This window comes from Prinia subflava, chromosome 5 (assembly GCF_021018805.1).
Source record: "Prinia subflava isolate CZ2003 ecotype Zambia chromosome 5, Cam_Psub_1.2, whole genome shotgun sequence".
In the NCBI taxonomy this organism is placed as follows: domain Eukaryota; kingdom Metazoa; phylum Chordata; class Aves; order Passeriformes; family Cisticolidae; genus Prinia; species Prinia subflava.
In genome coordinates, this window is record NC_086251.1 from 10,068,441 (window position 1) to 10,140,529 (window position 72,089).

General features: G+C 36.5%; 1 long non-coding RNA gene across 1 annotated transcript; it reads right to left on the reverse strand.

Annotated features, from left to right (window-relative positions):
- Positions 1-39,903: 39,903 nt before the first annotated feature.
- Positions 39,904-53,815, reverse strand: LOC134551774 (uncharacterized). The gene is made up of 3 exons (XR_010080676.1): positions 53,680-53,815; positions 41,199-41,322; positions 39,904-40,042 (listed from the first exon to the last, which is right to left on the reverse strand). It is a non-coding gene; the product is annotated as an uncharacterized LOC134551774 (long non-coding RNA).
- Positions 53,816-72,089: the final 18,274 nt, after the last annotated feature.

Here is a 72,089-nt window from a genome sequence, read left to right on the forward strand (position 1 = left end):
GATCTGTTTCAGTCACCAGTAGTTGAAAGTATCTGTGTTTATATATGAGCTAATTGGATACTTAATAAGCAAAAAATCCCACTCATAAACTACAGAATAGATCAAAAAGATGCAAAAATCTCACATAGTTGTGGAAAGAAGTCACACATTGTTTTTTATTTTCAGCCTAAACAGTGTAGTCTGTTTATGCTATTTTTCACACATTTTTTCCACTGTCATGATAGTGTTCAGCTTCACTGAAAGCAGAGAGGGGTTATTTGGGAGCTGAAAAAAAGAGTTCACATCATAAACTTCTGGTGCTAGGAATCTGCCTGCCATTAACTGTAATAAGGAGAAAAATCCAACAAGATTTCTGAAAGGAGATAATGAGAAAAAAAAACCCTTATTTTCACTGACTGTTTAAAATATTAAGTCACTAATTAAGTGACTAAGGATATACTTTTGTCTTCTTAGGTATTTAGCAAAGCCTTCTTAGTAAGAAGGGTGTTAATTGACCACATTTTAGGAATAGAAAACGTGATCAGAAATTATAAGGTTGGGCCTTAAATATAGAAATAAGGGCAAAATTAGCATTCTCATTTGATGAACAGAAGATGACAGAATTAGAATATTTTATCTTAATCTATATACTCCTGTTTACCATCTGGTGCTTTTTGAAGTCGTATACTCTGATTCATCTGAACTGATAGATTATGTGATATTTTAAGCATTTAATATTCAGACTATATAAAATAGATTGACCTTCTTGCGTTGAATTTCTCAGGATAAAAAGTACAGCCTTTATAAGCTATGTCTCCTTCTCTTTCCACCCCCAGGATAATGTTCAGAGTTTCAACTTACTCCAACCCACTGCTTGAAACACAGAACACTTGCTATTATATAAGACACTTCAATTTGATATGATTTTTCTGTTCATGTTATTTTTTATATTAATTTTCACTGCTCTTAGATGATCTTTTGTTGCAAGTAACAGAAGAAGAAATCAGAGGGATGGGGTCTCTCTGTGTGCTCTCACAGTAGCATTTGCAACAGATGATACAGAGCTGTGCAGCACAACATTTCCAAGAAGAATTTGGGGTAGCGTTCAGTTAATGTAAATAAAATTATCTAGATGTGTGTTTTGGTGGCTACACTGATGATTACTTTTAAGGGGGACTGTGAAAAGATGGACATGATGGTCATACTAAGAACAAAATAAGTATCTCTTTTAAAGGCTTTGTTTGAGAAGCAAATGAATAATGTCTGTTGATGTAAATGTAAGTAACTATGATTTATGGATGTGTGTATCCTTTTAAGTCTCAAAAGACTTTTCATAACCAAGGATATAAGAATCAGCTAACCTGTAAGAAGACTACAGATTTTCCATTAGATATAAAAATTTTAATTGAATAAATGTAGATGACATTTCTTATCTCTGCAGCTAATACAGACTAAAATGCTGTGTTAAAATGTGATTCCTATTCCCTGCTGGGTTGATGTCCACAACATTTGTACTTGCACCTGCAGTTGCACATGCTACTGACAGACATCCTGGAAATGATCCTTTTTGCAGCTTCCAGCACAGAAGCATTATGGTAAAACAAATTGACCCTATATTTTAGATATCCTCATTCTCCAGCAAGTGCACAATATAAAACTAGAGCATAAAAATTATACAGAATCCTGAGGTTTTGCCACAGGGTGAGACCTAAACCCAGTGGCTTTTAAGCCATCCTTGAAAAGTTCTCCTTTATGATTCTCCCACCAGTGGTAACATCACAGCTGAGGCAGCAGCTACACTGTAATTACCTGCATAGTTTGCAGTTGTAGAGAAAATTCACAGAGTATGCTAAGAATTCTTCACATAAGATTAACCTTACTTGTTTTGGAAAAGTAAAGATCTTTGAATGATATTAATTAAAAAAAACCCCAAAACCAGAGAAAATGGCAGTCTCAGAAAACAGTATTTTCTCCTTTTTTTTTCCTTGATATGGAATATGCTCCTCTCTTTTATTAGAATTATCTTAGAGATGAGATTGCTTGAAAAATACAGATTATGGCAGTAGCACTTTTATTACTCCTTTTCTTTTCCTATCCATCTACCTCTTTACACCTTATTTTTCATTTCAGTGGTGAGCTAGTAAGCTTAATGGGAGATGGTCTACAGCTCTTCAGGCAGCAGTGGCTTCCATGACATCTCAGGATCCCTGATGTCAGTAGCTTTGTTGGATAAGGTGAAAGCACTATTGTGTGAGGAAAACAGGAGGCAAAAGCTGCAGTTAGATTGCCGAGGAGGCTTCTCCATGCCTATTTTCCCCTGATTCAAAAATTCAAGGATGACATTCTGTAGGAGCAATTTTTGTGCCCTGAATCTCTAGAGACATAAGCTGCATTAACAATAGCATTAAAACAAGCATCCAAGAGAGGCTTAAATTTTGTTATAAACATTATAGAATAAAATCTAAGCAGAATCTATTCCAATAAATGACAGCAAAGCATGTGGTTAGTCAATAGCCAAAGAAAGGTGATGAACTTTCTCTAAATGCAGATTAGGATAACCTGGTTATTTAATAAACAAAGTTTCCCTCTTGTAAGGCTTTAGCTTTCATGAGTAAAGTAGTTCATACCAGGCTTATGTGGATTCATAGCTGGTCATTTCATGTATGTTTGCATTATTTTTTCACACAATCATATTTTCTGGAACTCCTGTTTTCTGGTTTTTATCATCCTTGGGATGATGCAGGGTTGGTTTTAATAAATAAATGCCCTTGAAACAAATGCCATTGGATTACTTTCATTGTAAAGGCCCTTACTGACACAGATGTATGACTGTCTCTGGCTAATACTAGATATTTACAAGGAAGCATAAAAACCTTAAGTTGATGTGTAGTAGTTAGAACAGCTGAGGAAAGAAAACATTTGGACACACTCTTATATGTGAAGGAGCTGGGAATATGCGTTACTCTTTCTCATGTCATTCTGATGCCATGAAAATAAATAACTTGATAAATTTCATTGCTTTATTTTCTTTGGCATAGTGATTTTTAGGACTTATTTCTCTGTGAAATGAAAAACTGTGATGATGTGAAAGTGCCAGGCTTTGATTTAAGGCATGTGGAAAAATATTCTGCAGCTTTTGCATTTTATGCCTTTTCTGCACTTAGATGTCCCATTAAGTGACCTCAAGAAAAAACTGTTCCTTTCTCACAGGTGATTGTTTTGGCATTTCCTTCTATGTCTTGAATACCTCTTTAGGAGTGTGATGGGCTCACAGACAGAAGAAAACTAGATGATCCCATCTTTTTCAGTTGAGCTTTGACATAGTTGCCTCTGAGCCTGAGAACACCTGAACATGTGTATTGTTGTTCTCTCACAACCCTTCCTGACCTCTTTAGCATCACTCCAGTTTATTTTGGCCTAAAACAATTCTGCATATTTCTCTCTAAAGGCACTAATACAGATGATGGAAGCTACCAGATTTCTCATCTGATTTTTCTTTATTGTAACTCCCATTTTTCATCCTTGCCTCTCTTGCATCATATGTTGTTTAACTTCAGGTCCATGCTTGCAGTATCACTTCACATTTCTACTGGCACACCCGAAACCAAAAGTATATGTTTCAAATCAATTGAATTTAATCTAGTTGCCTCAAGGGAAAAAATCAAATATTTCACTTATGGTTTTGGCAGGAAAAATAGATGAGCTTTAATGATTCTGTGCATACATACCTCTGAATACTGAGTCTTGAGAATTCAAGTACTGGTCTTAACTAAGCCATCAGGGCTTGGATCTATCCCTTTCTCTTTTTAGAGCTGATTCTGTAGTACAGATCACCTCTAGCTGTAATAATGAGTTGCTTACTTTCCTGCATGACTTCTCATTTACCTCTCATATTTAAACTCCAGTTTTCCTGCTGCACTGGAACAAGCAATTCTACTTCATCTTTCCCAGCTGCATTATTTTCTGTTTCTAACCTTCATTGCTTTGATTTTATTGTGCAATACTGAGACCCTGCCCATAAATTATTTTCTATGTTTTTGGCTGGCTTCTGGGGAGAAGAAAAATGCCATCCACTAAGGGCAAACTAGCTAAAAACTCTACCTTTCTGGCATGCACTGAAAAGCTCCTCACCATCTGTCACACAGATCCAGGACCAGACATGGGGAAGGAAGCAAAGTAGCAAGCAAGAGTACAATCACAGCTTGGAGGTTGCTGCTGATACTTTAAATCTGGAAATTTAACTCAAGATTCCAGATTTGTTTTGTTCTTTATTTAGAAGTCTACAGTGACAAAAAGTGCCAGTTTCTTTCTATATATCTTTCTCAATTATTTAAGCATATAAAGAAGCAAAGAACATTGTCAAGAGAAGAAACATGCCATGTTTTTCTATGTCATTAGAGTATCAACATATCCCTTGGTCTTTAGAGACCAACAACTGCTGACTGACTTAACATTCATGTAACTTCTAATATACTTTTGCATTACCTCTCCTTCTCTTCCAAGTTCTTGGCTACATTCTGCCTTTTGTCTGCTAACTTTTTCATATCCATGTACACTGATATTATACCTTTGGCTATTTTTTAGCTTATTGCATATCAGACTCAAATTTGTTGGGGTTGTTTTGCTTCTTTTTTCTTTTTTGCTCTCAAGTATCAGCCCATCACACAAAATGTGTAACTCTCTGTTCAGTAATCTCTATAACCTTTTTACTGACTTAATCTTGATTTGGTATCTTCATGTACTGCCATTTTGTTGGTGTGAGTGACAGGTTTAGCTTTTCCAAACTTCTGTCACCTGTATCCCCGACATATTTTTTACTGAGATATTTATTTCTAACTGTATTTCTTATAATTCTAACTCTTGCAAGCAGCTGCCAGATAAACTAACTCACCATGGAATAGTCAATACTAACATAAGTTCTTCTGTTCCTACAGTTTTATACAAAAAGTTTCCAAGGACCTTAAAATAACAAATTCTGTAAAATAGGGGGGGGGTTGTAGTTCTTTTAATTTCTCCTTCACAGAGATCATGTGCTTTTCTCTTGTTTTGTTTTAAGTCTTGTCTGGAAGCATAGTTATATCTTTTAGATCTAAATCAACTCAAGACCTAGAGCTGCTGAGATGAGTGATTACTTGAATACAGGACTTCACTTTACATGATCAAGGGCATCTGAAATCACTTCTGACTTGTGTTTATCAATAGTGCTCTCTGTTGTGTTAATAAAATGAGGTGACTTTAGAGAAGCCAAAGGCTGTGTGTACTGAGCAAGCATAGAGCAGTCTGTCTTGTACCATGGATAGTGTAAGTCAGCAGGACCATAAACACCTGAAAGATACAGACTTGTTCAGGATTGCATACTGATAGCAGAAATGAGAACAGAGCATCCTGATTTCAGATCCTAACCTACTGTGACTGTTTTCTCAGTATATGCCTTCTAAAGATCATCATTTTCAACCACAGGTTCTTTTGAATTCAAGTAGATCCATGCCCAATATCCAATACACTTTAGCTTTTACTGTTAAATTGCTTACCCAGATTTGCGGAGTTGTGTTGTCTGAGTGGAATATTCATCAATGTTCTGAGGTGGAATATGAAATCCTTACTAGCACTTAGGTAAAATTCTTACTTGATACTTTGCTATGCTGTTTTTATAATTCCTGTTGAAACTCTGTAGTTTCTGGTTCATCTGGTTCATCATACCTAAGTGTTAAAGCAATTAATTTATCTTTTTTGGGTCATGCTGTGCCTGGAATACACAGCTGAGCTTTTTCTGCAATACCACAAGACAGTGTTAGTTCCCTTGTGACTGCTTTAAAAGCACATAGCTTGCCTGCTTACCAATAAGAAAAACTTTGAGATTGTTTTTCTTGTATATTCAGATTTAGCTCTAAGCTTGTATGAATTCCTTGAGATATACAGAGGTCTCTCTTAATGATGTGGCCTACATAGATAAAGGATACACATTGAGCATCTGTAGAATGGTGAGCTAGTGACACCTGAAAAAGCTGGCATTTGAACTGTTTGACATGCTGAACATGCTTAAAGAGAGACATGAACATGTGTTTTCTCAGACATCTCTTGTTCACTTTATTTTTCATTAAATCCCCATGGTAATATGAAGGACTATCTGTCCTTTATGAATCTCCAGGAAATTAGTGACAGTTATGATATTCTATGTTATGCTACCACCCAAAGACATTATTTGGGATTCCAGTTTCTTTGTATTGGTGCTTTACAAGCAGAGATGGCTGAACTCTAGTTTATAACTCCTTTTTTATATTAAAAGGAATGGTGGCTGCATTTAAGCATTCAGGAATGTGAGCATGGGTGGGTTTAATAAAGGTTTAAATGTTCTGTTGCTTTGTTACAGCTTTTAACTGACTCTGCTAGCAGTAGAGGAGGAAGGCAGGAGGCAAACAGGCAAGAAGCAGTGTTGCAATTCTTCATTTACCAATCATTCTAGTCAATACTCTAAAATGCTATGTATTCAGAATTAATATGGTATATGCCTGTTGATTTACTTAAGCCATATTTTTTGTGTGGTGAAAGCATATTTTGTCTATTTGAAGATATTTTGTATTATCTTTTTTTTTTTTTACCTCTGAAATTTGTACATGAAGTCATGCCCTATAGCTCAATTGTAGGTAATTCATATTTAGGCTTGGCTTATTTGCTTATGATTTAGCTGGTAATGACTGTTAGAAAGTGCTTGCACTATTGACTTTTCATGACAAGCTTTGTTTTCATGTTCAAAGGGCCTGGTGATTGTGCAATGGTATGAAAATGGAGCAAATTTGGAGTCAAATTTAAATAAGTGAATCTAGTTTTAAGCCTCAAGTAAATTCATTCTCTATTCCTTTATTTTATGATAAATCAACTCTTCAAAGTGTTAGTCATGAAACTCTGATTGCTATTGTCATAAACTGAAGTAGTGTTTGCTTTTTTTCCAGATCAGTAAAGCTGATTAAAAAAGAGCTGATACAGTCATTTCAGATCTGTTGCCAGTTTTGGTTCATTGGTGGCAAAGGTGAGCAAATGTGACGGGCTGGCAGGAGAGAATGAGCTCTTACAAAGGCACATTTTTACTGCACATAAAATAGAACAGTCTGCCACCTTACAAAGCAAGATGAAACCCAACTGAATGCCAGAACAAAACAATGAAGGGTTCCACGTGCCAGTAACAGTCATTTCAGTGGGCAGACATGCAGTTTCTAAGAATAACAGCTTTTGTGTTAACACTTTCAAACTTGAATGTAGTCAAAATCTTGATCTAAATCAAAGCACAGTGGCTTGCAAAAGCCTCTTGCCTTTTTCCCATATATATTTTCTTTGATGTGAGAATTTTATTGTATTATATATGGGTTAGTTAGTTAAGTAGTAAATTATTCTATTTCAGGAATAATCTAATTTTCTAATCACATGACCAGTTCTACATTTTGAGCCCTAAATTTTCTCAGTGGATACCTGGGATATTTAGTGATAGCCCTCCTAAAAGACCTATGAAACACTTTATAGACACAAATTTATAAGTATAACTAACTGTATAAGTATCCAGAATATTTGTCTCATTTGAAAATTGTTACTTGCATATAAACTATGGCTTATATCATGATAGTGTTAAAATATAGCTTGCCACAAGCCAATTTGATATTTTTATTGGTAATTAGTTAATACTTCCTCAGAAAAATACCTTCCCTTGGAATTTATATTAAAAAGTGAGAGGGGTTTTAATACTGATTTGTGAGTCTTAAGGTGTCTCTTTCTCAATCAAGCCCTACTGTTGGCTTTTACAGACTGAGCTGTTCCTAAACACTTCCTACCTGCTCCTGTCTCAGGGTTCTTTGTGACTGCACAGGGCAGTACAGTCCATGATACCCAACCATAAGATAATATCACAACTAACAGTCCTGAACACAGCATGGATTTTCTTTTTCCTCTGGTCAAGCTATGGTCTTTGACAATGTTTTTTTGGTGTCTGTCTCTGTAATATGGTATGAGAGTTGAAAAATCGATGGAAAAAAGCATTAATTATTGATAAGTGCTTTGCAGAACTTTCTGTAATTCATTTGCTGCCTTAATGTATTCATGCTCCAATGTGCACAGGTCCCTCAATACCCTTAGTAAAACCATGGCCCATGCAAACCAAGAGATAGTTTCCATGGCTTGAATAGGATCATGGATTCATTTTGCTTAGAGGAGTTTTCATAATCACATCCTAAAGCAGGAGATGTAATGCTGTGCAAGCCTCTCTGGTGGCTTTCCCCCCTCTTTCTTTACTTTTTATATCTTTACTTCTAAAAACAGAAATCTGGCATGTGACTTTACACAATCTGTCGTGTAGGGCTTATAGCTTCCCTCAAGCATTCTTTTTTTAGCATGCTATAGGTATATGCACTCACATACAATATGATACACCAGTATTTTCTTTCTTCTGTTTTTCTGTATTGCAGAAATAGAATGTGTCAGGCATGTGTGCTTTTGCTAACCAGCACAGTCTGTCTTCTTAATGATCAACATATAAACCCCCTTTTTTAAGTCCCCGAGAAAGTCCTTTCTGAATTTCTTCTGCTGGTAGTTTTTTTTAATCTTTTATCTTGTATGTGTATGTTCCTTGGGCAAGGGCCCAATTTTATCTTGTTCTGATTTTTTTTACAATTAGAGTGTATCAAGCACTCTGATTAACACTTCTGATTGCTATGGACACACACAAAACCAGCAATAACCCCATTTCATGACTTGTAAAGCAGATATGTTGTCAGAATATGAACACTGACTTGAAATGGAAGGAAAACCCATAATTTATTTCCTTTTTCACGTGCCTACAAATTTGTCTTTTCTACACTTGAAATTCCTATTACAGACCATAAACCATAAAGCATTCCTTCCAAGTTTTCCCTGTTGCCAGACTCCACAGAGTTTGTCTGAGACATTTACAATGTCTTAGGAGAGAAATGAAAAATGTGCATCAGAGATACTGATGTACTTTTTCTTTTCTTGTAGTTTTCATCTGGCAAATAGTGAAGTGCTAGCTGAATTGATACATTTTAATTCAATAGAAAAGATAAAACAAGGAGAAATAACTGAAGCAGAATGATATAAAATGTGATGAGCAACTTTATTGTATATGTTTGCTTATTTCATAAACATCCATTTTTGATTTGAAAGGGAAAGCCGTAGTGGTGGCTCCCATTTTTCATTTTAGAAGGAAATTATTCTCCTTGTTTTTCATACCATTATGGTTCAAGAGCTATGAGAATTTTGCTTTTGCAAGTACAGATTTGGAGGTGTTTCTCTACTCCACTTGATCAGAAACCCTGAGTATTTTGCAGTCTACACTTTAAATAAATGATCATTTTTAAAAAGTTACATGTAATCTCCCAGGAACTTTGATGCTAGCAGCTAGCATGCACCTTTCTTGGGAGATTATTCTATGTAAAACTGTTCATTTTTCAGACAGCAGATACATATGGATACAAAAGTGTTATTCTCCAATTCTGAATACATTTTGAAGAACTGTGACTGGTAAAGAAAGACCTTTTAGTTTTCATGTCTCACATCAATTTGATTAAATAGTGTTCAAGTTTGCTTTTAGAGTCCTTGAAGTCTGTGAGGATGTCCACTTTGGTTTTAAATTATGTAGCAATTGGAAAACTGACTTATGTGTATTTAAACTTGAAGATTTTTAAAATTATACATAATTTTCATCACATCTAGCATATTTACACGAAAAAACTGCCTTGAGAAAAAAAGCCTGCCTAAAAGGTACATGCAACTTGTAAGTCAAGACCAGCAGAAGGTCTAAAAATAGATATCTTGTCAGTTTAATCTTAGTCATAATTTTAGTTCACTTGAATCATGATTCATTAGGAAAAAAGCTGTTTACTTTGGAAAATAAAGATAGCAATTAACTAATGCAAAGGGGTTAGTAAATCATAAATGCACTTACAGTGTTTACAAAGCCTATCTTTATCTGCTGTGTAACTGTAGAATGCACTTATTTGTATCAGCCTGCTTGGCTTACCTCTGATGTCGTCCCCATGAATAGTTTTTATTTCTCATGATTGTAACCCAAGACTGCCATCAGACAATGTCTTAGCTCTCATTTCTCTTCAACCGTGCTGAACTGTTTTTGTTCCTGACGAGACTGTGTTTCCCACAGCAGTGTCCCACAGGGGTTCAGGACACCTTGTGAGTTTGCCAACCAAGGCAGCAAGATGACAGGTGTAAAATGTCTGCATGGAAACTATGAAACCAAGCACTTAACTTTAGTGTGCCATTTTAGTTATTACTGCATAAATATTTTTAAGTGGTGTCAGTACTATGTATATTGGGAACTTTTATGCATGTTTTTGTTGTTTGTGCTGTAGCATTGTATTTAGTATTTTGGTATTCTCTCCACTAGATCCTTTTACAAGACTTTCTATTAATTTATGTCTATACAAAGAAATAAATATTTTATAATGAGGATGATGTTCCAGAATAAGGTATGCAGCTGGCAAGTAACTGTTATACTTTTCATACACATAGTGGGTACCTAATAGGTCTAGATGTTTATTCCTCTTGTAGATACACTAAATAATTAATGGATAAAAAGTGGGTTGTGGTAGTACAGCTCATTATCATCTCTCTCAGGTATACATTTCTCCTTAATAAACACCTACATTGTGAAAGAGTCCACAGTTAGAGCAGACAGAGGTAAGAGATGCCACCTTCTGAATGGGACTCTTCAATTTTAATGACTTGGAGGCCATCAACCTGCAAGCACACAAGTGGTTGCTGTGACAAGCCACATTGGATTCATATCCCAAAACACAAAAAAGCCTTTTATAGGTTTTGTATTTCCTTTTAAAAATCCTTTAGATTTTATTTCTCTGACTATATCAGAGGCAATAAGTAAAGTCTGTAAATACTTTGTTAGAGGAGATGTTAACACTCACAACTTACCAACTGAAGGTCAAAAGTATGACACAGAAGTTTGTAGGCTGCAAAGCCTGGCCAGTATTAGTGTTAGAGAAGTTGTTATTATAAAGACATATGTTTTCATTTCGGAAGGATTCACTTATGACGTGATTCAAGATAGATGATGATTGGTACTTTACTGGTAGATGACCAAGGTAGATGAGTAGATGACTGCCTTGACACAGGGTGGATGGGTTGGGGCAATCCCAAGCAAAATGCAGACTGGGCAGATCAAGATCAAGAGTGGCCACAAGGAGAAAGGTTGTTGTTGACAAGAAGCTCAGCATGACCTGGCAATGTGCACTGACAGCCCAGAAAGCCAAGCATATCCTGGACTGCAAGAAATGTAGTATGGCCCATAGGTCAAGGGAGGGGATTCTTTATTCTGCTCTGGTGAGACCCCACCTGCAGCCCCGAGTCAAGCTCTGGGACCCCCAGGGTAAAAAGGGCACAGACCTGCTGGAATGAGTCCAGAGGAGGCCACAAAGATGCTCAGAGAGCTGGAGCACCTGTGAAGAAAGTAGAGAGCTGGGGTTGTTCACCCTGGAGAAGAGAAGGGTCTGGGGGAAGCTCCAGCAGCCTTCCAGTGCCTAAAGGGACTACTGCAAGAGAGCTGGAGAGGGACTTTGCAAGAGCATGGAAAAATAAGGGGGAGATAAACTGGCAAGTGGGCAGCATTGGGTTGGATATTAGGAAGACATTCTTTACTGTGAGAGTGCTGAGGCACTGGCACACGTTGCTCAGAGAAGATGTGGCTGCCCCATCCCTGGAAATGTTCAAGGCCAGGTTGCATGGGGCCCTGAGCTACCTGGTCTGGTAGAAGGTGTCCCTACCCATGATCTTTAAGGTCGCTTCAAATCCTAACCACTGTATGACCCAATTCAAACAGAAGAAAAAAAGGTTCTCATTTTATAAGACTACTTTTGGGAAGGGTGGGAGTATCTCCTGTTTAGTCTATTTTTCTTTTATTTTTTTGGAGATTACTCCCCACAGGTATGGAAATCATTTTACTCATCAGCATTTGTTTACCTAAACAAAAATGCCTTTGAATAAGATGCCAACAACACATTAAATCCATATGCCATTAATACATACTTACTGTTTGAATATGTTCTAAAATTAGAAATTGCTTGTACTTAAACCTTTTATTAGAGTATTTATGAAACAGACTTTCTTAGTTTGTAATAGTCTGAGGCTGTTTAAGAGCAAATAAGATAATTTCAAGTGCATTTTAGATTATTTGTTGGTAAAAATTAGTTCTTGACATATTTGCTTGTCCTAAACCAGATTTTTAAAAAATTAGAAGAAGAATCCTTTTAGATTATGTAAAATCAAGTATTTTCTATTTTAAAAAACAATAAAAATATCATGTTAATGTAACAACGATAAAAATACCATATTATTTTAACAGCAATATTGGAAATTAAAGTTCAGTTTTTAACACATATATTTTTATACTCTAGCCTCCAAATGCTGAACTAATTTTCTTCCCAAACTCTTTGCATACTTCTGGAATAAATTGTATCTAGCCCGTCATTCAGTTGAGTTACTTTAAGATTCATTTTTTTAGTTGATTTTCTTCTTTTTCATAGCATTTATTTACTGAAATGCTTACACCTTACTTGACACATAAATCAAAAGTAAACCCCACATTTTTGATATTCAGCTGAAAATAAGAATAGAACTGTTTTATATCAAAAGAATTGTGATTATACTTCTTTCTTATCAATAAATCATATCTCATTTATTTCTATGACTAATTAAAGGATGCACTCAAAAGAAAATCAGAAAACTATTTGTGGAAGAAGAAATATTTGAGAAAAGAAATTCTTTCAGAGTAAAGGTTGTTCAGGAAAGAAGAATTTCTGTGAGTTTTCCAATCTATTTCTCTACCTCAAGCTTTTCCACCTGGGGCTGTAGACATTACAATGAAGATCATACATACTATTTACTTCCCATGGTTCTGTGAGTCCATGTTTATTTCTTTATGGCAAGAGAAACATTTTAGCTAAGGAAATGTTGACAAAAGCAAGAAGGGATTAAAGGGGTTAAAGAAAACAAGGTGTTGTACCACTGAGAAATTTTAGAGGTCTAATAAAGAGTTATCAAGGATAAAGGTTTTTCTAGATTGCGACCGATGTTGGACAGAAATTTGTCACATATGAACATTTGATTTTCATCAGAGAAAAAGCACAAGAAGAAACTAAAGATCAGAAACTTTTAATACTTTTTAAATATGAGTCTTATTTGGGTTTTATTTTCTTTTTGCCCCAAGCCCTGAGATTGGGCTTTTTAACCCGGTGGCTCCAACAGTTAGTAAAAATTCCTGAGGGAGATTTCCCTAGAATATAATGCAACCAGAAACAACTGCAGAGCTGTAGGCAGCTCCTTCAAAAACAAGACAGCATTTGTTAGTCAACTAGAATTCAACATGAGAAGCCTCTAGGGCAGTGTCACTTAGTTGTGAGGAGATGTAGATTTCAGTGGTGTTGGCACACCTGCTAAGCACAGAGCAGTGCTCACCTGGTAGAAAGATCCAGAAATATCCATAAACTGTCTATTTATTTCCCTTGTTTTTTGCCCTGAAAACATAGTCCACATTCAGATGGCACAATACTGTCAGAATTCTAAAGAAGGAAGAATTTTTAACCTAATACTGTGTGATCTGAATGGTGTGCCTATAAAAACATCTGTGAAATGCAGTCCAGCTAAACAACACATTTGAGTCAGATAACTACTGCTTGGTGTCTGTGAGACCAGAGTTTTTGAAGAAAAAAATCTTTTCTTCAAGTAGCACGGTGCCATTATTGTGCCCTGGGTGAATGGCATCTAGGAGGCAGCAGGCAGGTTGTGATTGAAGTATCCTGCAAGTCTCTGAACAGCGGTCCCACGCCTCTCTGCATTTCCTACTCATGCTCTTCCTTGTTTACAAAAGATTGTACTGCTGCTGATACTGTTTGAAAACACAGTATGATGTTCAAACTGAGATACTACTTCTGAATGAAGAGCAGAGAGGACGTATTTAATGTGTTTACATATATGAGAATATGAGGGTGATCCTGTATCAATAGTTTGCTCAACCAGTTTAGTATATCTACATGCAAAACCCCAAAGGATTTAGTGCCTAACAACGTTTTGTTTAAATGTTATCAGACTTTACTATTTCTGCAAATAGTGGTTGCTTTGATGTACAATTGTGTAGTGCAAACATATTTTAATCTGAAATTTACATACAATTAGTGATATTTCATTTTGAAAAGTGTTTTCTACAGAGCTGTTCACAGAGAAGATTTGTCTCTTTTCTATTGGCAAAACATTAAGCAGAAGTGCAATGAGAAAAGGGTAGTACTAATTGCAAGTACTGTCTCACATTTCCCAACAAATGTAGAGGGGAAAAAGGCTAACGAGAAAGTGCGCTGTTCTGATGGGTCGCATCACTTTTCTTCTCAGCTACATGATTCAGGTTCAGTACCAATAGTGTAATTGTTCTACAATATTCTAGGTGTTCATGACATCCAGCAGAGGTATGCTTAACATGAGAGAATCCCTTCTTGCAAACTGATTAACCCAAACTCCTTGTCTCCTTTGTGTGTTCCTTGTTCTAACATTGCTGTTTCTCAGATACTGTTGCCAAATCCTGGCTGCATCTAAGTTGCTGCTCCATGCAAATTGATAACGTTTTGGGGGTTGTATCTGAATTCCTTCCAAAGGTGTAGTTGAAACCAGCAGAGCTCTCTTTCTCATCAGCATTAAGCTGAACCACATGGCCAGCTCTAGTATATTGTTACTAAGCCAATTGATGTGGACAAGAACAAATTCCTGCATAAGCACATTGACTGCAATGCGATTTCCTCAAGTTGCTTACTAACAATATAAAAACGAGTACAGCATGAAAGTGTGCTATTAAAACTGCCAAGTGGAAGCATACTCCTGGCTTGAAAGCATTACATGCATTCTGCCCTAAAGGCATGCTTCTCTTAATTCAAGGGACCAACATTCAATGCTGCCAACAAGACTTTCTGTAACCAGTAATTATTTCTGACTTTACTTTAGGCAGCTTTGTATGGGCTTGTTAACTGCTAGTTCTATCATTATATGTTTCAGGATATTTTAGCTTTTGTATGTTTGCTTTTCAATTACTGTTTTGGATGCAAAGCTCTCTCTATATTATGCCTACAAAATACAAAGTAGTGAGCATGAAGTTTAGCTGGTAGGTTTCTTTGTCTTAGTGTTTGTTGGGGAGAATTTTTTTTCCCTCCTGACTTGAGTTCTTTTTGTTTCTAATACAAGAGATCTGGTCACCCAATTTCAATTCAGAACCACTTTTCTTAAGAATGATTGTAAATCTAGAAAACATCCCCTACAAAGATTTAACAAAGAGATGACTTTGAAAAAGAAAGACTATGAACCAAAATTATTTGGCATTCTGAACTGCATTTTTTGAAGCTGTGGAAATAAATTTCCTCCTCTCCTCAGTCATGGGCATCTGAAATGCTAATAATAGCTGTTACTGGATCTATCAAGGCCTTTGGGAAAAGACTAAACATGTCTAATTTCAGAAATTTATCATACAATCTAGTTAGAATTTCCCTTGCTTCTTAAATATTCCCCCAAGATATTCCTCAAATGTATTCCCCCTGTAAAAATGGCTGTGAAAGCCATTCTAGACAGCACAGCATTCTAGATTTGCCTCCGAATGATTGGAATTTTTCAGACTATGAGTAGAGCTCATAAATAAATTATCACTGGTGTGAGCCATGGGAGACCTGCATAAAACAATTCATAAAGGGGCATTCCACTTCATCATACCCCCAGCACAAAGCACAGTGGTCAGTTGTTCTGTGAGAACAGAATGATTTTGCAGCAAATGGAGGAAAGACTGATGGGATTAATGCTGTATTGTGGACATGTATGGTTAGGTTATGGTTATATACTGCAGTACAAGGAGACTACATACCACTGCAATTTCTTTGCCAAATAAAAGGAAGTAGGCAATTGGCCCAAGAAACACCTCCTTAAAACTGTAGCAGAAAATGCAGTGTGCAGAGATGTATTTTAGTTAGATAGTAAAACTTTTCCTTTCCTGTCAACAGTGCATTTTCTTCGGGAGCATGATTCTGTTAAATTCAGCTCTATCAGCCTTTGTCCTTTTGATTTAAGTTGCATCCATTTTCAGAACTGTAGAACCATGAACAGAAAGGTTGACAAAACTATAAGAATTCATTCTTAAACATATAATAATAATAATTTAGTTATCCAGTCTCATTTTAACATAGAGATGCAATACTTTGCTGTGCTGTCCTTCACTACTGAAACCCACTCACTGTTCCTCTTACTCAGCTGGAGTCTTACAGCAGTCATGCTCTTGGATGCTGTAATGGCTGTATTCATCTGACCTGGCTTATTATTGAGACTATCACCAGCTCTTTTATACACAACAAGTCTTTCCTGGCTTCCTTTTTTCTCCTCATGCCAGAAATAGAATGAGTTAATGAAGCTTATGAACATATTTAGTTGCCATATTGTAAGTAAAACATTAAGAAATCAAACAATGCTGTCAAGAGCAAAAGCCCGGCCTGGTGTAAATCAGATTAATCTTACTTAAATCAGTAAGTCTCCTTCAAAATTGGTCCAGCTCTGCTAATTGAAGTATATATATTAATTTTAGGATACCAGCCATTTCACGAGAGTGAAAATAATCTTAAAAGAAATAGGAAGATTTACTCTTGAACCAGTGACTGGCTAGAGCATAGAGATGTACTATGGATATGGTGGCTGAGTTGATTACATATGTAAGTACAACACATTCTAATTTTAGCAAAATATCTTTCTCATGCTAAGTATTGCAATAGAGTACTGAATAGTAAATGGATAATTTGTCTGCCTGGCACTTAATCTATTGGTTATAAACTAGGAACTACTGCTAAAACATATCTGCTTTGATCTGTCTCTCTAGCATAAGCAGTGATTGCCTTTTTGTTTTATACTGCACTTTTTGTATCCTTTAGAGGATGTTCCACCAACTTACTTGAACTGCTATAATTTATTTTCACTGGAAATGTATAGTCAGGATATTTAAGTTAGATGCACATATTAATGCTATTAAAAATTATTTGGGGTTGATATGGAGCTTTCTGAACTGGTAATTTAATTTTTTTTTCTGTACTGCATTTTCTACACCTGATACTATAACCACATCAGGTTGAAAGATATGAAAGTAAAAGCTATTATGGTCAAGAGGTATAAAAATTCCTTTTATCTCCCCAGGGTTTGAGACATCTGTTGGCAGAAGAAGCTGTGCATATCTGTTTGGATCACGTTCTAAGAAAATATGCGTATACGGCCAAAAATCCCTAAGAGGAACATATTTTAAATTCTGAAAAGACAAAATAAGATTCAGTCTTGTTCGTCAAATGCCTATTAAAATACATCTTCTGTAAAGTCCACTTTTCCCCTGAAACTTCCATGCCTCGAGGGACTTGGCTTGGTTTCTGTCTCACTGCAGTACCTTCATCATTTGATGAATGGTCACCTAAGGTTGTACTGCAGAACCAGAGCCATTTGATACATTTGGGGCAATAAATGTAGAAGCTGTCTGAGTAAGCAAATATGTGTGTTTAGACACATATAAAAGTGGGCAGTTTTAGACTAGTTCTTGTGGGCCCTCAAAACAACACAATCAAAGAGAATTAATACACACAACTCTTGTGAATTCTAATTCAGGCAAAATATCATGTGTTTAGTGTGAAAATAGATCTTATCTTTCCTACTAGACTTCAGTGTACTCTGAGAAGATTGCTTTCACTGTTTGAAAGTGTTGCTTTCTCTGAAGGTTAAGGATTTGCATATTGTAGAAAAGGTACAAACTACATTCCAGTCTCTGCATAATATTCAGGTGGTTGCCTAAGACTTTTACATCACTTGCTCAAATTTTTGGCTGAGGCAAGGGAATGAAGATGCGAAAAATGAAGGAGAAAAGAGATTTAAAGAGTAACAGTGCAAATGTAAAGTTGTGGGTGTTAAGGTTAGATTATAAGAATGTCGATGGACAGGATGGATCCTTCTTTCTGAATGCTTCTTTTGGATAAGTGGATACATTGCTGTACATGGTTTGATTTAAACAAAAAGTGTAGAGATTGCTTAAGTTTATTCAGTCTCCAGTTCAGTGACATGACTGCTGGCCATCTTCCTAAAGTGCTGAAAGAGATGTCAAGAAAAGCAGTGTCAAGACAAAGATGAGAACACTAGAACAGAGAGGAGAGGAAAACATCTGAAAGCTTCTAAAATAAAAAAGGTCTGTTGACTCAGGAGTGAAAGAGGAGAACTCAAAATGCATCAAAATAGGGAAAAAGAGGACGAATATGCAGAGTATAGAAAAAGGAATTGAAAAAGATAAAGAAAAGTTAATGAGGAGAAAGTAACCTAGCAAGACCAACAGGGCTAGGAAAAAGCAACATCGTACATAGAGAGAGGTGAATACACTCATGGCCAAGGGGACACAAAGAGATAAAGAATGGTGCTGATATTTATCAGAAAAACCTAGGAATTTTCCTAATCTGAGGTTAAAGATGAAGTAGATATAATGTTTTTCTTTAAAAGCTAGAAAGTCCAAACATTTTACCTACTGAGACTGGTGTACCCACAAGAAACATTCATTCTGCATAATATTGTGACAGCATTGTAAGATGGTGGGAAATATACTGTTGCACAGTAAAGACTGGGAAGATGGTAAGTTGATGGTACTGGAAATGGAACCAAGAGCTTTTTGTTGAACAGGACAGGTAGCTAATGGCCAACTGGTTGCTGTACAAAGCTTGTGAAATTGGCTGGTGGATTTGGACTTGTTTGTAGTAGGACTCAGTTTATATCCCGAGAACTGCTATCATAGCTTGCACTACTGAATAACATCAGTGAGCAGGAGAAATGCGAATATTAAGGAAATATTAGCACTGGAAAGGTGCTGGTAAATGGAGCTATTCCACATCAGAGGAAGAATAAATTGCATCAAGAATTTTTTTCAAATCACCTAAGTGACTGTAGTAGGTTTATTTATTCAATTGCAGCAACAAATGTGCATGTGTACAGGAGATCACACAGACAAAACTCTAAGCAAAACATTTTTTGTCATTAATAAGAAAGAAATTCAAAACTGCTATGCATGATAGAAAATGTCTTACAAAGTTTGTGAAACATAATTGTTATTTTCAGGGATTTAACAGTTATATTAATTTTTAATAGTAATTTACACCCTTGTGAAAACCTTCATGCATTCTGTGGGTGCATAATTATATTTCATATTTGATAGCACTTACATGAGAGATTGCAGTTAGAATAATGCTACTACGAGAAGTGAGTGCTGTTCCCCAGGAATCAAGGAATATCCCTCAATGGAAAGTAAGGAACTGAAGAAAGAAGTGTTAAGATTTTCACCATTCTGTAGGAAATCAGATTTGGGGCTCATGAAGATGAGAAAAATCTTGAATGGTGAAAAAAATTTCTGCAGTGTCTCAGCTTCTTCAGAAGTATCTGATGCAAATATTGACTTCAACTATCTCTTTAGGTTTGTGGGACATGGTTACATTTCAGGATAAAACTAATACTGGTACTTGTATTAAATAAAGTAAAAACCAGAGCTGTCTTCTTGTGATCACATACTTGCTACATTTAGACTTTATGGTCAGGCTGCAGTCAGGCTAAAATTCATTCCTCAGACTTGCACAAAGCTGTTCAGTTTATGGGGAACCTACGCTACCCTCAAAAGCTGCAATTAGCCTTTTTTGGAAGCAGAATAACAGTCTGGATGCATTATTTTTTTGTTCTGATATGGCAGTTCTGGTTTTGCATTCAACAGGACTTAATTTGTTCCAACGTCATTTTTGCCTAGACTTTGCTTTTTCCATTAAAGCCTGTGTGTAAATCTTTTGTGGTTGGAAAATAGCAAGTAACTTATGAAGAGTTTTCCATGAGAAAAGATGTATGCTATGTTTATCTTGTCTTTGCCAGTGCATTAGTGAACAGCTTGTTGTCCTTTCCAGAAACCTTTCATTAAGTGGAGTGTCAATGATTTCAATGCTGGCAATGTCTTATTAATGTCACACAACATATCTTAGGCCCAACACAGAGTAGTTGTCACTTGCAGAGGGTGAGCTTGCGACATCGTCATTCGTGAGGACACGTTGAAAAATTGTCAGATAATGTCTCCAAGGCTGTGATCTAACTGCTCTTCTCTAACCCTCCTCTCCAAAAGGATCACCCTGCCAAAGCCCCCCCTTGACATCCCCTATACAGCCTTCAAGTGAGTTTATTTCCATTTATGTACAATTCCTGACAACTTATAAAATGGACGTTCCTATGTAAAGTTCTTTCTATTAGAATTTCAGTTTGGATCAAAAGCATGCTTTTGAACTAAATCTCATAATTTTTCCTACTTTCAGTGCTTTGGTTCATGTTGTGGAGTGGTTTCAGCATGCACGAACTAGATTGTCTCAAATGAAGCTAAACTCAAGGAAACACACAGGAATATATTTAATGAATTCCAGCTGCAGGTAATAATTTGTACAGGTTACCAGACTAAAACTTATTGAAATGAGACCCTTTTAAACATGTATATTGTGGAAACTAGCGCTATAGCATCAAATGCTACTCTGTGTAGACGTTATTATTACTCCTCATTACTTACTAATTTAGATGTAAGTAGTTCAAAGAAACAATTTTAAATATGGAAAAAAGACTAAAAGTTGATCCATGTGAAGCTGGGGATCTGATCCTCAACCAGAAGCAAGAGAGAACCATCATAGATCTTGATAGCTCTGTGTTCAGTGGGGATCTCTGGTTGTGAGTTATTGAAATTCTCTTTGGATGGACTTGTCAGCAACCATTAGTCACTCCAGCATTTCATTAGTTGCAGTTTAATTCTTTTTCATCAGTTGTTGGTTTTCAATTCCTTCTTCATTTTCTCCTATGACAGAGGCAGATTGTATAATGATATCTGCCCTGTACATGCTGATTGTCATAGGTATTTTTTTTCTACCTCAAGTTTGCACTTTTCTCCTTGTTCAGTTGTATATACCTAACACTTAAATACAAAACATATACTGATTTATAGAGAATTGTTCAGACTTTAGGTGCAAGGAATTGCATTTTTTTTCGAAGTAGGTTCCTGACTAGTGGCAAGAACTAAGTTTCAGGATTACTTTGCCTTTTCAAAATTCACTTTCAATAAAACCCTGCTGGTATAAGGAATTAAGTGCCTCCAATAAAGGCCTGGGGTTTAAGTTTATAAGTGCTGGACATCAATAGATGGATTTTTATAAAAGCAATCATATGTTCTCAACATATTTCAAACCGAATCATTATATTATTACTGCATTATTAAGTAAAAATTGTACAATACTCTTGAAAATCTGTATAAAGGCAATGAAAAACATGAGAAGATATGAGAGTTTTCTCTCTGAGACAAGTTTTTATTGGGTTGTCTAATATGCATCCCTGTGGATAGTATTAAAATAACACAAAGCTATAATCAAATATCAGTTACTTAACAGTCATTAAGATTAATCAAAAATCCCAGAATTAAATTTTCAACTCCCTAATCTGTATGGGAAATCTAAGATAATGCATTTACCCATTCTAGACAAGATTTTCCGTGAATTGCTAGAAAAATCTTGATTGCATTGTACAAAAAATAATAGTTATGTGTACTATGCAATGCTCTCCAGTATAGGTTATTCATATTTATTCCTTATTCTTTAAATTTAAATCTGTCAACCACTTAAACTAAAAAAAGACCATGTTCAAGACAAAGGAAAATCTGTTGTCAAGGTGCAGCATTACTTTGCATCTATTCAACGCTGGTTAGAACCTTAGGAGTAGAGAGATCTAATCTTGACCTTACTCTTCTCTACAGTGCTTTCAGGGGTTTAGATAAAAAATGTTCTCATCTTCAGGGGAAGATAACCTTCAAAATATTCCTTACAGAAAATAATTACAACTAACAGTTTTTGAGCACTTCTTGTCCTCTAATAAATCCATGTCATGACTATGTACTGTTGTGCCTTGGCTCTGTGCAAGCACTGCTCAGCAATAACAAAAATATCAACCATATTATCAACCCTGTGTTCAGCACAACCCCAAGACACAGCCCCATACCAGCCACTGCAAAGAAAACCAACTCTGCCCTGGAAAATGTGAGCACAGTACAAACATCAAAATCCAGTTACAGATTGGGGTTACATGAGGGAATGTTTCTTGAAAACTGCTTGTATGCTTGGAATATTCTGACAGATGCAAATTGTTCAGAAGTTCTATGAAAGAAAGTGTAAAAAGTGTCAGAGTGCACTTGCCATTACACTAAATGTTTAACAACATTCAGCAATAATGTATATAGTATAATATTAAGAACTAACTCACTATTCCTCTACTACTGATTGTACCAAAATTGAAAAAAAAACCAAAAACCAAAACCAAAACCAAAACAAAACAAAAACACCAAAAACCCACCAAAACTAGGTTTTCAAATCAATATTTGCAATTAAGACTTCAAGAAATGGTTTCACTGTTCTTTTGCATCTGTGAAGAAATATTAGAATGTGACACATTATTAGTAGCAGTTTTCTAGTCCCTTTCCTTTTGATATTGTTTTTGGTGGTTTCAAACATTGTGATGGAAATACTTTTCAAAGATCTTTCAAAAGCCTATGTGGTTGTTTGTGGTCTCATAGTGTTGCAGAGCTGGGTTTGGGGAATATGTTGTGTGGATGGCTCCATTTCTGTTGAGTTCTTCCTGAAGGAAGGCAAAGAATTCTGTAGAAAACTTCTCTGTTATGGACTTTGCAGTATGTAAGCAACTGTCAGAGCACAGACTTCAGATTCTCCCCCATCTTGAGGACTAAAGTGATGCACAGTCATTTTTACCTGAACAAAGTAATAATAACCCATATGCAGGTACTGATCACTGTGTGGGGTGTTCTAAAGTACTCTGGAGAATTTTTCAAAATTTGCCATTGTGAGAAAAAGTAAAAACATATATTGATGTGTAAAAAGTAAAAATATATTTTTGGTTTCAGTTGGAGCTAAAACTTATGATTTGTCCTGGAATTTTTAAGGAAAAGCAAGCAAGATTTTATACCAATGCTTGCTGAACAAAAATGAGGTTGTCATTATTCTTCAATAAAAAAGCTGAACTAATTTATAGTTGCTCTTTTATCCAAGGGACACACGTGACTTATAAATAAAATTAATTCAAACACCCAGTGATTTTTCTTCCAATATGGCCATGCTGTTCTGAAACCTGGGTGATAGAAACTCTGATCTTATTTGATAAAAAAAAGAAATAATACTGACCTATTTAAACATATTTTTTTCTTCTTTTAGAAGAAAAAAGATTATTTAATGTATTGACAATTTTCTTTGAGTATACTCTAGCTAGACTATTTGGTTGTTATGTGGTTTGGGTTTTTTTTAATTTTAATCAGCTTTCTGATATAACACATTTGTTATGATAGAGATTTGGTTTAGTTTAAGACATAATCCTGCAGAAACAGATTAATTATTGACTGCAATGTTTCAACTTTACATATGCAAGTTATTGAATAATCATTTTAAAATTCTATTTTATTTGAATTTTTTTAAAAGGCTGATATGCAAAAATACTGAACAACTAATTCTGCTTCTGAAGCACTGCAAACAGCTTTAGAGGGGGTGTATAACTGTGTTTCAAAGGGGTCTTCCGTCACAGTTACTTATTTGTAAAACAGGACTGCTTAGACTTTGTTTTTCTTGTCCATGTAGGCTTCAGAATCTAAGTCAATCCCACCCATCTTTAAGGTCTAAATTGTAAGCTTAGACTAACCTGAGAGTTTAACCTCTTCCAGGCAGTGTTTCTTTCCATGTGACATCCCCTGAGCTTTTGAGGGAACGTCAATATCTGATACATGCATTATAATTTTGTAAATTGTAAGTCTGAATAGGTGAGCAAGGTCTCCAGGCCCTCAGTTTTAAGCATCTGGATAAAACTACCACAAAATACTTTAGGGTTCTACAGGGTTCAATGCCAGCAAACAAGGCTGGCATGAAGGAAAGAAGAATGTGAAGGATGGGTTAGCCTTGAAAAATAGAATGCTAGGACAAGAAACTCACTTGTTGTTTTAGACCTTGCCACTGATGACTGAGACTAAAATCTGGGTAACCCAAAAAGACAAGACCTAAACCATATAAAATGCTTAACAAAAATAATTTCTGTTAAAGCAGTGTCAGTGTGGCTCATTCAGACATTGTGACATTGCACCACAAACTCCACAGCCTGGTTCTGATGTTCTGGTTTTTTTTTCATGATGATAAAACAATGTGCCTTCTGAGGAGTCGTGTTCACACATATCTACTGTGACTTCGGAAGCAGCCCACACAGATTTGTATTGAAGATATTGCACAAGTTTTCTCACATGGTGTTTCCATTCCCCCAAATAATCTGACATTCAGCAGAAGTTTATTTTATGAGATCACAAATGCCAAAGGTTGAATCCCTTATATATTCCAATTCTATAGCAACTGTCAGCCAGTCATCTTCCATTTGTGCCATTTTTTACTGCAGGAAAAGTGTGGCATCATTTACATGCAAAGGGCCTGTTTCATCTTGGTCAGTTTAGGGACATAGGGACTTAGACTGGCTTGATCCAGTAGGGTCCACTGCAGTGGAAGGTTCTTGCCACGAAGGTGTTTCTATTCTCTCCCTCCTTCTTGTATTTAGAAAGGGAGGGAATAGCTATAGTATAATCTTCTCTAGGGATTCTCTGGACAAGCAACAATATAAAGTCATGCTGTATCAAATTCTCCATCTGGACAGCTAAAATCTGCCATTGAGACCTTGCTGGGAGGATGATCACATACTGAGAGTCTTCAGCAGTGCTGTATCACTGTCCTTTCCTCACTTACTTTGTCTTTCCATTTGAAAGTTTTTACTAGCTGAGTGGTGCAGGCAGAATTTCAATTACTTATCAACAGTGGGGCAATGTGGTCATCCCAGCACACGAAGAAAGTAGTTAGCTTTCATATTTATAGTGAAAGTGCCTTTTTTTTTTGTGAATGACTCACTAAAAGTGGAGGCTGGCTGTAACAAAAATACATATGGTTCCCATGGCTCATTCAGGCAAAAGTGTGAATTAATTTTACTAAAAATGTTGTTTGGAACTATACTGTACTTCTAAACAGCAGTTCTGTGAAATCCATTTTGCTGTCATGTGTAGGCAAAGCAGACGAGCAACTTCTGCTATGCGAGATGACAGAATAACCTTTCCCCTGAATTAGTTTCAGAAATATGGCATTAGTTTTATTGCCTAACATTCCTCTCACGTTTAAACTTTAAAAATTGAAATTTCTTTGTCTCTATTTGGTAACTGAATAGCCAGAGCAAATTGAGTGAGTGATCGCATGGCACTTACAGGAAGACAAAGAGATCAGACCCAGCCAGCAGGGCTTTGGGAAGGGCAGGTCCTGCCTGATCTGCCTGATCTCTTTCTATGACCAGATGACCCGCCTGGTGGATGCAGGAAGGGCTGTGGATGTTGTCTGGACTTCAGCAAGGCCTTTGACACTGTCTCCCTCAGCACACTCCTGGAAAAGCTGGCAGCTCATGGCTTGGACAGGAGCACTCCTTGCTGGGTTAGGAACTGGCTGGATGGCCAGGCCCAGAGAGTGGTGGTGAATAGTGCTGCATCCAGCTGGTGGCCAGGCAGCAGTGGTGTCCCTCAGGGGTCTGTGCTGGGCCAAGTCCTGTTTAATATCTTTACGGATGATCTCGATGATGGAACTGAGTCTGCTGTTAGCAAACTCACGGATGACACCATGTTGGGTCAGTGTTGATTGCTGGAGTGCAGGGAGGCCCTGCAGAGGGACCTGGACAGGCTGGATTGATGTGCCAAGGCCAATGGCATGATGTTCAGCAACACCCAAGTGCTGGGTCCCCCTGCACTGCTACAGGTGGGGACAGAGTGACTGGGAAGGAGCCCAGCAGAAAAGGATTTAGGGGTGCTGGTCAACAGTGGCTTAACATGAGTTAGCATGCGCCCAGGCAGCCAAGAAGGCCAGGGGCATCTTGACATCTACCAGAAATAGTGTGGCCAGCAGGATCAGAACAGTGATTTTCCCCTGTACCTCGAGTCCTGTATCCAGTTCTGGACCCCTTAACTCAGGAACATGGAGGTGCTGGAGCAGGTCTAGACAAGGGCAACAAAGCTCCTGAAGAGCCTGGAGTGCTTGACTTATGAGGAGTGACTGAGGGAGCTGGGGCTGTTCACCCTGGAGGAGGCTCACAGCTGACCTTTACACTCTCAGCAGCTCCCTGAAAGGATGCTGCAGCCAGCCGAGTGTCAGCCTTTTCTCCCAGGCAACCAACAACAGGACAAAAAGACAGAGTCTCAAGATGTGCCAGTGGAGGCTGAGGTTGGACACACCAAGAATCTCTCACAGCAGGGGTGATTTGCATTGGAATGGGCTGCCCAGAGAGGTGGTGGAATCACTGTCCCTGCAGGCATTTAAGACTGGATGTGGCACTCAGTGCCATGGTCTGGTTGACAAGGTGGTGTTTGGTCATAGATCTCAGAGGTCTGTTCCAGCCTAATTGATTCTGTGATTCTGTAAATACAGCATTCATAAAAACTGAGAAAACTTGTGTTTCCTAGAATGTAAATTCAGTAAGTTCAAGGTTTATTTCTGTAAGTGCAGCACTTGACATATTGCTAAAATCGGCAGTCTTTTTCATGATTTTTCATTCTTTTCACCCTTATTTTTAAGGAAAATAAATGTTTATTGATAATGTAATGCTGAAGTCTCCCTTTATGAACAATATTTGTTGCTTTCTGTCTATCCTTTAAATGGCTATTAAAATGGTAATTTTATGGTAATTAAATCATAATTAAGATGGCTGGTTTTTTAATGGAAAGTAGAAAATGGTATTGATAGTGTTCTGCAGTTGTACTGTCCCTCTTATGTGGTAATCCAAAGATATTTTACAAATGTACAAATGTTGCACCCTTCAGCTGTAAGGAGGTATCATTTAACAGAAGAGGAAAATGAATTAGGATGCTTCCACCACTGGGACCACCTCATTTTTCACTCTAAAGAGAGATAAATCTTCTTACCTGTTGTTTATTTGTGTCATCCATTTCATCAGAGAACAAAGTTGCTAAGTGCAAAAAGCAGTTCAGTCAAAGAAAACTTAAAAATGCATGCTGCTAGGACACACAATGGAAGATGCACATACATTTCACAAACCATTCAGCACTCCCCATTTCTTTGACTTTAATAACAATACATTTTGTTTGAGTAGCAAAAAGTGATACTGAAGAAAAAGTTGAAAGTTTTAATTGGTTTTCTGATAAATGACTTATATGTGTCTATGCATGTATTGGAACATAGCTAATGGCATGAAACGGCCAATATTCCTCCTTGGGCTCTAAGGATGAAAATCAGGTTTGTGAGACAGTTTGTCTCACTCTTCTGATGTCATCTCACTAAAACATTTTCAGAAAAATATTTTGGAGTGGAGGAATTAATTGCATAATATTGTGAAATACTGTTGAGAATTTCCTAAATTTAGTTCTACAGACATGGATAAAATTTTAAAAGTGCAATAAATAAGAAGAGTTGCTTATTGGAGTCATTAGCAGTGTTCTGTAAGCTAGTTTTCAGTAGTAAGACTATGATATTGGGTAAAATTAGACTCTATCTAATATTAGTGAAGTTAATATTTTTAAAGTTCTGTGTACAGAGAATGTTGATTTTCCAAGGAAACACATATCTGAGGTGATGGTAGATGTGAGCTTCAGGCTTAATAGATCTCAGTGATCTGTTGGAAAGAATTTTATGCTGATTGAGTGGATGTCTATACTTGTAGTAAGCAAAGAAAAAAAGAAAATTCCTTGCAGTTCATCAGCTGAGTGTAATGAAGTGACAGAAAGCAAATGAGCTTGTGCTTTAGACAGTTGGTTTTTCTGAAAATCATTGTCCTCACTTAAACTCTTGGGTGATTCTAACCTTTCTGAATGTGTATATATTTGAAGTGGGAATATTTTAAAGTGACCTTTATCAAGGTAGAACAGGGGTAAAAGAATGTGGATTTTTCATCTGTGTAGTAGCGTGCACAAAATACTTAGATCTAAGTAGGATCCTGGGACAATTTAATAAATTCTACCAACCTGATACTCTGTGATGCAGTTGTAGAAACAAGGAGATGAGCGTGGAACTTCATGATATCTATTAACCATTGGTACCATAGTCCTCAGTGGGACTTTTTTCCAACTCCAGTGACCTTAAGCTGGTAGTAACTTAAGAGTAGGTAAGAAGAAATATCTTTGTTCTACTGCAGACTCAAGTGGAATGACTGAAATCTTGCCTGTTGCTCACACCTCTAAGTGGAAGAAGAGAAGAAATTAGGAAAATATCTGGCATATTGTTTTATGAACCCTGCCACATTTCCTGTCCTGACCACAGTTGGTGACAAGCTGTTATTGTGTGGATCAGACAAACATATTGTGCTAGGTAGAGTGTCTGACCAAAGCTCATTTCAAAAGAATGACTTTCTTGAAGCAATAGAACCAGTGACCAGTTCAGCATGAAGCGGTGAGTCAGAAGCAGCAAAATGGAGTCTATTCCACTCTCTGGAAACACCTTATTGAAGATCTTTCTCTCCCTGGTGACTATGGGATGGGAGGGGAAAGGGATAAAGGGATGACACAGAAAAAATACCTTCACCTCCTTACTCCATACAGGCCGTGTGTATTTAAACAGGAAAAAAAAAAGCAAGGCAACACTTGTCTAGTTACTAGTTGCTAGTTGAAAACTTGTATTTTCTTCTCAGCCATGAGAGAGACATCATTTTTAATATCACACATCTCAAAGCCACTCAGCAACTACACAGTCAGTTTGAGGTAAGATGCAGAATATATCAGAGTTGAAATGTAGACAAATTTTGCAGTTAACAAGGCTGACATTAAAAGTCCTGCTCCTATTTAAGAACAACAGCAAAAAAAGCCTCTGGTTCCAAATGATGTATGTCACAGCATCAGTTTAACTTCATGTAGAAGTTTAATCAGTCAATTCTTTTGTACCAGGGCTGGTGGGTACCTAAGTTAGAAGACAACTTTTCCTTGAATAATTGGGCATGCTTTCCTTTCAATTTTGAGAGTTGGAAATTGATATGCTACAGCAAGTCTATGATATGCCAATATAAAATTCACCATAAAGATGTAGTCTGATGGTAGTTTGCAGATCCCCAAAACCTAATGTAAAATGACAATGAAGAGCAATTTTTTATTTCTTACCTGTTGTGAACAAATATATTTTCAATAACCTATGGAAGACTTTGAGGGACTGAAGCATTTTAATTTTCTGTTGAGAAGACTTCTTGCATTTTTTAAATGTTACCAAAAAGTTCATTCATTCCTTGGTTCTTTTGTTGCTCCTTTGCAGAGGCTGATGAAAATGTTATTATAAAATATTGAAAAGGGAGCTGCCACACTTTCTAGTTACCCCTGTAAGCAATTTAAAGTTAATGGGTTCTGTATTATCTTTCTCAATTTTCCCGCTAATTAAATGTGAGGCAGAGTGTTGTGAATACAGCAAGTGTAAATGGCATGCCATAATGTACAGCTTTGGAAATGCTCTGGCAATTCAGTTCATTTGGTTCATTGACAAAAAAAAAAGAAAGATTTTTTTGAATGTGTGCTCAAACTTCAATTTTTCAAAGGAATAGGGACAGAAGAGAGCATATTTTAAAAAGGCTCTGCAACAGAGCTTCACAAAAAATAGGTCAGATATCTGTTCCTTGAATTCTGTCTCACTCCATAAGTCAAAAGCACTTTGGATTCAATGTTTGTTTATCTGTTTATGGTGAATCTGGCAAGCTGTAGTGAGACTGCTGGAAGAAAGGCCAACAAAGAATGTGAAGACAATTTACCATTCATAAAATTGTTTGATATTGGATAGTGCTCTAGGAAGCTGTAAAGCTTTCCTGAAATGCACCTTGAACTTTTATTTCTTCCCTGTACAGCATTATAGGGATACAAGATCCTGTACATTTAGCTGAGGGATCAGTCAGGCTGACAAGATGTTGTTCTGCAAATCATCCTGATGAAGAAATATTCCGTTATTTCTCCATAACAATTGAAATGCCTCCATTTCTTTGTTTGTTTTTCCTCATTATAGGTCATACTCTTTATTTGTAAGAAAGGTCTTTAATGCTTTTAAATATAGTGTATTTGCTAAGCTCATCTAAGAAAAACAAATAATGCCTATGTTCTGCAAGTACTGAAATCAGTCAAAAATATTTTTATTTGTAGGTGCATTGTCATTCAAAGCAGGTAGGACTCAGATATTAGGTTTAGCATTGAGACAGAAGATGGTAGGAAGAATAACTTAATACAATCAATATTTTATACATCTTCTATTGCCATCTCACATTTAGATTGCCAACAGTGTGGACTACTTAATTTTTTCCAAAGAAAGGGGAGTTCTTTCAAGGTAATATTCTGATATAACCAGGAGAGATGTGCAAAACTAGAGATCCATGAAATGAGGAATTCCTGGTTATCGTGTATGGTTTAGGACAATCCTTCTATTGGTCTACAAAATACTAAATCTTGGAAGGAAATTGTATATACATATTCGTGGGTGCCAGCTTTGAACTATGTGAATCATTAATAGTCCACAATGCAAATATTTCTACTTTTTGAAGTAATTTCTGAATATCTGAACATGCTCTTCTGAACAGCTTTTATGTAGTTCCACTAGAAGTGAAGATTTAGACATGCAAATTACTTAAATGGATGAACAGGGTTTTTTGGTGGGGTTTTTTTTGGGTTTTGCTTGGTTGTTTTTTTCCTTTGTTCTGAAGTGTCATGTGCAATTTGCTCTGTCTCCCTGTATATGCATAGTTGAAGTCCTTCACTGCCACTTTGATTTCTTTGTTTTTACTCTTTTTCAGCAGTTTTGTGAGCATACAGATGCAACTGTCTTCTTTAATTTGACAGCCATTAGATCATGTGCAGTGTGGTCCCACCAGCTTTATTGCCTCTTTGGTCTGGAGTAAATGTAGAAGGGCAATATTGACAGAGGCAATATTGACAAATAGCAATTTCTGCACCCACCTCCCTTGATTAATTGTGTCATAAGCAGTAGTAAGAAGTCTGAAGACCATTCTTCCTTGAAGCCTCTTGTGTTAAAAAAAAAGTTTATACCATTTGATGCTTAGAGCACTGAAGCATTGCTCAGTTTGGCTGTTTAGATAATCTGACACAAATTTTGCCAGACTGATGGTCAAGTTTTCACCACTTCTGTCATTTTTGCAAAGCAAAATCAAAATTCTTATACTGTGCAAAGCAAAATGTCATAAATACAAGGTTGTAGTTGGGTCTATTTCAATTCACAAAGCAAATCTTTTTTTCTTTTTTGTTAAAAGCCTTAGGAAAACATTACAGTATTCAAGATCAAACAGCAGGAAAACACCAAGCAAATACTGACCTCTCTCCTCTTGAGCAATGAGTCAAATTGACCTTTGCAGTCTTGTTCAAAAGTTATTTATCATGACTGTGTATTTCCTAAAACACTTAAACTATTCTTGCAATGTAGTTCTGAGACAGGTCCAGAATTTCTTCGATCATAGGACATATTTTGATTCCAGAAATTCAGTAGTAGAGTTACGACGACACTCATTTTTTTTCTAAAATCATTTTTGTGTGCTGCTTCAATTTTTTTTTTAGTTTTATAAGTGAAACAGAAAATCTCTTGCTAAAGAATTGCATCTGGATTATAAAGATATGTAGTGGAAACTGTCTCCTTGAGTCCGTGGATTCCTGAACTTTGTTTCACTGTGACATGGTTCTTTTAAGGTCTCAGTCTCTGGTATTCTAACATGTAATCTTCTTGTCTTTTGTATAAAACCAAGCCCATGCAGCCATCATTCTACTATGTCTGAGTTTGAAATGTGCAATATGTGTGCTTGACATGATCTTAGGTAAAAATTTTTTTTCTGGACTGCACCTGTACATATTTCTTTCATGTTCCTACATTCTTGATTCTTTTCTTGATCCTTTTCTTTACAATTCTTGATACATTATAAAATGTGCACTATAAAATGCAATGTCCTGGCTAATAGAAACGGGAATCCTTTGAAGATATCAGTCAAACTGATTTTCCTGAGTGTTAGCCCACTCTTTCTCCTGCTTCAGTCTACCCAAGGCATTTAGACAACTCCTTCCATTTTGGTTGCTACCTGTATCAAGTCTGTAACAGTTCCCCACATTTAAGCGTAACACAGCTCAGTTCAATCTGAATCATGGTGGGGATTAATGAGATTTGACAATATTTGAGTATAAATTAAATGCACCAAAGAGTGATATGTATTTAATGCCCTCAATGAGAAATATAACTGTCCTTACTGATGTCAGAAATACAAAATTTTAAGTCTATCAAATTTAATAATAATTAAAGCATCTAATTTCAGCAGTCTTTTATCAATTATAAAGCATAGGAATATATCCACTAGCTTTCAGTTATGTGTTCTTTTAAGCACTATTTCCTGTATTTTATGTAAATCCTTAAAAGAAGACCCCTCTGACAGTTTTGAGTTAAGATTTCTGAGGGTAACTGTACCTTCTTCAAACCTTGTTCCAATTAGGAAAAAAAAAGAGAAACCAAGTTATTCTGTTTTGTGAAGACTGGATTGACAGTTCTTAAATTTGTCATATTGAAACCCTTGCCATATTGAAAATATTGTAAGTCACGTGCCCTGCAGTCTCATGATTTGTAGGATACCAGCAAGATTTTTAGAGCAGGTTCCCTTTTCAGGACTTCAGTGAAAACTTGAAACTGCGGCCTCATGCAGGTGAAAAAAAAAAAACAAAAAACCAACAAACAAAAGACCAGAAGCCATAAGCCATTTCTGTATTCAAGAACTCCCAAACATACAAAACATGATCCACAGTAGAAGAGGCTTGGTTTGTGCTCTCTTCATGGATGGGATGGCACTGAATATCACCAATTGGATATCACTGGATATCAGTGAAGTTTGGGGAGTCAGGGTTTTACTGCCTTTGTGCAATGTCACATTAAAAAGCCTTGCTGTTGGGCATTGGAGAGGTAATTTCAGCTACCACGCTGTTGTGCTTTGATGGTTAAAATGTGAGATACAATCTTTATTGCTTCAATGAGATTGTTCCAGATGAAAGTCCTGTGAATCTCACGTGAGACCTCAAAGCAGAGATTCTGGGTGAGGAAAGACATCAGAGATTGAACATTAAAACCTCATGGTCTTAATGATTATTTAGAGGAGCTGGATGAATATGCAAAAGGATGAAAAAAGAGGGGAGAAAAGCAAGGGAGATTAATTTGGTTTATGTTATTAGCTGGTTTGCTAGCAAATGTGTGCTAATGGAGTAGTGGTCAAGTGTCTTCTGGTAAACCACATATTAGATGCTATGTTTCATATCAGGATTGTCAATATGTGGTCTGTTAACAGGGAGTAAGTGTCATATTTATATGGTCATATTTGTATTTATAAACACTTGTACTGCCAATCTGATAATAGCACAGCAGAGAGATATTATGCTCTTTCTGTAGCAAACAGACTGATTTTAAGCCAGTGAAAATTTACTGTTAAACTCACAGACAAGTTATGAACTAAGAACTATTGACCTGCTTTATTCTATGAATAATTATAAAGAAGAGTATGTTAGAGAAAATGACCATTGTATGGGGAATGTTTTTAAAATAGACCTCAAGTTGCTTATAAATCATTGAAACCCGATTTACAGTCTATAAGAAACAGTATGCTTAACACGGTAATGATATTCATTATATGTTGTGTATGAAGAGGGAAGGTCATAACTACACATTTCATGCTTACATTCAAGACAATTTACTGTTTGGAGCATGAGGCCATTAGAATATATCTGATTCATTGTAGTCCACTCCTATCCCTTAAGAAATATCCTCTGTGTGTACATTCTGTAGAGAAATAGTCTCTATTACAGTTAACCCTTTAAATAATTATATTTCTATATTTGCTGTCTGGTTTGGACACCGCAACAATCCACATATTCTTGCTGTTCATGCTGGGCTGAATTTTTATTTGTACTCAAACAGTTGATTGCAAGTAACAAATGCCAAAAGCATTTTGTATGATTTCAGGTTTCTGCCAAGGGAGGCTAGCCTTGTTTGGTTCTCTGGAAATGGCTGCAGGGTATAATTGAATGTTTGCAGACAGTTGAGTCAGAGTGCTGGAAAAACAGTCTAAGGAAAGTACAGAACACTGGAAAGTGAAATCTTTCCTAGAGGATTACAATGTTCAATTATATTAATCTTTATTCCAGCATATCATTGTCAAGCTAGATTTTTTAACCTATTTACTTATTTTTACAAGATGTGGGAAATTTTCTATCATTTGCAGACTAAAGGGTTTGTTAACTAATAAAGGGAAAGCCTATCACCAAGCACACTGGTCAGACACTCTTTTCCTGAAGAAAAGATATTACTGAGCTATGTGTGATCTTTTGCTGTTTTTTAAGGAACACTATACTCTCACTGCAGCAGTTGGGTTTGCAGGACACAAGAAAGTATCTGAATGATTTTTCTTCTTTATGTACAACTGAAGTTAGACTCAGAGTAGTCCAGCAAAGTCATTTATGTCCAAGATTTGTCATAAATTATTTTCCTTTATATCATCTCAAAATTGCCTTTTTCTTTTCCTTTTTTTCCCCTTTTTATTTTTTATTTTTGTTTTCCCCTTTCTTACCTATTTCCTCATTCCATTTCTTCAAATATCCTCTAGCTTTGCTTTCTTTTATTCTCCCCAGGTTAACACTGTCCAACCTCCCTATTGAAAAAGCAAGGTGATAGTAATTAACATGATGTGATGATATCACCTTTACAGTGTTAATTCTACTTGATCTGTTCTTGTCTCCCTTGTTTTCATATCCAGTTGGTTTTTTTTTGTCATTGTTAGGTCTTTGGATTAAGTGCTATCTTCTTATTGTCTTTTGTTGCACAGGGCTATGCACACTACAGTAATTCTCCAGTTGTATTGCTCCAGAGCAGAGTTAATTTTAAGTAATATACACCATCAGCAGTAAGATGTTAGGGTCAAATTACCATTAATCCTCAATTAGTCACCTGCCAAACAGTAAATTGGAGACATTTAGTACAATGAGGACAGTATATTCCAACATTTCCTAGATTGTTCTCTGATTTTTCAGTGTATTTCAGAACTATCTGATTGCTTACTGTTGGAAAATTGGTTTCTTTTTGCTGAAATAAGTATGCTCCTCTTCCTCATTAGAATAATGTTTTTCACTTATTTTTTTCTGCATTTTCTGAATCATTGTAGAAATAGGACTTGTTTTCTCTACTCTTGAGGAAAATTGAGGCTCAGATACATCTCATTTGAAGGTATTGCAGGACTGAAGTATCTGTATCCCTACAAGAACAAAAACAGAGTGCAGTATTACTGGAACTGGTTTTAACACAGAACTAGAAGACTTGATATGGTGCTTGAGAGAGCTTTCCAAGTCATATGAAAAGTACAAGAACAATCTATATATTCTGTTACTTCTGATAAAATTAGTGAGAGATGCAGTTGCTATTTCTGAAAATCAGCCAATTCTTCATGTGCATTTGTCATTTTACACTTTATAGAGCAAGTTGGCGGGTTTACACAACTGAGCTTATTAAACTGTTAACCCAACTCCCACTGGTTCCATTGAAATTCCAGCCTGAGAAAAAAATCTTCGACCAGCAGAAGACAGAATGGAGTCAAATTTAGTCCACTCTACCTCTATATTGCCTTAAACAAGAGATAACCATATGATTTAAATGTCTCACTGGACTAGCAGTGATGCCATAGAATAACTGTTGAGAGAATGCCTTCTGATGAAACAAACTGGTGCAGAACCCTACTATTCTTTTGGGTTTGATTGCAAAAGATTTTCTTATTTGGCAGTTTGAATTTTCTAAAGATTTATGGTAAAAACACATTTTTATGTTTTCACCATTCAACTAAATGAAACTACTCATGTTTACAAATATAAATCATATTTAGAAATCAAAACTCCAGAAAGGTTCTTTCAACTTTAAGCATTGTTGAGAGGTAGATATATTAATTCCAGCTCAGAGCTGTGATGATGTGGCTCTCTTGTTTCTGTGCTGGGGCTGGCTCATACTCTGGCACCTCTCAGCTTGGGTAGAGTGCACATGTAGCTGTCTGCACCCATCCAGCAAGAAAAATCCCACATTGCTCCTATTTAGCACATTCATGAGGCCTCTGTGAGACAGCAAATAGGAGTCTATTTTTGTATTAGGAGAAAATACTTAAACTGATTCTTAAGTGTCAAGCCAAGCATAAAAGTGACTATAAAAGTTTGAAAGTGACTTGCAAAACTAAGAAACTGCAGTGCTGAATGCTTTTTTATTACTTCCCATAAAGAAGGACTATCCTTTTCTCATTTATAACTTGCTATTTTGTGAGAGTAAGTAACAAGAAAGACAAGTACTTATAAGCAAATGTACACTGATATGTTTCACAGTTTTGGAAATATATTCAGGAGATTTTTTTAACATTAAGTTTGTTTATTATATAGTACAGAGATGTCCCATTTTGAAACTATTTTCATGGGTAATTAGTGAAAAAAGTACTAGCCTTTAAAAAGATTTTGTTGTTGGTTAAAGGTGCTGATTGTTCATCACTACTGTTTTCCTGTATATCTAGGAGTTTCAGAAGTATATATTACTGATGAATACTCTTTTCTTGACATGTTCCCTTTACTAAGCTAAAAATACCAAGTGTTAAAATTCACCAATCTTTTCTAGAAGAAGTGAGAATGTTTCATTTGTTGCTTAATATTCCCAACATTATGCCATTTACTGAGTATCCACAGCAGTGCACAGTTCTGTGAAATTCATAAAGAATGAGGCTCACTGAAATCTGTGAAATGATGTGTGACCTTCTGTTTCCCATGATTCAACACACTAGTGCCTTCAGAAAGGGAAATAAAAAATGGAAATCAAGATTAAAAATAGATTTTTACCTGTTCTCCCTGTGTTGTGGGGTGGTCCCTAAAGAGCAGCTGATACCAGATACTGTTTCACAGCAGCCTCTAAAGGGAGTGAAGCACAGGCAGCTTTCACTGAGGTTTTCTTCCCCCACATGACTGTTTTTGCTACACCCTTGACATGGCTGTTGCATTCTGCAGCGTTTCATATTGTCATGAAAACTCATTCAAGCAGAAAATTTACCATTAGAGACGCATGCCTTTGGTCTATTTTAGGAAAAAGTATGAATAGTTCTAGGTCTACATGTATTTTTTTTTTTTTTTGTCTACAGGCCATATTTATACACATTATAATACTCAAAATAGATCAGAAAATATGAAAAAAAGAGAAAATATGAATAGCAGCTTGCTTTTACTCTCTTTCTGCTATAGGATCTGTTGCCAATTCCAACTCAACGTTTCTTTTAAAGAGTGATAGTGATTTCAGGCTATCTTCAGACAGGGAACTGTGACCTACTGTCACGTAGGCTATATGGACTACATTTTTTCCTATGTCTCCTTTAATTTCCATTTTTGTTTTTCCTTCTTTTGCTCACCTTGGATGAACTAACATAAGATGTTTTAGCATGACATAATGCCTCAAATGAGAAGAAAGGCATTTTTTATTATTTAAATTGAATGTTTTACATTTCTACCTTGTCCTCAACACTACTTAAAACAAATGAAATATGACAATATGGCCTCATCTTCTGTCCCAGAAGATGCAGAATAAAAATTAGGGAAGCTATGAGTCATCCTTGAAATGGGATCTTTTTCCTCTGAAAATTCTTAGTGATAGTCTGAAAAATTACTAATAATAGAGTAATAATTAAATGTAAATTATTGATTCAATTATACATATGGAAAGTTGGAATGGACCAAGTGTTTGTGTGTAGATTCCTGCACTCCCAGGGCAACAACACACACGTGTTTGTTTTACACATTTTTGTGTAATATCTGAAAGCCCTCCAATAATTAAAGCCTTCCAATAATATCTTTTTTTAATTATATCTAGAAAAGTTTTTTAGCCTTCTTTTTCTAGCAGCCTTTCATATTTTTTAAATTGCTGTAGTGTCTTCCCTATATCAAACCATCACAATCTTTTCAGTTTTTATTAAAAATTTGTAAATCTTATGCTTTTATTACTGTTTATCCTTTTAATCCTCCTTTGGATTGGATTTTCTCTAATTGATTAAGGTGTCTCTAAGTTGTTTCCTGTAGCCAGTTACAGAATTTTAGGCAGTACCCTTCCAGAGTCAACCAGAAGAAACAAATTCCTTTCCGAGCCTTATACAGAGAGATTATCTTTTTCTTTATATGGTTTGCTTTCATTTCCTAGTAGCCTGATTTGGTTGATATGTGTTCAGATTAATTGCGTGGACCCCAGATTCTCTTCTGAGGACCTTACAAGTCTCAGTAGTAGGTTTTTTTGTCTTACATTTATGCAGTTGATCAGTTTATTCCATGTGTGGTATTTGCTCTGGTCATGTTTCACCAGGGCACTTCTTTAATCAAAATGATTCTGGGTTTTCACCATGGCCTCACAAGAGCCAGCAGGCTCTTTCAGCTTTATTTTTGTCTTCAAGTCTAATAGGAATGCTGCTGACCTGCTTTATCTTACATGAGTTGGCATAGCCAAGATTTTTTTTTTCCTATTACTTAAATTTCATGCCAACTTGTGATCATCACTTATAAAAGCACTCTAAATCAGTCAATAAACACCACAAAAGTTTTTAAAAGACTTCAGCATCCATGTCTCACAACCTGGGTATCTTACTTTTCAAGCTGTCCAGAAGCATCTGTTTTGAATGATTTGTCAGGTGGAATGAATCCTATACTTCAGACCAAATCATGCACTTGAAACAACATATTTGTATTGGCACCTTTTAGCAAAAGGAAGGAAGGCATTGATATTTCAGTGGTCTAGCACTGTAGGAATCCTGGACTAAGTGAGAGCTTTGAGAAACAGGCAGCAAGAATGAGAGATGTGTTTGTTTCATGCGAAGGTAGGCTTCTCCCAGAACCTGGAGAACCACTGGTTGAACAGTACAGTCCCATCTAATGCAGCATTTTTGGTGAAATACTGTGATTCTTGGTGAGTGAGACAATGGTTAATAACACAAGTGAAGATTTATACTTTCTTTTCTCCCCTCACTCCATGTTTCTTAGTAGGAAGAGAAGATTGAGGGGATCTTACCAATGAATACAAATATCTTAAGGGCAGGTGTCAAGAGGGTGGACAATCTCTTTCCAGTGGTGCCCAGTGGCAGGACAAGGGGCAATAGCCACAAAGCAAAGCACAGGAAGTTCTGTCTGAATATAAAGAAATATTTCTTTCATTTATGGTGATGGAGCAGTGGAACAGGCTGCTCAGAGAGGTTGTGGAGTCTCCTTCTCTGGAGAATTTCAGAGCTTGGTCACAATCCTGTGCAATCTGCTCTAGGTGAGTCTGCATTAGCAAGGGTTTAGACCAGTTGATTTACAGAGGTCCCTCTCAACCCCAGCTGTTCTGTGGTTCTGTACTGTAACCGCAATATCTGACTAGTCAAAGAGTTTTATAAGTGCTGAGTGAAGCCACAGATATTGCTGTGATCACCCTGATCTCAAATAAATAAAAAGAGTAGATGTAAACAAGTAGAGATCAAAAATCAAAGCTTATGACCTAGGCTGTGAACCAGCTGCTGATTAAATCAGTGCTCTCAAAATACTGGAAGTGTAGGAGCATTTGATACAAATATGAGCTCTAACTTCCATAAATAACATCATCTCTGTGTGTTCTTTTAGAGTGGTTACAAGAAAGTTCAAGGACAGAGTAGTAAAGCTGAGAGAATAATGAAAGCAGCTGGCTGTCAAGGGATTCTTGCAATAAAAATACATGTGTATTTTATTGTGTGTTGCAATTTATTATTTCATCTTTAAGTCCTTGCCTTTCACTCCAGTTCATTATCCAATCGTCTTTTAATTTTCTTCTTTAGTAGCATCACCCACCAGTGTCACTGTGTGTTCTCCCACAGGAATATGAGATGAGGTGAGCTGTCAGGAAAGGAGATGAAGTGGTGATTAATACTCTGGGTGAACAACTAGACAGTTTTCCTGTTGGTATTGATCAGATTTTGTGGATGTCTCTCCTGGAGCACATCTGCTGCCATAACTATTTGATTCTATGTGTTTCTTGAACAAATATTGATCATGTTCTCTTGAATGCGCCCCAATCTCTTTTTAAACATATAAGAATAAGTAGAAGGGGGAAGGGGAATGATCCCAAGATCATTCTTTAACTGTTTGTGAAAACAGATGTACAACAGTTTTGGGAGATATATATAAGGCTTGCTGGCAAGGAATAAAATTATCTTATTTTCTTAGTACTACTTTTCCTCCTCCGTAAGTCTAATAAAAGGTATTTTTTTTAACCTGTTATGTGATTTTGGTTGGATTTTCCTTGGCTGTAAATACTAGATGCTTGTTGACATCTGGGTTTCCAATGTCTGCTTGCCTCAGAATATTCCAGGGTGCTACATTAATTCTATCATCTTATATGTGAAATGATAAATCTCAAGTCTTATCCTTCATTTCATTAACTTCTTGATGTGATCTGTATGATATTATATAATCATGGAAATGGGTTCCATGCCATTTTCTGAAAAAAAATGTCAACTGTACTGTGAGCTCAACATTTTTTTTCTTTGGGAGGGATGTGCATGTGATATAGTGAAATGATTTATACAGAAAAGATTAAGTAATCAAGGCTGGAAAAATGGTGTGCAGGTAAGCTCTAGCTTACATCTGGTCTCAGCCAGGGCGTTGATGCTGTTCATGGCATATCCTCAAATCCTTCAAGAGTCCACTGAATGCTTTTTTGTAATGAAATACAATGATAAGTAGCAGAAATGCAATTTACACCTGTGCTCTTTGAAATAAAACTGTAACTTTTAGACACATTTCTATTCTGAAAACAAACAGGATATATCTAGCTTTCCTAAAACACTGAGACCCCTAGATAATATTCTGTCATTTTCAACATAAGTAATTTGTACTAAGATTCCCTCTTCTTAATTAAGTGGGTGGCTGAGTGCTCTCTCTTGGAACTATAAGTTACAAAGAGAGAGAGGTTTCATCACTGGTAAGTTAAAAAGATCTGCATTTGGGAGGTTTGTTGCTAAATGAACAAAAAAAAGCAATTACCACTCACCTCTGTTATAGAAGATATGCATAGTTTATGGCTTGTTTCTTGTTCTCTTTTTTCCTTTACACATTGAACTTGTTCTCAGAATGGAATAAATTAATAGGACTTCTGTTATTCCAGTTTTTCATTCCTAAAATCACAGCAATAGATAGTGATTTTTTTTTCATATTTTGTTGCGTTATAATTCCTGGGTAACATGTAGCCTTTGATATGTGACTTGGTTTTGAGTAGTCCAAGCAATCTCTCTGGGGTTTCACTAAAGCGCTTTGATGGAAGAGATAATAATTTTGAGGCCTTAGTGTGTATGCAGATGGCTCTTCTCTACAATCTTGGCTTATGCAGGATAAAGGATCAAGAGTGTAGATAACTTTTGTAAAAATATCCTATTGGTTTCCCATTTCCTGAAGGTGTACTGATCCCTCTGGGAATAATTGTTTTAAAATTTACTCATCTAGGGTTATCAGTGTCTTAATACATTTATAGGAGCTCACAAATCATCAGCATCACTGGAACTAGTTCCTAAATTATATCTATTCACTGTTCTTCATGAGAGAGGAAGAAAGGATTTGGGGGCAAAATCCTTGTCTCCCTGTTTAGAAAAAAAAAATTTAAAATTTATTGAAAGTTTCTGTAGAGTAGAATGAAGTGAGTGGGATCTGATCTTATTTCATGTGTGCTGTCTTAAAACAGTCCATCATGATTATAACATTTCATGTAACTAGACCTCTTGATTGTTTCTATGCTTGACCCTACCCCTTCCCTTGTTTGAAACCCTCAGGATTTTAGTCTATTCTTTATCTTAGAACGAGGACTTGTTTGTTTGTATTGTTTGGGGTAGATGATAATAACTCTAAATTTTGCGTGTCTTGAAGAAACAGGCATAATCTCAGTTCATCGCCCTATTTGGTATTTAATGGAGAGAAATGGGCACTTTGAAAGAGCAAATGATGCCACCTAATCTGAACACCTCCTAGAGGTGTCTGTCCTTATTAGGAACCTGACAGCCCAGACTAGCAGAGAGGATCTCCAGCTAGGCAAAGGTCACTGGGCATTTTCACAGGAGTGGCAGTAATAATATTGTTATAATGCACCACCGCCTTTTTCCCCAAGAAATGCAGATGTGCCTCATCTGCAGCCACGGGGTGAAACTGTTTTCCTGAATCTAAAGAATACTTGTTTAGTGATTCTCCTGGATTCTTGCTGAGATGATAGTGAATTTTTCAATCATCTTGGTGATACTGGAGTCACTAAGTTCTTTGATTTGACTTACTGCAGATACTCAAGCAGACACATTTGTTTTTTTCACAGAAAAGGGCGCAGCTGTGTGTTAGTTAGTCTTTCCCATCTCTGCTGGTTGTATAGGGCAATCCATTGCAAGTGCAGCTCTTATTCATTCTCCACCTTGAGGAGGGAGGTCAGTGTGTGCTTGTCGGTGCTGTGTAGACATCACCAAAGCGTGCTGTGTGTGGTGGTAGCTCCTGCAGCAAAACAGAAGGTGCTCTATTTTTAGGCTGCTGAGCTACTGCTCTTGGTCAATTGCTGTACTCCATGAAGGATCCAGATGCAAGGCTCCCTGAAGGCAGCTGAATCTGGCTGTCAACACTAGCTCATATGTTCACATTGCTACATTTAGAATTCTAGTGTACTTCAGAGAAAAAATGCTTTAAAAAATCAAGTGCACAGTTTGTAAGTGTTTACTTAGCAGAAGCCTAAGATGTTATGTATTTCACACCAGCATATAGTCAAGTGATGGTGACTGCTCACAGGCTGCCTCACTGGCAGGAAGCTTCTATAAAATCTCACCTGTTAAAAATCAAGCTGTTATGTTTAAAAGAAAGTGAAAGAACTTAGTGTTAAACTGTTTTAAAACTGATATGTATGTCATGTGTTTTATTAAAATATTTTTTTAAAAGGCTCAGTGTGATGGATGAATGGTCTTTATGTGGTATCCAGAATTACTGGATGGAAAGTGATGCACTGACTCTGAATTACCAACCTTCAGTACTGATTTAATAGTTATTTCTTCCAGTAATGCTCTTTATTGCTCACCCTATCCAAAATTAAAGTAACATTCTCTGCCTTAAGGCCAAAGAAGTTAGTGGAAAATGTCCTAAATCCTATCTGTTTTTGGGCAGACACACTAAATCTGACATTTTTAGCAGGTGGGTGTTCAAGAATGAATTACCCATTCGTGTCAGACACCATGGAAGGCCAAAGGAATGAGTCATCTGCTGCACTGGGCCTGATCACTCCTGCGGCCGCCACCTTCGCACCAGCTATCCCATTTCCAGCCTGCCTTGCTCTTTACTTAAGAACAGATATGGCTCACCCTGTTCTGAACCCAGCTTTTGTGATAGTTTCTGGAGGGCAGGCTGGGAATCTCCATCTCAGGTTCTTTTCAATCCATGTCTTTTGATTTGCTAGTAGGTTTTTATTTCCTGAGGCCGTGTCTGATTGGAATGTGACCTTTGGTAAACTGAGTGATTTTTCAATTCAGCCAACCATTTCAACACCTTCATGTGAATCTCATCCAGCCCTGTGGATTTTTCATAGAGTTTCTAGTCTGCTGCTCCTTCACTGTCAGCTGTCCTCTGCAAAATGTGCTGATCTATCTGAAGGCTCAATTTCCCTTTGAAGATCAACTAACTCATTGTGTCCTGTGTTGTTTGTAACCATATTGACTCCTCCATCCAGCAATCAACCTTCACTTCCCCCAACTTCCTTTTGCAACTGGCAAAGTCTTTCTAGCTCTTTTTTTCCCTCCTATTTAGAGTGTTTGAAAGGGATTTTTGATTCACCAAATCTCTTAACAAAAACTCTCTCAGTTTTCTTCTTCAGCACTGAAATTTTCACTATTAACTTCAAATGAAAATATGTACTAATTTGTTGGAAAATGTTTGGCCAAAATTTGTTGGCCAAATATTTTTTGGCCATAGTATGTTGATTTTTTTTCCTTAGTGCAAATGTCATGGATCAAATTTTTCAGATACATAGAATTAAAAATAAAAAATAATCATAAAATCATTATTTTTATAAAGAAAAATCTTTCATTAAAAGCTAACTAAAAACCCACGAGCATTTCAAAAAGCAGCCAATCTTTCAAGAATTAATTCTTCTATCAAATTATTTTTTCAAGATGATGAGCAAAACCTAGAACTCATGTTTTAGAATAAATAAGCATTATTAAATATGAAAATACACAAACATTTGTTTCTTATCTTTCAGAATCAAACGTTTGATGGAAGAGAGAGAGAGAACTAAAACATTGTTTAGAATTATAAAGAAGCATTCTTTTCTTGTGTTTTTCCAGGAAAAAGGAGATGTTTGTATAATGGTTAATTCAGACAGCCTATTCATAAAACCCTTCATTGAAATTTGTTCCTTTTTCTTTTTTTCCCCCTGTTAATATAGTTCAATGTTTATTGATAAAACAGCTTGCTTCCCCCCAGATGGTATTGCTGAAGCTACCCAAGAGCAGATGAGAAATTACACAAATGTAGGTCTACTTCTTTTAAGGGAAAAAAAATTGCACAAAACATATGCTGACTTTGTTGCCCTAAACCCTGTTTCATTCACTCAGAGAATTAATGACTGTGGCTTGGAAATATAAACAATGAACTCCGTTTATTTGGAGGGAGAAGGATAGTGAAGATACTGTGGGCTCTTGGATTCTAAATAGGTCTGAAAAGATATATGAGTGCATAAATCTTAAGTTTTTTAAAAAATGAAACCCATAAAATTTCTGCTTTGTTTGAGGGAAATAACAACAACAATAATAATAATAATAATAATAAAATCTAAGGAATACAAAAAATAAAAATAATGGACCACTCAGTGAAAAAATTTGCATTTAAAATGATCTTGCTAGGCAAAGCACCTGATTTGGTTTCTGTTAAATTTTATCTATTTTTTCCTCTGTCACAGAGAAAGAGACTTTTTTATGTTTCCTTATGCTTTCATGATAGACATATCTGCTTGGTAGGTTTGCTGCTTTAGATTAAATAAAATGAAGTTTACTATCATAAACATGAGTGTTTCCAGATTCAGAGAAAGTAGTGAAGAAGTTGGACAGAAAGGCATGAATTTGATAACAGAAAGGTGTGAATTTAGTAGATAAATGCAACTGCAGTCCAAGTGAATGGTAAATACACCCAGAGAATTATGTCTTTGGCAGAAGCAAGGGAAGGAAAACAACAGTAGCAGCAACTGCTGTGTCTATACTGAAAATTGGAGTGTTCTGCACACCTCAAACCTACCAGAATGGATGAAATACGTTTATTGGTATTCAAAATTTTAATACATTATTTGTGTATAATCTACATTTTTTTCTATATCAACACTGTATGCTTTTTCTTGTCAGTAGATGCGTATGTTTTGATTATTTTTATATCTCATCACTGAACATGGAACTCCATTTAAGCTTTCTACCACAATTCCATGTACTGCAGAAAAACAAAAGTGATTCAATAGATTCAATAACCATCTAAAAAAGATAGAATATTCATCAAACAAATCAGGGCTTGGAAAATTTCTAAAACTCTGTCTCAAATTTCTATAGTATTTGAACTATATTCAATTTATCATTCTATATTATGTGTAAGTAGCAGTAGTATAAAAACCAAAAGTTTTCTGTTGCTTCCACTTGTTTACTATTTCCTAACTGGTATTATGAACAAGATAGGGGCTATTTCTGCACATGCAAACCAGTCTTCATTTCAGAGAGTCCTTTAACTTGGGGGCAGATATGAGGCTCAGCGTGCCAAGGACGATTTATGCAACATGGCTTGATGAGGTGGGGAGCAGATCTGAGAGCTCCAGCAGGCAGCAAGGTCACTGGGGAAAGTCTTAGGGTGATTCAGGCTGAACAGCTATGAAAACCCAGGTTAACTTAATGTTTGTCAAAAAATAAAACAAAAACAAAACCAAAAAAAAGCCACTACTGCAGAATGTTTACACACTACAAATTATAGATTGCCAGGAAAATAAGTCCCAAGAAGGGTTTTGCTTCCCACAAGCCCCGTAGGATCTGGGGTTTGGAATACATGCCACCCATGTCCTGTAGCCTGGTGGGGCCCACCTCTCCTCAGCCAAGCCCCTGGCATTCTGCCTGCTGCTGCTTTCCCAGTCTGCTTTTCAAAAGTGGATTTTGTCTGTCTGCCAAACCAGCGGCACCTGGAACATCTTGGCCAGAAGCAGATTATAGAAAAGCTGTGAAACATCCTAGACGTTTCAGATGGCAAAAAAGACACCTTCCTACAGATACGGTTCTTATTGCTACAGTGTTTAGGTCTAGGTGAAATTTAGATTTCATTAGCTAGAATGTTTATTTCATTTTACTGACCAATTAGGAAAAAAAAAAGAGAAACAAATTTTCTTTAGCTTGTGCTATTTGCATGCTCAGGTTACTGCTACTTTGGAGATCCAGAAGAAATGAAGTAATTATTCTAACTAAATTTTAAAAAACACCTAAATTATCAGATATTTTAATACTTTATTGAGAAAGAAAAACCTTGCTTACCCTTACATATTATGAAAAGGAAAAGTTCTACTGGATCTCCATACCAGTAGTAGAAATGAGAAAATTAAATTTGCTAAAATTGGCTCTCATATGTTCAGAGTAATTCCTTTTTTATTTGAAATTAAAGTTAATACTGTTATCTGTGCTTTCCACAGAAATGATCAGAAATGCACTCAAGAGCAACGAAGCCATAAGGTTAGGTTTTGTTGTTTAGATGTTCAGATCAGAGCAGTAACAAAAGTTTAAATTCACACCTTTTGCACTGGGGAAGAGCTACTAAGACTTGATTTCAATTCCTCAAAATAAAAACACTTGTGATAGTGTTTCTTTCTTTCTCCCATTCTCTTTCTGACAGTTTCCACAAGAACTATTCTCAGAGGGTGACATCTCTGAGGCTCTTTTACAGGATAATTTAAGACCATTAACATAATTTTTCTTAATATGTAACTCCAGCTGCTGCAATTTGTCTTGGAGATTCATGACTACTAAAATTCACCAAACTTAATTTAAAATGATGGAATATATTTCCATTTATTTAGCAATGAGAAACAACTGCAATAAACACAGAGGAAAACTAAATGGAAGAAATGGATGGTGTAATCATGCATATGCCATTGCCAGCCTGATCTCCTCAGGCTGTCTGTTTTTCTGCTGTATCAGTCAATCAAATATTATTATATTGGAAAAGCTTCTTGGGATATGAAGCAATTCATTTTTAATGATATTTTTTATGACTTTCACACATGCAGAGCGGGGTCTACCAATGCAGCTTTACCAAGTTTTGTCAGTTTTAATAAGTGCACATTCTTGCAACAGGCCCTACCAGTCACAGCTTGAAGGTCTTAATAGTTCAGCCCCCCAGCACCAAATTGCAGGCTCCCCAGGGATTGTGTCTTCCCTTTTTCTACACCACGTAATATTGTCACTCTCACTTTGTAGTCAGTGACTATCACAGACTCTCAGATGAGATCCTGAATTCCATCAAAACAAAAGAATTGTACTACTCAGGATTTGTATTGGACTCTGCAAATAGGACATTAATTTCAAACAGTCCAGAGTATTTTAGGCTGTTTTTTTTTTTTTTTTATCAGATGACTTCTGAAAGGTTGTATGTTGCATTTTGCACTTGGAAGCCAAGTTAGAAGGTGCTGCATTTTTGTGTAGCACAGATCTCAATCTACAACTCAGATGTGATAACCTGAAAGTTTAAAAGCGATTGTATAAATGTGGATGCAGTATTTGAAGTCTGATTTCTATATCTGGTTCTGTCAAATGTGTCTGTCCAATTTCTCAGCTACTTAACCTTGTTTAAAAAAGCCATGAAAATTAAGCCCATTTAACTCTAGACAGGAGCGGTCCTGCTTCCCACTTTTACCCTTCCTGCAAGAAACGGCAGTCCAGTCAGGAAACAGCTCCCAGTGAGGACCAAACTGTGAAACTTCTTTCTGTTGTAGATATTTGAGGGGTAGATCTGGCTCCCTGAGCACCAGGGTGATTTCCTGAGCAGCACAACTCCGTAGCTACTGGAGTAGAGGGGCTGGTGCATGCTCTGGATGCGGATTGACGTTATCTGTTCTCAAAATGTACACAGCCCACAAAATCTCTTGGAGGTTTTCTCCTCTGGTAGTCAGTAATAATGGGACAGCACATGAGGGTGGCCATAGTTTATAGTAGAGTTTTTTCACTGAGTTGCTTAGCAGACATTCTGATGTTGAGCACTCACTGCTCTGTCAGAACAGCAGGAGCTAGTTGTGGTCTTTTTTGCATCTATAAAGCAATTCTCTTGACTGTACACTAAAACTGGTGATCCTGTCACCTTCAGATTTTGACAGTAACTTTTCTAATAAAAACTTCTAATAAAAGTCAGTCAGCAAATTCCTCATCCACTTTGTGAAGCCCAGTTAGATAATAATATATGCAAACTGCCTGGGTCAGAGTATGGATTAATATGTGTGTCATACTGTCACATTTGCTGCTGATTTCTGGAGAGTTCAGTTTGGATCAAATTTTGGTGCAATTTCACTTGGCAGGTGTTAGGGTTGATTAGGGTTTCTGTACTGATAGGTTGTTTCAGGTTTTCTTCACCACCCAAATTCTGAGACCACTTCCAGTTCATACAAAGAATGTTCTTGGTAATTGGCAGCTAAAATTGGGAAATGTGAAAATTCAACAAAATTCTAGGCAACAGAAAACAGTTGTATGCACCACTGCCACCCTCAACATTTGTTCTGTAGAAATATACACTCTTCAAATATAGGGAGCCACACCCTCTAAATGAGACTTAGTGTGCCAGCTGGTTCATGTTATGCATAATAACATTTCATTTAAAAAGTACAGGGACATTTGGGAGATTTTGAAGTGTGCCTGTAAGCTGGCATCCTAAACTTGTACACCAGATGAAGGAATGTGTTCCCTATTTCATATGCACTGTGTACTCTGCTCTTAAAAATAATTCCTGTCTGCTAACTGAATAAAAAAGGCATTCTTTCACTACTTAAAAACACCTGTATTTTACAGCAATGCATTCCTCAAATGTATTTAAGTGATTGAGATTTCATAATTTTAAAATGTGAGTAGATAGCACCCTTATAAAACACATTTTTATAAAAAAATCAAATTACTTTTAGAGTACTTTTCTGGAGTCTATAGCTAAGGATAGAATTTGTATGGTTTCTGAGCTGCATCCTTGGTAGTCAGTGAAGCAAACACATAATGATAAATGTTTTCCTGCACAGAAGTAAGAATCTGCAACATGAGTGTAGATCTCTGTGGTTAGGTGCAACTAAACATATTAATGGAGATGAATTAATTTTAAAAAGACTGAGTAAGAGACAAACCTTACTGTTAAAAGAAAATAGCATACGACCAGTCACAGTAGGATCAATAGAATAATAGGATAGCTGTTCTTGATGCTAGAGTGAAATAATGCTAAATGAAATACTGGACATGTCTTTGGAAAATCGTGTTTTGTTCTTACATAGCAATAAGAAATTTGACAGAGAAAAATATAATCACTGTCTTAGGCTCTTATCCCTAATATGAAAGGTTGAATTTCTGCCTGCATGCCAATATATTGAACAATATATGCTTGATCAAAACCAGGAAGGAGCATTTTAGATTCCTTCAATCTCCATCATGAGATTTTTTTTCCTACCCAACTCAGGCTTAGACCTTGCCTGCCTGCAAACTATGACATTAACAGCAGCTGCTGAAGCATAGGCAGCCTTATGCAGGGAGCTGCTGCTGGAAAAAATGCCAGAACACACAAATAAGAGACTCTGACTGAGCAGACAGTTCCATGTACCTTGTGATCTTTCTGTGCATGATCAGAAGCTGTTGCTTCCTTTGGCTAGGTAGAAAAGTCATAAGTTGATGTAGAGGAAAAAATAGGAAAAAGAGGGTCCCACTGTACTCTTGTAAAATTATAATAAAATACATTCAGAATTAAAATTTTATTATTACTTATCAATTGTGCGCACTTCAAAATTAGTATATAATATATATGGAAACCTTATTTTCTTAAATATTTTTACAGAAGCAAAAGAAGAAAAAAATTTATTGGACTTTTATTTTCTAACTCTTTTTTTTCTCTCTGTATTTGTGTGCTAGAGTTGAATTTGTGCTGGAACATGGCTGAATCCCTAATGGCCTCCACTTTTTTTCCCTGAGATATTAAAAGAAGTGCTGTAAAGGTCAGACTGAGGAGCCTGAATTCTCCTTTCACTTGCCTTGTTTTTGCTCTAGTATTATTCCACTGCTTTTTGTATTTACTTTTGATATAAAATTCTGTATGAGGAAATTGAAACCATACAACAGAATGCAAGAAGAGAGGCAGCACACTCAGGCCCTCTATGCAAAGAGCTTCTGTTCCCCGACATTTCTATTTTTTCTTCTGTGTGCACAGAATTTCAGGTAGCTACCAATGTAGCCAGAATGCAAACACAACAGTATATATTCATTTTTAGTTATAACAAATGTTCTGTTAAACAGGGCACTGATAATGATAATTATGGCTTGTGAGGAATTAACAGGTGTGTCTAAAATCAGGCATGCCAGTAATCCTGTTATTCTGATTTTTCAGATATATCAAGTATTGTTGTGCAGTGCAGCAGAATGTAGAATTATCTGTAGTATCAGAATTATCTCAGGTCCTGCAAACAGTAGTTACCTGAGTGCAAGGTACCTTGTCTAATTTAACCAGCTGAAAAGTTAATCTGAGCTCTTCAAGTTTGTGCCTTTGCTTACATTTATTCTGTAGCAACAAGTGTCAGAAGCATCTCCTGCATTTCCATGAGCAGAGTGAAAAGTCCCCCAACCTCTGTATGAAGAAAACCATCTTTTTTGCTTTACCCAAGGCATAGCCATTTTCTATAGTGATATTTAATATTCCCCTTTGCATTCTTTGACATCTAGTAATTCAGTCTGAACACAAGAACCTAGGTGTTTAAGAGATCAAGTACTACTAGGATGCAGAAATATCTGCCCTCTACCACAAAAAACAAAACAAAACAAAACAAAACAAACAAAAAAACCCCACAACAAACAAACAAACAAAAAAAAAGGCCCAAAAGCAGTATGAAATGCAAACCTTAAAGAAGAGATATTAAGACATGAATTTAGAAGTCAGTGTTACGCTTACAAACAGACCACAGCGTTTAATGGAATATGAACTCCCTGTAATAATCTAGTGTGTACCTAGTGTGTACCCCCAGTGAGCAGTAATGCAGTTTAGGACAGAGCTCTCCCTTGACAGTAAGGGATACAGGTTCTTTAATTGCACCAGCCTCCATCTCAGTAACTGCATTCAGCAGTTTGAAAGATTTTTAGGGAGAGAGGGCATGCAAAGAATAATTCTGCTCCATGCCCATAAAGTTAGAAAATCATATTTGAGCAGTATTTCTAAGTGCGTTCTACTTCTCACAGGTTTTATAAGGAAAGACAAGTTGGCTAATTTAATTGCTATACACAGATGTGTGGTAACAGGCATTCTGGCTGTTTCCTTTTTTATTTAGCATTTATTAAATTTGTTTCTCATTTCCAATCATAGCAGTAATTGAGTATTACACTGTTTATGCATTTGGAAGATTGGTTTTAATTTTGCATTGCCCATACTATTGTACATGGTAAAAGCCTTTTCCAAGAACAACTTTTATTCTTCCTGCTTCTAGAGTCTTTTTAAATAAAAGATTTCCCTATCTCAACTTGTCTAGTTACTAAATGCCTTCAGAAATTTGTTTGGGTCAGTAGAAGGGCTGGAGCTGTCACACATATGCCAAAAATGAGCAAGACAGAATATCTGGAGTGACGTGGTTGGAAAAAAAGTATTTATAAAATTAATTAGGTGAAGATCTCAAGAAAACTGGAAGAAGGCTGTGCGGCTGAAAGGATGCACAGTATTCTTTGAGGCTGCTGGAGAACTTGTTCACATAAATTTTTTTGAACTCAAGAATTTGGGCCCTGCTATCAGTAATATCAATGCATGTTTGGGATGTAATAAATCCATGTTCATGATCTTACTTTCCATTCAGCAGAGCAATAGCTGCACTGGAATTATTTGCCTTTAGATGATGTACTAAGTTCTGCTGGTATGATTCTAGTATCTGGAAACATTATTAAATGTTAAAACATTATAGTTTTATTTCAGTGTTAAAAAGTGTCAAACACTCATTTTTCTTTATTTATGTTTCCATCCTATTTTGTTGAACAGATTCATGCTTCTCCTAAAAGGTTGTGTTATCAGTTCAAATATGCTCCATGATGATAAATATCAAACCAATCTGATGGTTTAAGTAAAAATAAATTACCTGTTTAGTCTGGCAATAAGTAGTGATGACAAGGCTTAAATAGCCATTGACCTCTAAGTAAGCACTTGTTCCCAAACAAGGCTCTTCTGTAACTAGGTTAAAACATAAATAATCTGCTGTGTTTGCCTGTGTTGGTCGGGAATAAGCTGACCAGTAATCTGTTTATAGAAAAATGCACATAAATCAAAGGAGGTACACGAGCATAAATCTGGAACGACATATATATGAATTGAGGTTTCATTCTATTTTTGAAGCAAATAGAGGTTTTTTTCCCTAAAGTTGTTATGATCATAGCACACAGATATTTTCTCTTAAAAAGACAATATCACCAATAATATTCAGAAAACATTTTTTGCTTCCCAGGAACATTCTCCCCCCCGTTCCTTGTTTTTCCCACTGTTTATAACTTAAAATAGATGAGAATATTACACAGAAGATCTGTAGGCTTTTCTGGGTTATTTCCTTATCTGAAACTATTTCCTTTCAGTCTCAGAGCTGTTGGTACCCGAGCATCTCAGATGTTTCTGCTCCTTGCTCTAGGACTGCAGCCTCAGAAGGCAGCTCTGATATCAGAAGTGAGTGTATCCTTGGGAATAACTGAATTCCATCAATTTCCTGGACCATATGCTGACTATAAGAGGTGGTTTTTCCCTTAGTGCTGATGGCTGAAGTAATTTTGGCTATGGTAACAGTCTCCTGGTATATTGAATGCATATTACAATAACACCTTATTCAAACTACTATAGAATTATCCTTATGGATATAGAACATTTCTAAACTAGCTGAGGTCTATATAATGATGCTCAATTTCTATCTGAAGTTTATTATGTCTTAACAGGAGAACAAAACCCCTCATGCTTTAAACAGATCCTTCTTTTTCTTTGCTTTTATATCAGTGCATCACTATTATTACTGCTGTATTTGTTTTTCAATGGCTTGCCTGAATCTTGCCATCTTGCAGTGCACAAAAGTATCCAGCTCACTCAGAACACAGAGAACAGACTATTCTAAAATAGCAAAAAAGGGAAGCAGTAAACTCAGACTTTGAGAAGGGGAACACATTGGACTAAGCAAGATAAATTAGTGAGCAGATGACACCTGGGGTGAGATTTTGAGAGGAGAAGCTGACAAAATGCACTAGCCTGTAGGGAAATAGGTTACTCACCTGCCTTGTTGTAACTGGAATATCTCTTCTGCTTGTTTGCCATCCTTAGGAATCTCTAAGACTATTTTCAGTTTGCAGTAAGAAACTGCTTAATGGAGGCCTAATTCTAGGGGGCAAAAAGAAAAACTGATGGTTGTATGTTTCCTAGCTAAGGAAAGAGAAATAACATGTTGCTGGCAGTCCGGCACCATGGTACCAGCTACAACACAAACAAAAGTGCAATTTTGTTGCTGGTTGCAAATTTCTTTCTGTGTCCTTGAAAATCCTCGCAGGAGTGCAAGCATTGCTCTTCATTTGCAAATTGTTACAGTTGTTATCATTCTGGAGTTACCTTACCCTATCCTAATTTCCTTAGCTTGTAATAGCTGTGGCCTATTTACTTTTGAGGTCTAAATCATCTTGGTTTAGCAGAGGCATGGTAACCTGGGGCAGTTTCTATTCCCTCTAGAAGCATGCTTTTATGATTATGATGTTTATAAGCCTCAAGCGAATGGTTGGGAGGACAATGCAGCACTCAACTCCAGATGGCCCAGTTTTAGGCTACTAACATGATTCTTCTTTTTTGTTTTCCTTTTGTAAAAACAATTATTTATTTCTTATTTCCACAAAGTACATTTCTTACTACAAGTTAATTTTCTGTGATTTTAACTTTTTACCTATACTTTAAGCTATTCTGTGGGCTGCTTCACTTACTATATCTCCTCCTTAGAATGACTTTTAAAGACACTGAAATTTATCTCATTTGTCTTCTGAAACATAGAGCTGGGTAAACTGTGAAACCTTAATGCCTCTTTTGAAAGCTATGAGAACTGTGCCAAGCTATTTGAAAATCAAAGTAATTTATCAAAATAAAATGATCCAAAACCAAAAATCAAAATGGTCAAAAATCAACTCATATTTTGTCTGCTTCATCGTGGTTAGACATCATCATGACTTCATCATGGTTAGACAAACCTTCTTTCACTTATGGAATTCTGCCATTTTATGGATGATGTAATTAAAAACTAGAAACTTCAACTTTTGAGAGGATCGGTATTTTTTCTTCAGTTCACCCCCTTAATTTTTTAACATTTCATTGGAATCTCAGTTTGGTTGCAGTGAACTTGCACCACAAAGATGTTAAAAGCCAGTCACAATGCCTGCTGGCACAACAGCCCTGTTTGAAGAGATATTTTCTGTGCAGTTCTAGTTAGTAGTTTTGTCTGCAATTGATACAGAATTGATCTCAAATTGATCAGAGCCAAATGTAAGGCCCTTTGTTTTTTCTTCATTGACTTCTTATTCAGAGTAGTCTTGATTTCTCAAGTTATTCTCTTCTTTATGACATTCTCTTTGGACAACGTGGTCTTGGAATGTTTAAAACTTCTTTCATTGCTTGTTTTCTGAATGCCATGGTATAGAATGGATTTCCTAAAAAAATTAAAGTTTACTAAAACATTTTGAGGGAAGGATCACAGGGCATAGCTCAAAGAAGTTACCTGCTGAATACTTTGAGGTGGAAAAAACCACATCAATTTATTGTAACCTTGCTTCTCTTACCACCTGCTTCAAATAGATGACATTACACATAAGAATTCAGTCAATATTTTCAATGAAACATTTGTAATGTTTTGTCAAGACCAACAGTGTTTCAGACCAGACTGTTAGTCATTTGATACTCTATGATTGTTCATGACTGTAGTATTCACATTCCTTACGCAGCTGCAGGAGCAAAGTATGTTAGATAAGGAAGATATTTAGGAAGTGATAAAGAGACTAAAGCCATGAATTTATTTCTGTGTTCCAAACAGAAGATGAATCAGACATAATGTTTTTGAATTCATTATTTCTCTTTTGTGTGTGTATGTGTGTGTGAGGGATGCCATTTTTCCTGGGACAAGAATAAAGAAAAATTAAATATAGTGGAAATTTACCTGAATTAAGTGGTCTGAGTTCTTCATATGTTTACAGGCAATGAAAGCAAGAGGTTTGAAAACCTGTTCCTGGCCTGGCAGCACAGTAACTTTGCACTGTCAGCATGCTCCTCCAAGCCATCCAGTACTAGCCACTGTCACCAAAAGCCACTGGCCCAGATGGAGATATCCTCATTTTGAGATACTTCTTTGTCTATGCAGAGGCACGCATTACAAATCAATTGAACAGGCATGTTTATGTTAACATTAGGCTCACTATGGAGTGCTGAGATGAGAAGGGACAGATATACTTGTGTCAGCAATGCAAGTTCAACGTGCTGGCAAATGCTTTCTTTTGATACTTTGAGACAACATAACTTTTTCTACAATCAAGACAAAAGCAGTGAGGCTGCTCACAGAAACAACTACGAATATAAGTAAGTGAAACACAATGTTGGCAAGGTTTGCTTGGAGATAGAAGGCAAAAGGAAAGCAAAATTAAAAATATTTTCATATTTTCCCAACTGTATATGTGGGCAAAATACTATTAAGTATCTTGTCTGCCGGTATGGAAAGGAGCATAAACAATAAGATTTTTGGTGAAATGGCATTATAGTGGTTGGCACACTTCTATCTGATTAAATTCAATGCATTCCAGGAATGGCTTTCCATGACTGGTTATGTTAGTATCCAAGGTTTTATTTTAGGCATTTTTCCCAGTAAGTATTCTGGCAACTCACCCTTTTGCATAAAAAGGTGTATGACTGCAGCTGGCTTTTGTTCTCTTCTGTGGAGCCTGATTCCATAGATAAACTCTGAGAACATCTGTTAGGATGAACCTTGCAGGTGAGACAGCTAAATGAAACCTTGTTTTTTTGAATCTCAAAGTAAATTTTCGCAGGGGAAAGTGTACATGTCCTTTGGTCCTATCAAGCTGGGTACATAGATAGTGCTCCATAACCAAAGCTATTGATGCCTAAGAAGTTCTGATGTTTCTAACTGGAGTTTGGTCAAAATCAATTATTCAAATATTTGAAAACTGAAATTCAAGAGTTAGCTTGACATGGAGACCTGAATGGTACCTTTAAAATTCACAGTTTGAACCTGGAGTGGCTTACATGATCAAGAGGTGCAAAATTCAAGTTCTTCTGGAGTTCAAAGCCTGACAGTGAACGAGTTTCTTGACTGTATCAATGTCTTTGCTTTAATGTCCAAAGCTGTATCATGCTGGCAGTTTACAATTTCACTGTGCACTTATGCACAATACATGTTCTTACGTGAACTGAGCACTTAAGACAATGTACTGACACAAGTTTAAACAGTTAGAATTCTGCAGAACTCCTGACCACATGAAAATCTTTCCATTTACAATGTTTTGCCAGTCTTTACTTCACATAATTATCTCAAGTTATGCTTTCTTTTACAGAAGAGTATTTATTTAATATGACAAGAATTTAGCCACTCAGATTGAATTCTTAGTGCTCTGGGCTCTTAGGAAGACCAGAGTCTTTGGGGCCGGTTCTCAGGTCTGAACCACTGTTGAAGGTTGGTAAAGAATTCTTCTGATGCTGATTCTGGTTTTCTGAGTGTCTCAGTTCGGAGTTCTTATGATCTGATGTGAGTGAGTAGCTCTGTCTTATCATGTGAATATTTTCCCCTCAGGGATTTGAGAACAATATTAATTTTTACGATTGTTTTGGTAAAACATAACACTCCTGGGGAGGATTGTGCTGCCAGGTGCTGGATGATCCTGCATCATAGAAGTGATGCTGAAAACATCTGAAGGTCTCACATGTTTCAGATTCAAACTTTGGTTCCTGGTAATATTCTAAGACATCAGCATTAGGTATCTTCAAAAAGTAGTTTCATCTGCTCAAAGTAAGTTCCAGGAATTTGCTTATGGAATTTAGTTATCTATTCCAAATTTTGGAAAAAGTATAAAAGAACCTGCAAATAGCCTATGGTTTCAAAAGAGATTGTAAACCTTCACTCAGAAACTGAGCCCCCTGCTGACTTGATGAGATTTGGATGATGAACTTAAGTGCCAGAATATATTTCATTTCTGCCCACTTTTCTCTATAGGCCTCCTGTGTCTGACACATCTGAATTACACCCACAGGACAGGGATTCTGCAGTGGTTGTATCCTCTGAGACATTATTTCTGGGCTGTATCTTATTTCCAGCATTATGACATGAGGACATAGTGACTTTTACACATTGTTGAAAATTCCTTTAAGGTGGCTTTCAAGCTGCGATTTTTTAGAATCTAAGTGACACCTGAATGGTGGATTTGAAGTACCTTTACTTTTGGAAAAATATGAATTAACTCAGTGTAAGAAGTTTGGCTTTCACCCAAAGCCAGCGTGAGATTGTAAATGATTTGCAGCTCTCAAGAGCATTTTAGAAAGTATTACTGCATGGCTGTTCAACAACAGAGCAATTCCTAGAGGTCAGCACAAGCTGTTGGATCTGCTTGCAACTTCCCTGTGCCAGTTAATCTCCCCTAAATGCAGAGAGGACTTGTACGCTATAGAAAAATCTCATACCCTGTTCTGATAAGAAGATAGAATCTATCAGAGCATGGTTATTTATTTTTATATTTTTTATTGTTTGAATGCACACCAACCAAAAATTTGCACTTAAAAGGATGCCTGTATTTTAACACATAATTTATCATTTACTTGAGTAGTTCTTTCAGCTAAATTTAGAAAGACAGTTTTAGGTCATGAAGTCTAGAGAAACATTTCAAATACAGAAAAAGAATATGTACCATTAATATGCCACGTATGAATTATGTGGATAACATTTGAAATGGAGATTGTTCATCATTCTCCATCCTTGCAGATTTTATTATAATGGATTCTGACTGGAGTGTTACATGCACACATGCACAACTGCACACACAGAGCACTTAACCTATTCAAAAAGACTGGGCATTCTGTAGTGTTCAGGATAGATTTAGTTAATTGAGTATTGATTTAAAGAACTCAGAATACAACTGTCCTAAATCTTTGGTTAGGACACTTCTATGGCGTCTATGTCGTGCAAGCATCAGTGAGTGTGTCCTCAGTCATTGTGACTGGAATATGCCAGAATAGACTGCAGGAGAATGACCTGAATTGAGAGTGGGATCAGTGTCGAAGTCCATACTGAACTGACTGCGGAGTGAGAAATGCACAGATCAAGGACTGCTGAGTGAAATATTCTGCCCAGTAAGATCTGCAAGTAGCAAAACCATATAAATTAGCTGAGAAAAGTCTGAGAACTATATAATCTTCACTGAAGATAAAGTTTCTTTTAATTTACAAGAGGGATTTAATAATTTCACAAAACCTGGCAGTACTAATTGCCATATTTATATCTAGTGCAAAACAGTTCTTCAGAAATAATTTTCTTGTTTTCTTTCACACCAATGTATTATTATCATTCTATGTGGCTTGTCAGCACCCTCTCTTTATCGTGGAGAATATGCATTATCTTTACAAGTGCATAAATATATAATCTTCTGTGTCCCTGGGTGCACACATATCTGTGTATGTATATACAAGTATACCAAGATACACTTAAGACCTTCTTTTTTTCATGACAGAATTTTTCATTACCTTGTTATATCATACTAAGACCTTAAGAGCCCTTTATGTCAGTTGTAAGGATGTCAAGTTCTATTAATAAAAGACTTGGGCATGAGCATGGCTTGGAAAACACATTTGTCTTTAGAAATAAAAAAGGCATTCCTCTTCTATGGTACAAAAAAACCCCAAAAACCAACAAACAAACCACCACCAAAAAACCACAAACAAACAAACAAAAATAACCCCCACAAAACCAAACCAAAACAAACCAAACCAAAAACAAACCAAACAAACAAACAAACAAACAAATCAAAACCACAAACCAAGGCACTTCCTCAAAACTTTTAGGAAAAAAGAGATTACTGCAATTATGTAATCCTTAAATTTTACTAAATGAGCAAATTAAAATCAATAGAAAATAGTAGTGAGAAAAGATGTCTTTTAGGTTTCTAGTTCCAAAATTACTCTTCTCACAGAAAGCTTTAGTACAGAAAGACTCTTGCCCTGTTGTGCATTCTCAACTCACTCTCATATATGTGGCCATCAAATGGATAGTACTGTCTTGGGACAGATATTTAAGGGAAAACTGGAGTAGAAATAACCTTCAGCTAACTTGCTCTGGCAAAATTTTAGGAAATATTTTCTGCATCTTGTCTACTTTCAGAGCTTAAGTGAACAACATGGCTTTGAAATTTGCTTTTAGAAATGTACATGTTCCAGAAAGCCAGCTATCATAGAAGACAACTTTTCCCACACTTTCAATATCTAATAGTGCAAGGAAATCTCCCACATTCATATTCTTAGAATACTGATGTTGAGTCATGAAGAAGAATCATGCAAAGGCATGCTGTAACCTAATGGTTTCTTTATTGTAATAAATTATAGTTCTCATAGTCATGCACTGACTCCCTTTCTGCCTGTCATCAGTCTATTTACTCAACCTTTCAACTGTTTGTAGTGTAAATATGATGAGTTTGAACTTATCAGTTCACATGACCCACCAAATCTCCTTGTCACTACCAATTATTAGTGTTTAGTACTACACTTAGACCTGTCTCTCTGTTTCCCTCTGCTGTTCTGCTGAGACATTGCTTGTTTTTCCAGTCTAGGCCTGTGTTTGGGAAGCCACACTTGGCTCACTTTGAAGCCAAATTGTGTTACTTGCTGGCCTACAAACATCTGCCAGAAGGTCTCCAAAGCTGTTAGAACACCTGGTGCATGGTATGTCCACAATACACAAAAACATTGGGATGCAGCCCTATGGCAGACAAAGATGGCTTTTTGGGGTGGTACAGCTGGCAATGACAATGACAGCGATGTCATGTCCCACCTGTTGGATAAAAATCTCTGACTGAAGGTGAGATGAGCTAAAAGGAAGGCCCCAGGAGGGAAAGCAGTTTTTTCACCCGCTGCACTTCTACCAAGAATATCCTGTGGGTTTGAAAAACTCTGTAAGGGTAATACAGGTTGGGATGAAAGGTAAAACAGAAGAGGGAAACTTCCACATGATTTCCTAGATCTGTTGCTGTGGAGGGAAACTTTCAGGTGTTGATTCAGTGGAAAACAAAATTGTATTTGAGAAGTATAAAGATATCTAAAAATATCTCTTAGATTTATTTTCATTTATGAAACACCTTCAGAGAAGACAGAAACATTAACTATTTCTTTAAAAGTTTTTTCACAAACATAAAGCCCATAAATATAAACTTAGGTTGATTACACTGAGGTTTGCCTTACTCATGTCTTGACTCTTCCTCTCACTGAAACACTTCCTTTTTGTGTGTCCTGCTCTTACACTGGGAGGTTTCACACGCCTCTTTCCTGTACCTCAGCACCCCTCAGGGCCTCAGTCGATGAGGGGCTGACACAGGCTCAGAGCAGTGGGGAGCTTAGGCCAGGCACTTTAACCCTAAGTCAAAGTTTAACCCACTCTGACTGGGAGGGGTCTGGTGTTAGAAAGATGCTCTCATGTGGGAAGGGCGGTCTTTTGGTAGACACTTTGGCTTCAGACTTTGAATCAATCTTTAACACCGGCCAACTAAGAAAGCGTAAGGCAACTCCAAATGATTTGTGAGTGCTTTAAAGATGATTTTAGAAGCTGTTTTAGTGGGTCATGCCATGGCTGTGCAGTGTCAGCTCTCCCTGAAGTACAGGGATGGCTCCAAACCTGCCAGGGGATCACGTGCAGTCTGTTTGTGCCCTCACTTGAACCCCAGCATCCGAGGCTGGCTCCATCTGCCGTGTCCTTGCTGGCACGCAGCCGTGATGGAGCAGACAGCTGCACTGCAAGGGCGGGGAGCTCAGACTGCTGCACTGCAAGGAAATCCCCCTCACAGCACAGCTCAGCAAGGTTTGCAATCAGCAGCAGCAGCAAATTTACTCACACTTGTATCTTCTGGTAGGCAAGCAAACGCTTGCTGAAATTGGAAATATGGCCCTACTTTATTTACATAAAATAACATTTACCTTTAAGTCACTCCTAACGACCTGATTTTCCCCCCTAATTTAAAAGACTTATGTGGAAGTTCTCATGCTGGGGTATTCCCACAAGGTCTTTAGAAATATCATATGAATATAAGTACATAATTTTAATATTAATTGAAATATTTTATAACACTAGTTCCTATGATACCTAATAATGAACTTCAATATAATTTTCAAATCAACTTAAACATGAAAGGAATGTAATCGTAACAAGTGTAGATTGTGGTAAAAATGAATGTAGATGTTACATCTTTGACAAGTCAGAAACTAACAGTTCTCTGAAACACAAAGGGTGGCTTCACCCATCTTTGACTAGCCTTTGCTAACTGCATCTTAAATGACAAAATGGAAAATGTCTAGTTGCACAGAATCCAAAATGTACTTTTGTTTGCTGAGTGAACACCTTTACAGGGCACAGTATGTAACACAACTGGCACCTCTGCTCATCTAAAGGTTATGAAGCCACTGATTAGGAACCAAAAAGCCTCTGTGCTAACAAATATTTAACATATGTGCGTGTATTTCCAAGACAGAAATATACTTTTACATTTGTAGGTGCAACACACTCAGGAAAGGCAAAAGAACAGTCTGGTTCTGCAGACTCCAGTTCAGGTAGTCCATTTTAAGCTGTTTGAAGGTGAGATGTAAGTTTTTTAAAAATCTCAATTCTTCCAAATAAATAGCAGCAAGTGTTAGATATTTTGAACAGAAAGAGCTGATGACTGAAAAAGGGAGAACAAAAGACTCATTAAAGTAGAACTGAGGTTCTTTAGGAATATATGAATTTAAAAATGTGTGTCTTTTGAGCATTACAAAGGAAAAAAGTATGTATATGTATGTATACACAAACACACATGTTTATATTTGTAGAAATACAAACGTAAAGCAGAAAGAAGTAATGCAAAAGCACCTGATTTTATTGACATGTGATGAAATCACAGCTATTCTGGGAAGCAAGAAATATATGAGTTGTTTCAAAGCTGTATAGAAATAAATGAAGAAAAAAATAAATAAAAGCAAAAAGGTAATCTTAGGTTGCCTCAGGTATTTCACACAAGCAAGGGCAAATATAGGTTCTTATTTTGGCATGGACACTCAGGACTCCCTCTCTGCAGCCAGGTTCTTTTACTTGCTGAACACTGCCAATTAAATTTGAGTATGAAATATAACCTACAGTGATCAACCTTGTTGAGATTTAGATAACTCTGAGCAAAGAAAGAAGTGTAATGTTAGCTGTTCTAAGTAATATAAATGTCAGAAATTTGTGTGCTTGCAAACTTAATATCCTTGTTAGAAGGAAGGTGTAAAATCAATATGTTAGTGCATAAACTCTGTCTATAACCTGCTCATGGGACAGATTTGACTTTGACCTTCCTCTTTCTGGATGTCTTTGTATTTTCCCTCTTGTACAAGAGACCAAGCCTTAGAAAGTATGTAGATATTGACAATGATGGTTTTATGTCTTTAGTGTTTAAATAGAAAGCATTTGACCTCATGAATTTTTAAATTGCATTAATAGATACAAACATTGGTATCCCACACATTTATAAATTAATAAGATGCTACAAAGGGATGCAATAAATAGTGAAAACTAATGGAAGTGAAATCTAATGCATGTCCTGAATTAGTTTTGACAGACACTGTACCCATTATCTTTTAGAATTGTTTTATGGAACTGTAGCTCTTTTAGAGTTGCATTTAAATTTCATCTGTACTGACCCAGGTGTTCTTCAAACCTTGTAAGGAAAGGAATTTCTTTCAGCTCTCTACCCACCCTGGTATGTATACAGTATTGTGTATTTTCTTTTTTGAACTTAGCTAAGTATTTTTCTGAAAACATGTTGCATGTAAGGTACATTAGCGTAAAATCTTAACACAGAAACAGTACTACTTATGGTAAATGCTGTACAAATACTCAAATAGGCATCATTCTGAGTTTAACTCTCTACAATTATCTTAAAAAGAAGATGAAATGAGCAAGTGGGGCAATCAATAGCTGGGAGCAAGTTGAAATTTTAAAATCCAAACACAAAATTATGTATAATATTTTGCTAGAACAAACAGAGGATAAAAGCAAAGACTAATCAAACTTCTTTTAGGAATGTTTTTGTGCCTCTGTCTAAAGATATCCAGCCTCACTATATATATTCTTGTCAGCTGTCTTGCTACTCAATTCCTCTGGCTTTCCTCAGGGCCTTAAAGTTGGTCGTTTTACACTCTAGCTAATGCAAAAGAAAAAAATATCTGCTCTTAAAATATCCTTTTGGTTCTCTCATTGTCTCTGCCCAAGTATCTCTAGAAATGATAGTAAAGAGAAGTGCTTTCCTTGAAGGCTTTTTGGGGCATCTTGTTTTCAAGACATTTAATGACCTGAAATACCTAAGCAGTACATATTAAATAAACAAAGACAAGTCAGGGAGGCTACTAGAGCTGTCTGATTTTTGTGCAACAAGCAGCCATGACTTTTGGCTGAGATATATATAGAAATATGTCCCCAAGAGTGAAAATTGTCCTTCAGTGAAATAAAGTAACCCTCATCAAGACAGATTTCTGCTGAATTACGTGTGCTATTTTACAGTGACTGGTACAGAGCAGACGGGAGGGAGACTCCACGGGAATGAATGGCAATTTCATGGCAATTCATGCAAACATTACTCATATCTTCTGGCAAGGTTATCTAAGGGTAAAACTATAAAAAGAAAGTATTTAAATGAGCTTTAATAGATTGCAGGTCTCTACAGTATCCCCCTTGTTTACAACTTCTTTCATACATGAAATACACAAAAATTGGGGTTTTTTTGCATATAGTAGAAAATTAGGAAACAATTATATTACACAGTAAAAAGTTAAAGGACTACTGACTTGGGATACTAAATCATTTATTGTACAATAATGTATTTGAAGGAATGAGTAGATGTTTAACTGCATTAAAATGCAAATAAAATTTTCCTTATTACTGAAGTCCATAGGCATTTTTGATTGAAGGGGAATAGCTATCAGATTACTCAGTGTGAATGGTCCCAATAAAACTTCTCTGTAACACTGATTTTTTTTATTAATCTGTATGGTAGCCTTTGGACAATGAAAATCACAAATTGCACAGGACTATCAATTTACAGTCAGACTGACAGTGAAAGACTGTGCATAATTGAAGATCCAACAATTCAAACTTGGTATTTTCCCCAAGGAGCAATTTCAAGGAATCAAAAATCACAGGTTCCTTTGCATTTTTGGTATCTCATGGCAGCTTTAATCAAAAAGTTCTTCTTCCTTTGTTTCTGAAAAGATTCATGTGGTGGTATAAACAATCTGGCTGACTCCTAACTTCTGTGCATAACTCCTGTGCTAGAGGAGAACTTGTTTTGCCTACTGGTTACTAAAAGTAGCATTTTACTAATATCTTTGTGAGTGACAAACACTTGAAAACTTAGAGGTATTCAAGGGCACCCTAATCAGCAAAAAGCATTCTTAAACACAGGTAATAGGGCAAATCTTGGGGAAAAAACTTAATGCAAATGTTAGTTTTGGTAGAACACTTTCCCACTGAACTTCTTAGAGCTGTCCAAGAGATCTTTGCTGTCAATGAATGAAGAAAAAAGGAAGTAGGAGAGCCATTCCACAGACTGTATTAAAGCTATCAAAAGGTGCGGTGTATATTTGATAAGATTATCTAAGTTCCAGAACAAAAAAACTTCCAATGTGCTGAGTTCTGAGCAGAAATTATAATAAAGCCCCATCTTTTTATTTTAATTTTTTTTTCTTTCGGGAGATGAGCAAGTCTGGAGGACCTTGATACCTCTACAGAGAAAGACAAGAAACAATGTTTAGCAAGAGTTATTTGAACTAAACGTTCTGTATGAAACATTCATGACTGACAGAAAGGCTTCTGCAAGGATGGACTAAATAAATATTGCTGTCATGTTTTGACAGTTTTCCCCTTTTTTTCCCACTGGTACCATTTTCATAAGAAAAATGAGAAAAAATGTTTAATACTTTCCAGTCTATATTATCTGCCAATCTTAGCTTTGGTTTAGAACCACAAAAATGCTTCTAAGAATACCATTCTTCACCAGATTAAGACACTTTCTGTTGTATTATTCAGAAGTGATTTCAGCAGAAGGTGTAATGAAACTCTGATAGGTATGTATGGGATTATTTTATCTTCTTGCAACAATTTATACGACATTCTTGGAAGCTGAAATATTGAAGCATCTCTTTTCTGGCAGAGAAGTTTAAATATTTTATAACAAAAATGAAGAAAACTAAGACACTGATTTGTTTCTTTTTTCTCCTCCTCTTTCTACTTCTTCCTGCCAAATAAAAACAGCGCCAGCTTTTTCGTTGCTAGCACATAAATCAAAGGGCCCAGGTCATTGACAGATATCTCTTGTCCCAAGCCACACAAAACAGCAGTTACAGAGACCTTAATCCTCTTATTTGGGGAGTTCTTTTAGGATTCTGGCTTCACCTGATGTAACTGTTCTCTATGGATGGAAAAATGCACCTGTCAGATTTGGGATCTTGCTTTTTTGATCTAGGAAATAAGTCTTAAAGTGTGTACTCGTATTTCCTGATCCATATTTCCCCACAGTACCTCTGCAGCATGAGTATCCTGACATCAGATGCAGCATAACTTTCAGGAGAAAAACCAGTTTGGTTTCAAACAGTCACTTGTAGAAATGGGCCCTTCTTTCATATCTCTAGATATTGACTCTAACCAAAACTGCTTTGCTCTAGGCAAGGATAATTGTTATCCTCTGGGAGTACTTGAATTCGGTGAGAATTTTGGATCTCAGAGACAGCTTCACTTCATGCAAATCCATTTATATCTTATTCTAATGATCAAGTGGGCCCAAACACAAGTTAAAGGACTCTGTGGGATTTTCTTGGTACTAAACACCTCCAACCACATGCCCATCCTTGCTTCCCCACTCCTGTGCAGAAAGGCCAGAAAGTGTTGGCATAGGATGAAATATGATTCCAACCGTCAGAAACTTTCTCATAGCAGCACAAGTCTTGGAATCCCAGAATGACAGAATGGTTTGGGTTGGAAGGGACCTCAAAGGTCTTCTTGTTCCAGCCCTCCTGACAGGGGCAGGGAACCTTCCATGAGACCAGGTTACCCAGATGCCCATGCAGCCTGGTCTTGAACACCCCCAGAGATGAGGACTCCACAAACCTCTCTGGGATAAAGATCCTTTTGAATTTTTCCTGTGGCCATAACAAGAGGCAGAAGGCATGGTATAAATATATAACACTAAAGATACCTGATAGGACCAGAAAAGCTTTACACTTGCTGCCTGGGCATCTGGCATAGGATGGCAGCAATGACTGATTTTGCTATTTTGCTCAGATCTCTTAAAAATTTCACTCAGGCTGCCTGGACCAGTCTATTGTTTTAGGACTAGCTAAGGCGAGTATTTAATTAAAGCACACCTGTCTTTGGGAAAAAAGGAAAAATAAAATTGGTTAATGAGGCCAGTTCCTTGGTCCTTCATCACGAGCAAAGTCACATTACAGTGATTAATACTGAAAAATGAAAAGTGTGATAAGGTACTACAGAGATGTTAATATATGAGTTTCAAATAACAAGCAGGTTACGTCTGAGCTGTATTAAAGAAGGTCGCCTGTAGAAATGGCAAAATATACTGTGTGTTATGGAACAGTAGCATTAATTTTGTGGGAGAATGGGAAAAATGAAAACTCCAGGTGATGAAAGTGAACAGAGATGCCCACTTACATCAGGCATTGTATACAAGAATTAAAATGATAACTATCAAGATCTGAGTTTTGCAACCTATTTCTTACTTTTTTTCTTTTTTTTTTTTTTTTTTTTCCTGTTTTCATATCAGGCACTTTTAATACCTCAGAAGCAGCTTGTATACAGCTCTGATATTTATCTTTCTGCACATGACAAGAATGTCAGTAGAAAACCTGGTGGAATATATTAATTGACTCTACTGCACACACACAAAATACGTATTTTTCTTTTCTTTTCTTGCATAGGAGAGTTAGTTTTATCTCTTTCTGAATCCTTTATTTTCAGTTATCACACAGCATTGAACAACAAAGTGGTCTTCATTTCTCTGTGGCACAGCTAAGCTTTCTACCATAATTACTTGAATATCCTCTCTCTGCTCTCTTCATTCATATTTTTATTAATCAGGTACTCTCTACTAGTTTCCATAATGAGCCTCATGGGAAACTGGCTTAACCACCTGATTTCCTTCAACATTGCAACTACATGTTGCTGGTCTTGTATCCTCCTTATCCTGTGAACTCTTTTGCAAAGCACACTCAAAGACATTTGACTCTTCTATCTGTTACTGCTTCCGTTATTTTTTTCTTTTTAATTTGAGATAATCCTTGTATAACATTTGTGATACTTTTCAAAGCATCTATAATGCAAAATCTGGTTAAAATGAGACTACAAGTTTGCTGAAATGGACCTGTAGGTGACTATTTAGGTGTTTTTGCTGCTTTTTAGGAACTTTTGTTCCGGTTTCTGTTCTGACAGCTTTGCAGGTGGCCCAGTTCCAGGTTATGGCATTGTTGGCGGGCTACAGGCTGTCTGTCCATCCCAGTAAATACAGAGACCACTTCTGTCAGGAAGGCCTAAAAAGAGAAATGCATGTGGTTTTATTTTAAACAGTCAGGTAAAGAGTTGTTATGTGATGTAATTGGCTTAGATCCTCATTCTGACTCAGTAATACTGTTCATTTTTACTAAACAGTAAACAAAAACCATGTCACAGAAAAAGCTGTGTAAGCTTTGTTCTCATCTTGTGTGTGAACTTTGGTCTAATATGTATATATATATTGATATATATGTCTAAAATATATTGTGAAGAGCAAGTAGCCAATCTCTAAGGTCCCCTCTATATGTGTGCCTTTCTCTGAGGTGTAAATGGTACACAAGCAGGCGTATTCTGAGTCTGACTGAAGACTTATTTTGGTCCATGGAAAGAATAACTACATACTTTTTCATCAGTGCTTAACGAGGGGGAAACAATGCTTTTTGGAATTTGGTCTAGAACCTTGTGCTTGCTGTACCCTTCTATTTCCATCTTCATTAGCAGTGTGTATGAAACTACATTATTATTTCCCAATTGTTCATTGTAATGTAGTTTCCAGAAGTTCTGCAAGATGTGAAAATTCCACAAGAAGTGAAAATTAAATTCATGACATTGAATAATGTGAATATGAGTGAATAGCAGTGAACTTGCAGAGCTATTGCTCTGGAATGAATGGTGATTTTCTTGGGTAAAAGATTTCTTGGGTATCTTTCTATAAATGTTATGCTGCTTGTTTTCTCAGAGCATCCCAGCCATAGCACAGGCCATGATTTTCCTTGTTTATTTGCACTGCGTGTCGGATGATTCAGAAGTACTCATGTCTCAGATTTCTTAGATGGACACAGGCACTCCCACAAAACCGTAGTTCAGTGCTGAAAGGATGAAGTGCATGGGTTGATACGTAGGGGTAGCTCACCTGTGTTCAGTGCAGGGGTTTGAGGAAGTGCAGGAAGATGTGACTTTTGCCCATTCTCATGCGACCCTGGTTCTGACGCCAAGCTTGAGGGCTGGGAGGGCTCTTGCACCCAGAATTGCACCCACTGCTCATGTCCTCCCACACTTAATGACAATGGCACTGCAGTCCATAATCTCATATAGCCATCCAAAATGCCTTTATTGCAGTTTACAATCATATATGGGCTCCAAATGGCACTGAGTTTCAGCATCAATATCCTGCTGTATTCCTTGAGTTTGTGTGTTGTGTTGGTTTACAAAAGCTGCTCACATCAGCAAGTGGCAGTGACTCCAAAGGACTAATTTATCCCCTAAAGGTCAGCTAGGTGGAGTAGAAACTGGACAGCTGGTCTGCCTCACAAGGTGATCTTCCTGTCAGGAACAGTTTTATGTGAGAGCAGAGTCAGCAAACTAGTGGAGAAGAGCATTGTCTTGTTTGCTGGTAAAAGTCTGCTGTGTTTTTAGTTATCACGACTTAGGTACATAGAATGAGGTTTGTATCCATCAGAACTAGGCTTGCTTTCCCAGACTGGGGTTTAGACATCACAGCGTATCCTTTTAACCCTGCCACTGTTGGAATAGCTTTTGCTCCTGTACAATCTTACATGCAGTTGCATTGTTTCATCCCATTTAATCTATTTCCTCAACATATAGTTAATTTAAATATATATATTAAATTATGTGGGCGCAGCATCTGGTGCTGAAATGCATTTCTTGGTACTGAAGTGATTTTAAATAGCCCGTCTCTTTATATCAGCTCCTTCACGGTTCCTGTGGTGAGTTTACAGTTGTGGGCAGCAGCAGAAATCTCCTGTGAAGAGCCAGTGAAAATCAGTTCCACAGCAGGAATGTGGACAACTAATCCATTCAAAGCTCTGACCAGGCAGTGACCAGCTTAAATCATATATTTTTAAACATAATAATCTCATATTTTATTGAATGCAATAAATTTGCACATTTGCCAAGTTGCAAGTTAATACATATTATTTTCTTCCATATGTTTAAGAGTTCTACTACTACTAAGTGGCTTTTACAAAAATAGCAGAAAATATGTTGAAATAGTTTGTACTTTGAACATTTTAAGGATTAATTTCAGAAACCACTGCAAATGTTTTCTGTGTTACAGAAGGACTAAGTGAATGGGATCCCTGAAAATTTTCAGGAGAGCACAGATCTGTCAGGGACTCGAATTTTTTCAGTGTTGTTTCATGTTTAAATTACTTGAGGAAAAATGCACCTGTGGGAGATGGTTTAGAGGACCCTTATTACTGAAATTTACATACTCTTTTTCCCAAAACTTCTCATTTTTATAATTAAAAAAAGTTTCTTATACTTGAGTAAAGATCTTTGCTTTTGAAAAACAATTATTGATGCAGAAGTAGATTGGGTGTGATTTCAAGTATAAAGGAAAAAGTGACGTATCTTTATAGTTGAAATCAGATGTGGGAGTTTCTATAATATGGAGTGAAAATGAGTCAAAATCACGAGTCAAAGTGAGAATATGTGCCTTGATTTGTAGAAATTTTTCACAGTCCAACCTGAGCGTTCAGAAGTCATGAGTCAGTTACTGAAGTGTAATTAATGAGACAATGGAAGAGTACACATGATTTGGCTCCTATACCAGTGATATGCTCAAAACAGTGAGCTTCTATGAAAGAGATAAGAAGTATAAATCCTTTTGTATTCCACCAAGTGTCAACAGCCATCTGGTTTTTGGCCAACAAACCCTGGAAGGCAACTACAACAAATGTATGGTTCACATACTTGCCAAAGGATTTTACAATATTATTAATTTAATTTCCAAGTAGCTGAATATTTTAGACCTGACACATAGTATTCAGCCCTAAGTATACCCACAAATATTATTATCATAGATGAAAGCTACTTTCAAGAGAACAGAAGGTTTCCTAGTTTATTCTGAGAAGATATGAGACCAAAGCAAAATCACTCCTCCATTTTAAGAAAGACCAATAATCAAGTCTTCTAGATAAAATAATAGATGAGATGTTTCTCATTTTATTTTTCAGTTGAAAATCTAAAGATTGACCTTTTGGTCACATGAGAGTGAAAGAAATGTGAATTCTATTTCTTGGTTGTTTAATTACATAAAACATAAAGCATGGACATGTATTCTGTGTGAATGGTGTTCCCATTTCTACAGTACTTGCAGTCAAGGGGTAAAAATGAGTATATATCTATTAGACTCTGTTGTTATTTGTCAGAAATTATTATAACAAGAAGAGTACAGCGCAATTACAGTCATATCAAATTGGAAGGATTAAGAGTGCTGATTCCCAAGCTGATATTTACAGATAACTGGTGATACAATATGAAGATCCTAACCAAAATCCCTAAGGATGAGGCCCAGAAGGAGCAACTGTCTGCACAAAATGGGAACCAGTGAGAGAGTTTGCAATTAACTTTAGCTTCTTGGCAGATAATGAAGTTTCATACATTTTTTATTAGGAATTATTAATCCAAACATAAATGTCTATCAGAAATCACTCTGCTATTAATTTTCATTTTCTTCTAATTTAAATTGTTGTCATCCCATGGAACAGCACAATTTCATGCAATTTTGATGATGAATGACATCCCAACAGTAGGAAAATACTCAGGGTGCTACTTGAAATCAATTCTGGCTTGGGGCTGAGAATTCCTTGTGATGTTTAATAATGCTTATATCTGGAGAAATTGTGATCCTCTAACAAATCATTTATAAATGGAAAAAGAAGGCTGAAGTGATCATAAATATTAACGGCAAAACCCCTTACAATGCATTGTATTTTATTCTTTAGACATATGGTGTTCAGCATGGAGAGACGAAAATAAGACTTCATTTTCCACTAGAAAGTGATCCCTTTTCATTGCTTTAATATGAAAATGGAAAGCATCCTAGGGACAGTTAAGTATTTAAGGATTTTTTGGGGAAAA